Below are 69,785 nucleotides of genomic sequence, written 5' to 3'. Positions count from 1 at the left end.
CCCACAGGTTTTCTATGGGGTTCAGGTCAGGGGACTGGGATGGTCAGGGCAGGACCTTGATTTTGTGGTCAGTAAACCATTTCTGTGTTGATTTTGATTTATGTTTTGGATCATTGTCCTGCTGGAAGATCCAACCACAGCCTATTTTAAGCTTTCTGGCAGAGGCAGTCAGGTTTTCATTTAAAAGCTGGTGATATTTACATGATGCCATGTATCCTAACAAAATGTCCAGGTCCTCTGACAGAAAAACAACCCCAGAACATTAAAGAGCCACCACCATATTTAATTGTGGGCGTGAGGTACTTTTCCATATGGCTACCTCTCTGTGTGCTCCAAAACCACCTCTGTTGTTTATTACCAAAAAGCTCTATTCTGGTTTCATCTGACCATAGAACCCGATCCCATTTGAAGTTCCAGTAGTGTCTGACACACTGAAGACGCTCGAGTTTATTTTTGGATGAGAGTAGAGGCTTTTTACTTGAAACCCTTCCAAACAACTTGTGGTGATGTAGGTGACTTCAGATTGTAGTTTTGGAGACTTTTCATTTCTTGGAGATTTTTTGGCCACTCAAACCATCCTCTTCACAGTGGGTTGAGATGATATAGACACACGAACAATTCCAGGTTGATTTCATAACATTTCCAGTTGACTGGAACTTCTTAATCATTGCCCTGATGGTGGAAATGGGCATTTTCAATGCTTGTGCTATTTTCTTATAGACGTGTTCCATTTTGTGAAGCTCAACAACCTTTTTCTGCACATCACAGCTATATTCCTTGGTCTTACCCATTGTTATGAATGACTAAGGGAATTTGGCCTGTGTGTTACCTTATTTATACCCCTGTGAAACAGGAAGTCATGGTTGAACAATTTCCTGTTCCTTGTCACCCAGGTGTAGTAAAAAAATATCAGTGGGAATATACAGTATCTCACAAAAGTAAGTACACCCCCCACATTTTTGTAAATATTTGATGATATCTTTTCATGGGACAACACTGAAGAAATGACACTGTGCTACAATGTAAAGTAGTGAGTGTACAGCTTGTGTAACAGTGTAAATTTGCTGTCCCCTCAAAATAACTAAACACACAGCCATTAATGTCTAAACTGCTGGCAACAACAGTGACACACCCCATAACATGACGGACGCTGGCTTTTGGACCCGACGCTGATAACAGCTTGGATGGTCCTTTTCCTCTTTGGCCCGAAGAACACGACGGTTGTTTTGTTCAAAATCTATTTGAAATGTCGAATCGTCGGACCACAAAACACGATTCCACTATCCTACTGTCCATCTCAGATGAGACCGAGCCCAGAGAAGTCGGCAGTGCTTCTGGACAGTGTTGATGTACGGCTTCTGCTTTGCATAGTAAAGCCTTACCTTTCATCTGTGGATGCAGCAGCAAATGGTTTAGACAAACAAAGGTTTAGCAAAGTATTCTTGAGCCCATGTCAGGATCTCCATTACAGGATCATGACGGTTTTTAAAACAATGACGTCTGAGGGATCGGAGATCACATGCATTCAGAAGTGGTTTTCGGCCATGCCCTTTACGCACCGAGATTTGACTGGATTCTTACATTCACATTTAGCAGACGCTTTTATCCAAATTAGGAAATACAAGCAAAGCGATATATCATGCGGAGAACAATACAAGTAGTGCTACCACACAAGATTTTTTAATTAAGTTCTAGAAAAGCAAAGTGCACAGACTGCCTCACCTGTTTCACATCACCTTATTTAAACTTGTCACAGAGTTATCATGAATTGCCCCTGGCCCATCTTTTTTCAAATGTGTTGCATGTATCAAAAATAAACATTTCAAAATAAACATCTTCAAAAAACTATGCAGTTGATTAGATAAAACATCAAATACCTTTTCTTTAAATTCAAGTACATTTGTAAAGTACATTTACGAATCACTCCGCTTTGTTTTTAGCATTTTCATACTGTCCCAACTTTTTCAGAATTGTTTGTAATTGGAATAAAAAAATAACTATTGACCATGACAAAAGAGTTGAAAAGGGACATTTTGAGTGATGAAAAGAAGGGTCCAATTTTGGCTTTACTGGCAGAGGGATACAGTGAACGTTGGATTGCTTCCATCCTTAAAATTTCAAAGGCAGTTCATAAGAACAAGGTCAAGCAGCAAACAGCAAAGCTGCAGAATGGCAGAGGGCAAGAACGACTCCCCACTGACCGGGATGACCGCCAACTCATTTGAGAATCACTCAACAACCATAGGATGACATCAAGTAACTTACAAAAAGAAGGGCAAATGGCAGCTGGGGTGAAGTGCATGGCGAGGACGGTTTGAAACAGGCTCCTAGGGGCAGGGCTGAAGTCGTGCAAAGCTATAAAAAAGTGTCAATGAAAAGTATATAAGAGCCAGGCTGAGGTTTGCAAAAGACCATAAGGATTGGACTGTAGAGGACTGGATTAAGGTCATCTTCTTACTCCAAGCTAAAGCTTTGCCCAACACCTGGTTGTCTAATGGTTAGATGGAGACCTGGAGAGGCCTACAAGCCACAGTATCTTGCAACCACAGTGAAATTTGGATCTGTGATGATCTGGGGGTGCTCCAGCCAGGCTAGAATTGGGCAGATTTGTCTTTGAAAGAGCAGAAGGAAGCAAGTTTTCTTCCAGGACAACTTGTACGGGCCTGATGCTGATAACAGCTTGGATGGTCCTTTTCCTCTTTGGCCCGGAGAACAGTCCTTCACAATGTTCCCCAACTCTGAGGATTGGTTTTTCCAGCAGGACAATGCTCCATGCCACACAGCCAGGTCAATCAAGGTGTAGATGTAGGACCAACAGATCAAGACCCTGTCAGGGCCAGCCCAAGTTCCAAACCTGAACGCCATTGAAAACCTGTGGAATATGATCAAGAGGAAGATGCTTGAATTTTTGTGCCAGGAGTGACATAAAGTCACCCACCATCAGTGTGAAAGACTGGTGGAGAGCATGCCAAGACAAATGAAAGCTGTGATTATAAATCAGGGTTATTTCACCAAATATTAAGTTCTGAACGCTTCTCATGTTAAAACGTTAGTATTGTGTTGTTTAAAAATGAATATTGAATATGAACTTATTTTCTTTGCATTATTCGAGGTCTGACAACACTGCATCTTTTGTTATTTTAACCAGTTGTTTGTTTGTTTGTTTTTTTGGGGGGGATAAATGCTCCAGATGACTAATATAAATAAAACTAAGTAAATAATTTTATAAAGAATTATACAAATGAAAGATTTATTGTTACTATTTCCCCTTTATCAAATTAATTCATAATTTCTGAAATTCAAAAACATGCTTGCTAACAATAATCAACTTTTATTTAAATATTAAACATCTGTTTGTGCCTTATTCTAAAGCAAATATATAAATAATTGTAAAAAAATAAATAATAATAATAATAAAACAGAGATAAACAACTATAAGAATCTGTATATCAACAATATTTGTTGACAGATTTATAGTTCTTGGAAATGTACTTATGAATTAATTTTTTTTAAATAATAATAATGGGTTGTCACTAGGGTTAAGTCGCACAGCGTAATTAAAGGCACGGGGTAATGTAAGCTGGCGTAAATGGTGTTTGAAGTAACAGACGGAGGACACACAAGTAGCTCAAAAGGGTGGTATATTGTAGTATTTACATGCTATGTACACGTGCTGTACACCAGTGGTTTTCAAAGTGGGGGCCACCAGGGGGGGCCTCGGGAATTTGGTGTGAAAAAAAATTCTCACTCTCAGACAATAACACACAATCAATTGATAATGTAAAGATGTGAGATGCAATTATTAAAAAGGGGGATATATTCAGAATCTGTATTTTTTATGTTTTAAAGACATCTATCACAAGGGGGGGCCTCGGTCAAATGTTAATGCCATTTGGGGGGCCTTGCCCTGGAAAAGTTTGGGAACCCTTGGTATACACCACACATAATCCGAGGAATAGCCACGGTGGACCAAGGCCAAACCAACAAACAAACACCGCCGTTGAGGGAACCTGGACAGGTACAGTTCAAAAACCAGAAACATAGGACAAATACGGAGCGGACTACCAGCACAATCACACAGGTAGAAAGAGTGAACATCAGTAAAACGAAGCTGCTTGCACGAGCTGCTCTCGCAGTTAAATATTGTCGCCCATTGATGATATCATTTTGAGGGCGGAGCAGCACACAAAGCTGATGGAGCAGCATCCAAGGCAGGGCAGGAAGGCCCGGACTGGAGTCTGGAATGGCTCGCCCTGCACAGAATTACACACACACACACACACACACACACACACACACAAAACATACCCGCGGAATATCGCGGGTTGTAACAGTATTGTGTGTGTTTTAGCTTATTAATAAGCAATAATATCAAACATGACTCAAAACGTTTCTTTTTTTCCTGACAATGGTAAAATGAGTAATATTATAAGACTATAATTTAGCAGCATATTGTATATAACAACTTTCAAGTTGACCAAATGTAAGCTTCAAAACCGCACATTAGGCCTATTTTTTTTACATGGACTCTGAGTTTAGGGGGACTGGCGCCGGTCGGCGCTGTCATGCGCGGGGTTGATGCGCATGTTTTTCTTTTTTCTCATTTTTTTGTTCGGGGGAAAGCTCGGGGTTTTAATGTTGAATTGTGGTCTTCATAATTTTGTTTTTGGCACACAATTAATTTTTTCTGTTATATCAAAATGTCAGATGTTAATATGAGTGTACTGTCTCTCTCCACGTGGACTGTGAATGGGTTGGGACACCCCATAAAAAGAAGGAAGGTCATTACTTTTCTTAAGCGTAAGAAATATGGTATTGTGTTTCTTCAAGAAACGCTGAAAATTTTGGGAAGATGGTGGTCATGTTTTCTTTAGTGCTGGCTCAAGTAAGAGTAGGGGAGTCATTATATTGGAAAAATAAGCATCTACAATTCAAATGTCTCAAACAGTTTAAAGATAAATTAGGGAGAGTAATTATTGTTTTAGCAGAAATTCAGGGGAAAAGTCTTATTTTGGCTAATATTTATGCACCTAATGTTGATGATCAGGGCTTTTTTATAGATCTTGAAGGGATGTTGCAATCTGCTGGCACCGCACATGATATAATATTGGAAGGAGACTGTAATCTTTTGATGGACTCAGTCCTTGATCATAGTGTTGCAAAAGTGTGTACGCCCCCTAGAGCAACAGTGACGCTTCACAGGATGTGTAAAAATCTTGGTCTTGCAGATATTTGGACACTTTTGAACCCATCTGGTAGGGACTATACATTTTTTTCATCAGTCCATAAGATTTATTCTAGAATAGGTTTTTTTTTTATATCCAAATCACTCATTTAATCCGTTGCTGATTGTTCAATAGGAAACATTCTAGTCTCAGATCACGCCCTGGTGAGTTTAGAGGTGTGGCCACAAACGGAGAAGAAGAAATCATTTAGTTGGCGCTTTAATGTATCCCTTTTACAAAATCCTGATTTCTGACAAATGTTAAAGACTGAACTTGATGTTTATATGGAGACCAACTGGTCCTCAGTATCCTCTGTGGGCGTGGGGTGGGAGGCACTTAAGGCGGTTCTTAGGGGTCGGATCACACAGTATGCCTCATTCATTAAAAAATCCAAAGCACGAGAACTCGTGGAGTTGGAAGGAAATATTAAAAGTGCAGAGGCAGAGCTGAAGCGCCGAATGTCGTCTGAAGGTCTCAGAGAATTGACCAGATTGAAATATAGATATAATACTATTTTGTCGAGGAAAGTGGAGTTTTGGTTATTCAGGGCAAGACAGTCATACTTTGAGTCGGGGGACAAAGCAGGAAAACTTTTGGCTAGATATATAAAACAGAGGGAGGCCCTTTCTATCATTCCCGCAGTGAAGTCTGTTAGTGGTGAAATTCTTACCTCGGCCATTGATATTAATAATGCTTTTAAAGAATTTTACTTTGATCTCTATAGTTCAATGTCTTTGTCTACTGATGAAGATATTAGAAACTTTGTGGAACCATTAGAACTCCCGAAATTGATGACGGAGCAAAAAAATTCTCTTGATTCTGAGATAACGCTGGAGGAGCTTGGCGAGGTAATTAAGGCCCTGCCTACAGGCAAGTCGCTGGGGCCAGATGGCTTTGCCGCTGAGTTTTCAAATCTTATGCTACAGAATTGGCTCCACTTCTGTTAGATGTTTATACAGAATGGGAAGCTTTAAAGAATGGGAAGCTTCCTCCAACCATGACACAAACGCGGATCAGTCTGATTCTTAAAAAAAGACAAAGATCCAAGTGAGTGTAAAAGTTATCGTCCCATTTCCCTGATCTAGTTAGATGTAAAAATCTTGTCGAAAATTCTGGCTACCCGATTAAGTAAAGTTATGACATCTCTTATACATATAGATCAGGTGGGGTTTATTCGGGGCCGTAGCTCTTCTGATAACATTAGACGTCTCATCGATATCATGTGGTCAGTAGCGAATGATCAGCCTCCAGTTGCTGCCATCTCACTTGATGCCGAAAAGGCGTTTGATATGGTAGAATGGGATTATCTTTTTAAGATTTTGGAAGTGTATGGGTTCGGGAATACTTTCATTGGTTGGATTAAGCTACTTTATAGACACCCAGTAGTGGCAGTACAAACAAATGGACTAATTTCAGATTATTTTACTCTAGATAGGGGCACCCGGCAGGGTTTCCCTCTTTCGCCATTATTGTTCAGTCTTGCCCTGGAACCGTTAGCAGCTGCGATAAGAAAGGAGAATGATTTTCCAGGGGTGGTGCCGGGAGGTGTGGCGCATAAGCTTTTGCTTTATGCAGATGATATTTTATTATTCGTCTCTGACCCTACTAGATCTATGCCTTGCCTCCACAGAATTATTCATTCCTTTTCCAAATTCTCAGGATACAAAGTCAACTGGTCTAAATCCGAAGCTTTGGCTCTGGCAGCTTACTGTCCAGTAACGGTTTTCAGCCTGGTGTCTTCCAGTGGCCCAAACAGGGCATTAAGTATTTGGGTATTTTATTCCCAAAAAATTTGTCCGATTTAGTTAGAGTTAATGTTGACCCGTTAATAAAAAGGTTTTCGAGTGATGTAGACAGGTGGTCTTCTTTACATTTATCTATGATCGGGAAGGTTAATGTTATTAAAATGAGTTGTATTTCAAAATTCAATTACCTGCTACAATCTCTCCCTATAGATGTCCCTCTTTCTTATTTCAAGCAATTTGAGAGTATAGCGAAGTCTTTTATTTGGAATTGTAAGCGTCCCAGGTTAAATTTCAATAAGTTACATAGGCCGATTGACAAGGGTTGGCTAGGCCTACCCAAGATTCTGTTTTGTTATTATGCGTTTGGTCTCAGACATTTGGCTCATTGGTCACTTCCACCTGAGAGAGCCCCTCCCTGGTTCTGCATCGAACAAGAAGTTCTTGCCCCTATTTTGCCACTGCAAAGCTTTTCCATTAATCTAACCAGAGAACTTAAATCACACCCCGTTATTTCACATCTGCACTCAGTGTGGACAAGCGTGTCCAGAGTGTTTGATTCTGATATTTATCTCAATGTTGCCTCGAGCCTATGGCTAAACCCCAAACTACGTATTAATAAGTCCCCTTTTTGTTGGTCAAAGTGGATCACGAGGGGGGTTAATACACTCGGTGATCTTTATGAGAGTGGTGTGATGATATCTTTTGAAAAATTGGTTCAACATTTTGGGATCCCCAGATCTCGGTTTTTTAGGTATCTTCAACTACGCCACTTGCTCTGTACTATTTTTGGAAGTAGCATGCACCCCCCTAAAGCAGCAGATACTCTGGGAGAGGTGATTTCTGCTTTTGGAAGAGGGCATGAAGCATCAGTGTATTACTCCTTACTGATTCAGAGTCTAGGGGACGGAGTCTCAACCACTCTCAAGAGATTATGGGAGAAAGATTTAAATTTGGAATTGGGGGAGGGAGAGTGGGCTAGGATTTTAAAAAATATAAAAACTGCATCTAGAGATGCAAGGGTGCGCCTTATACAATTTAAGATTTTACATCGGTTCTATTGGACCCACTCTAAATTGTATAGGCTCGGTCTTAAAGACACACCCACCTGCTGGCGACGCCATTCAGAAGATGGAGACACCACCCATGTTTTTTAGGGATGTCGTAAGATTCAAGAATTTTGGTTGAAGGCGCAGAGCTTTGTATGTGAGGTGTTGAACACTCAGGGAGGTGGGGAGGTCACAAAATTGGAGGATAGGTACAAAAAAGATTGGGTTTTGACCAGTGTGATGATTGGTAGGCAGGTTATTTTAAGGGGATGGAAATCAGATGGAGCACCCTCGTTTCCAGAGTGGTGTGTGGAAATGGGGAGGGTGGCTGCCTTTGAGGAGGGGTCGAGCAGAAGGATGGGAGTTGGGAATTCCTTCAGGAAGAAATGGAGCAGTTATTTGGCGTTTTTGGGGGACTCTCGAGGAGGGCGGTGGAGAGTATAATTTAGAGTTTAGTCTATTATTGTATTTTCCTTTTTTTTTAAATTTAGTGTATTTTTTTTTGGATATGTGAGTTTATATTCTATTGACCACAGGGGTGTTCGTGGGGGGACCAGCGTGGGGTGGGAGATTGGGGGGGGGGGGGGGGGGGGGGGGTTATAGTGGGGTAGTTTGATTCATTATATATGTTGTTTGTCACTTAGTGTTAACTTGTGAATCAATAAAAGTGTTAATTACAAGGAGGTTGCAAACAGTGGGCATGCTTACCACTTTTTGCATTATGCGCACAATTATTCTTAACCTTTTCAGTAGGTTTTATTGGACCTCAAAGAACACACAAAATTTTCACAAGTAAAGATTAACATGAATTATCTTAACTCAAATTTGAGAGAAACGTGCAAAAAAATTCAGGTTTCTTTAAAAGTTTCTTCTCCATTTAGGTAATGTTATATGAATTCTGACTGAAGTTTCAAAAGAGTAGCATTAACTTTTATGAATGTGCAGGTTAATATAAATATTTCTTATTTCTTTTTTTTGTCACAGTGGTAAAATTTGTGGTGGAAGTTAGTAGTGTTTTCCAAAAAATCCACTCCAAAATTTTAAATGAATGCATATTTTAATATCCTATAAAATTGTATAAAGTAAAATATAAAAATTTTCCATTCATTATTTCTTAAAAAAAAAAATTTTTTTGCCATTGATTAGCCAACTGATTGAGTATGGTTCATGTAATTAATAAGTCTGAAAACAAAACTATTTCCCCTCTCATACACACTTCCAGACCAAGAAATTTTCAATTGGTGTGTTTGAATTGAATTTGTACCTTCAGCAATTGATGATAATCATGAAAATACTGTCACTATATATAAATTAGTGAAACATCTATTAGCATAATTAGTAAACGTGTAGCAACTGGCTGGCATTAGTTGTTAAGCAGTGTTGGGGAAGTTACTCGAACAAAGTAATCCACTACAGATTAAAATTTTAGACTTTAAAATTGTAATCATATTACATTACTGATTACTGCATGTAAAAATTTATCAGATTACTAATTATGTTACTTTCAAAAACTATCAAACCTACAAAAATACACTACAAACAAACTTGATTCTTTCAGTAGTTTCAATGTATGACGTGATCAGAAAAAGTTGGATTTATTATAAAAATTGCCTCGGGTGTCGTCACTGGTTGACACAGTCATGGTCACCAGACCAATAAACTATAAAACTTTTTAAACTAGGCTCGTTTGGTGAGCCACAACTAAGCTATCATTGTATGGATTTAGCTGCTACAGTGCCATGCAAAGTATTAGTTGTAATTATGCTCTGCTCATATCATGTTCACGTAAACTGGAACTCATAGACATAGATTTACACTCCTTGTTTTCCTGCTCAGCATTAGCGGATGTTACTGTTTGTTTCAACCCCTTTACTGGTTTAAAAAAAAAAAATAAAAATGGCTGTATATCCATTTTTCCTGACAGTGACTATGAGCTAGCATTTGGCAGAATTGAGAGACTGTCAGTCAATAAGACACGAGAATTTGGAGGTATTTTCCTGTAAACCTGTCTGATTGGTCTCGCCTCTGTTCACTGAAAATATAAAATTACACGTGGTTGTCTTTTACTGATGTTCAGTTATGTAGTAACAAACCTTTCCAAGTGGATAATTATTCGGGGCTAAAGAAAAAATCTTCAGGGCAAAACGTGATTTATTTTAAAAATACGTAATATTGTTTTTTTAACAATAAATTTGTACCGCAAGCAACATAATTACAGTATCATATCAGTAACTGTAATCAAATTAAAATTTAAATATAAATTTAAAATGTAATGCGTTACATTATTGTATTATCAGAAAAAAGTCATTAGATTACAGTAACGTGTTACACCCAACTCTGTTGTTAAATCACTTGTTAATGCCATAAATTCAGAGAGAGTGACAGTGGAAACTGGTCAAAACCAGTTCATTACTCAGAAATGACTACATGGAAATATGTCACCTACCACTGACCCACTAATCACACTGTCAATATGCCAGAGCCCATAGAAACCATTCAACTTGTGAACATGGTGCTATCAGAAAATGTTACTTCCCAACAACTGAAGTAAGCTGGAATATAAAAGCAAGCAGTAAACATGCAGGCCCAAGCACCAAAAAATATAGAAATATAGGAATAGAATATTAAAGAGTAGTAATAGTAGAATATACCTCATTTTCATAGATATATCAGTTATAACTGTTCTTGCAGTTTTGCTTCAATGCTATTTCACTATCCGAAATGAATGCCTACATACATAAAAACTCTTTTATTCCAAACACTGCCATGTAGTGCATTTTCCTGGTCGTGAAACAACTGTGAAAATGAGGAAAAATAAAAGGCGAAAGTGGAATTTTATTGTGAAATCTCACATTATAACTCATCAGAAACCTGTGTGCCCATGACACATACAAAGTGCAGAATATAAAAGCACAAACATTTTTTTCACCACTTATTTTACAAAAAATGACTGTTTACAAAATAATTCAGAAGAAAATATATCAATATTGATTTTGCTAATATATCACTAAGCTTCCTATTTGGCCTTTTGCAGTTTTATGTACTTTGCATGTACATAGATTGGGCATATACAAATAATTGTTAAACACACAGGATATTGATCAAGTCGACATTATATGGAAGTAGGCTATCTATTGGTGGGCTGTCTGTTGGTGCTCCCTTCTGCTTAAGTCTGCAGATGCATAAGGAGAGCATGTGTCCTTCACAGAGCAAGCAATTCCATAATTCTCTTCACTGCAAGAGTGTGAACATTTACAGATCTACATTAATGACGTGATAAAAGGTACTCTGATATACAGTGCCTTGCATAAGTACTTTGACTGCCTTCAACTGAAACGGACTTGATTGGGATTATTTTTCATGAATCTACACAGAATAGCCAACTATCTGCCCTGTGTTCACAGATGCCCACAATTGGCCCTCCTAGTAGGCCTCTGATTGAATTGGGAGAGATGGTATGCCATTCCTCTCTTCCAGTAAGAATTTAAGTAATTATTTGACTTGTGGGTTTCAAAGCAGTGGGGTTGAATACATATGCAATCACAACTCAATTTTATTTGTAAATAATATTGTAAACTATATTGATGGTTTCTGCCACTTTAGTATTATGACTTGTTTTATGTAGACTCGTGATATAAAACCCCAAATACATACAATAGTACAAAATTTGGAAAAGTTCAAGGGGAGGAATACTTATGCAAGGCAGGTAACGGTCCTTATTGTTAGATATTGGCACATGCCTGAGCATTTCTGTCTGTATACATCACAGAATCAGGCAGATTATATAAAATGTACTTTGTGCAGTAAGTAATCTGGCCATCATCACAATACAAATATGATAAATTTGAATGCCCAGTAATATTATTGATCTCAGACGGCATCTAGGCTGCTAAACATCTGATGGTCTCTGTTTAAACCCATGGGAAGCTCCTGAGTCCAGTCCAACACGAGCGGCTTGCACAAACCGCAGCAGCGCAGTTGGAAGAAGTTCACCAGGTTCTTCAGCACACCACGGCTTCACACACAGACAGAGAGGGAGAGGGAGAGGGGGAGAGAGAGAGAGAGAGAGAGAGAGAGAGAGAGAGAGAGAGAGAGAGAGAGAGAGAGAGAGAGAGAATAAAGAGGAAACATCATTGAGTTTTTTTTCTGTATTTATTTCTGACTTCTTCATTAGTCTGCATTTTGTAAAACAAGCAAAGCATGGGTTAGGGTTAGTGGAATGAGCGGTCAGCTTCAAATACCTCGATGTGCACAACACCGTTAATTTTGTGCACAACACCGTTAATTTTGTGCACATCTTGAACTTCCTTGAGGTTCCTTGAGACATTGAACTTCAAAAGACTCTTCCCATATTCTAAGGATTTTATATCTGCACAGTGGAGAGTATTCTGACAGGTAACATTTCCTGGTATGGCAACTGCTCCATTCATGGTTGCCACGCCCTGCAATGGGCAGTACGTTCACTGCAGTGAGCTGATTGTCAGGCAGATTAGGCTGTGAGCCATGAAAATCATCAAGGACACTTCCCACCCCAGACATGGACATTTCAGACTGCTTAGGTTAGGAAAACGCCTCTGCAGCCACATGGTCCACACAAAACTCAGGAGAACTCTGAACTAACCATAATTCAACTACTTTGCACATGTCACTTTAGGGCACGTGCACTTTAGACTGTCTGCCCGCCACCTATACATACCACTTCAGCACGACAATTTGCATATGGCTGGGTATCTCTCCTTTCCAACTGTTACAGGCCTATTATTTATAATCATATTCTTGCTTTTTTCTCCATTTTATTTGGTTTATTATCTAATGTCTACCTATTGCATCTATATAGACTCACCGTCCACTTTATTAGGAAGCACTCCCAGTACACATATAAAAAGTTGCATTACACAAGGTTATAGACTGGCCAAGCCAGTGCAGGCATTTCCTCCCCTGAAGGGAGAATTCCCCAAAACAAACAACAACTGAATGAAGTCTGGAAAAGCATCACAAAAGAAGACTGCAACAGTTTGGTGACATCATTGTGTCACAGGTTTGATGCAATTATTGCAAGGAAGGGATATGCAACCAAATATCAAGTGTTATTTACTTGAACACGATCTGTTCCGTATACCTGTATACTTTTGCTCACTAAAAAATTGGGTAGTATGTCACCAAAGGTGCCATGTTCTAAGTTGTAAAACATCTAGATGAAAATATTAGGAAATGAAAGCAGAAATTCTGATCCATCTCATATTCACCTTTTGATCTCAAACCCAAAAGTCTTCAGCGTAAGTGTTAATTTTTTATAGCAAACGCAAAAGAATTGCCATTCCAGTACAATGACAGAAAAATTATGTCCCCCCACAACCCCACAGTAACAGTCACCGGTTTGTCCATTAATCTGTCTGTATAGAGACATTACTTACAAAGACAATTCCAGTAATCATTTAATGAAGTGTCCTTACTTGAATGGGTTCTGCTTAAGAGAATAAGCCTGAGGGAGTTTCCTATGTCCATGAAGCAAACTTGCTCTTTCTGCAGTCGTTAGTCCAAGAAATGCAATCTGAAAAGAAAAAAGAAAAAGAAAAAAAACAAAGACAGATGTCACTAGATGTGTTTCTATTCAAGTGTTAATTTTTTTTTTTTAAACAGAGGGGAACCGAGAACAATTGAACAGAGATGCTACCTTGATGTGCCTGTGCATACCTGGTAAAGTTGCTGTGCGAGGGTTACTGAGGCCCAGGCTGTGTGGAACAGGGTGATGATGCAGATATAAGTGATCCAGGGCGAGCAGGTGAACAGCTCAATGACAGTTTCCCATACCCCATCTGAAACCCTGCTCACACACCTCTGCGACCAGTCTGGGTACACATACACACAGACAGACAAACACACATTCACACACAATACACAGAGATGCTTAATAAAAAGCAGTCATAGTGTTAGTGTTGCTGCTAATGACAGAAAGTGACTTACACATAACACAGCTATACAGCATCCAGCCACATAGGAGGTTTAGTGTTATAAGAAAAAGAATAAAGAACTGATGATTCCTGGCACCTGGGAGTAAATGGAAAAATGGTGAGAAGGTATGGAAGAATGGGCAAAAGTCAAGATTACTATAAATTTTTTATCTCAGTTGCCAAAATTACTGAGATTACTGCATTCTGTGTCTAATCATAGCACTCTGAGAGTCACCATGCACTTCATTGTATATGTCTGCATATGAAATTTGTATAATTCTTTTAATAGTTTGCTTCCTTCTTAACTTGCAATACAGCTAAGCATCTAGACATAGTGAGGAGTGAGATGGCTAACAAAGCTATTTAAATAATTAATTAATGAAAGCTACCTGGTCAGACACATTGTCATCTCACATGTATTAGCAAGCAAAACAGTACCATTTCAGAGCAACAGTTCTACCTGCCATTGACAAAATGGGAAAAAAGAAGGAAGAGGGAGGAAGTTCACCTATACAGCCGTTGATCCAGACAGAGTGATGATCCTGTTTAGCAATACAGGAGTTACAGGAAAAGCAGTGATGAGCTCTCATTGGCTTCCTCATCTGTACGTACACAATACACACAGTTCATATATACAGGTGCATCTCAAACAATTTGAATATCATGGAAAAGGTCATTTTTTCCCGTAATTTAATTCAAAAAGTAGAATTTTCATATATTCTAGATTCATTATAAATAAAGTGAAATATTTCAAGCCTTTTTTTGGTTTTAATCTTGATGATTACTTGATGATTGATGATCTTGTGATTTGAAATCACAAATCCAGAATCTCAAAATATTAGAATATTTATAATTTATAATACAGAAATGTGGACCTGAGAAGAGCTCTAATCAGATAATTAACACTCCAAACACCTGCAAAGGTTTCCTGAGCCTTTAATCTCTCGGTCTGGATCAGAACACACAACCACAATCAATTTTCAGATAAAATTAAACGTTTCATTTGTTTCATTCGTTTTCATCCCAGAGTCTGGAGGAAGAGTGGAGAGGAACAGAATCCAAGTTGCTTGAAGTCCAGTGTGAAGTTTCCACAGTCAGTGATGATTTGAGATGCCATGTCATCTGCTGGTGTTGGTCCACTGTGTTTTCTCAAGTCGAGAGTCGATGCAGCGTCTACCAGGAGATTTTAGAGCATTTCATGCTTCCATCTGCTGACGAGCTTCATGGAGATGCTGATTTCCTGCAGGACTTGGCACCTGGCACAGTGCCAAAACTACTAGTAACAGGTTTTCTGGCCATGGTATTACTGTGCTTGATTGTCCAGCCAACTCGCCTGACCTGAACCCCATATAGCAGGGACCCCCAACCCCCTGGCCGTGGACCGGTACCGGTCCGTGTGTCATTTGGTACTGGGCCGCACAGAAAGAATAAATAACTTACATTATTTCCGTTTTATTTATTTCCGGAGTCTGAACAAAGCTTTATTTTGAAAAATGACCGGATTCTCTCAGTTACATCTATCTACGACTCACTCTCGATCCATGTCAAGACGCTTGTCTCGGTCACGTGATACGTTACTGCTAAAAATAAACCCACAAGCGAGCAAAATGAGTAAAAAACAAACGTCTCTGGAAAGTTTCTTTGCGAAGGGGAAAAGGCCCAGTGAGGAGACAGAAGAAGAGCCTACGACTTCCAAGAAAAAGAAAGCTGCATTTAACAGACAATACCAGGAGTCCTACTTGAAATAAGGTTTTATCGCGACAGGTGATTTCCACGGACCAAACCCGCTCTGCATAATATGTGGCAACCAGCTCTCTAATGAGGCAATGAAGCCTTCAAAACTGCTTCGCCACTTGGAGACCAAGCACCCTGTATTAAAAGACAAGCCTTTTGAATATTTTGAAAGAAAAAAGTGTGAACAAGAAGGACAGAAGCAATTACTGAGGGTGAGCAATTTGTTTTTGTGGTGTATCTTATTTTGAAGGCATGTTGAAACGTTACCATAGCGACCAGAGAGCGTTAGGGGCAGAGGATGTTACTCATGTTCTGTTGTTGGAGTGATGTTACGAGGACACTGCTAATAAAGTTGCGATTTCACATTGGATTCACGTTTATTATTATTATATTTAAAAAATACCCCAGTTTTTATGCCGGTTGTATCATTTTATTTTGTTGTATTTATCCGCCACACCTTAAAGGCCGGTCCGTGAAGATATGGTCTGATATTGAACCGATCCGTGGCGCAAAAAAGGTTGGGGACCGCTGCCATAGAGAATCTAGGGAAGACACCTGACCCAACAATACAGACGAGGTGAAGGCTGCTATCAAAACAACCTGGGCTTCCAGAACACCTCAGCAGTGCCACAGGCTGATTGCCTCCATATCATGCCGCATTGAAGCAGTAGTTTGTGCAAAAGGATTAAAGCCCTGACCGGGTATCGAGTGCATAAGTTAACAATTTTCAGAAGGTTAACATTACTGGATTTTTTATTTCCATGAGCTGTAAGCCATAATCAAGATTTAAAAAAAAATACAAATAAAAAAAAAAAGGCTTGAAATATTTCACTTTATGTGTAATGAATTTAGAATATACGAAAGTTCCACTTTTTGAATTATATTACAGAATTTTTTTTTTACTTTTCCACAATATAATTTTTTTTTTAATGCACTTATATAAGTAAAGAAGTGAGACTTTCAGCTTTAGATTGAGGATATTTACATTCAAATTGGGTGAACAGTTTTCGCTTAAAAACAGTGTACATAAAAGCACTTTTAAATGAAGAATTCTTTTCCTGGTGGAAAATGTTTTTTTATGATAGTTGGCCAGATTAAAAAACACTCTCCAGGCAGCAAGTGTATCTGTGTCAAAGTCAACAATCAAGAGAAGACTTCACCAGATTACATACAGAGAGTTTACCAGTAGAGGCTAATTCATTGGTAAACATCAAAAACAGAATGACCAGATTAGAGTTTATTTAACTTAATTAATAAGCAGCGGCACAATGCAAAAAAAATCATACAGATATAGGTAAAGAGCAGACTCCACCAAGACAAGTGTCCAAAGATCAGTGTTAAAAACCAGAATGCAACAAGAGCAGCCCGTTGATCAGCCGGTGTGAAACTCACCATACACGATGTGCAGAAAATCCTGGGGTCAAGGCAGCCTGCTTCTGCTAGGACAACAATATTCTACAGAAACACAAAACAGCCAAGTTGGACATTGATTTAATGTACTGGGGAACCAGAAGCCAGAGGCAACGCCAATGGTGAAATTGTGTAGCAAGAACTTACAAATATAGTCACAAGTGGCGATCACTGGGGTCCAACCACTTTTATTCAGCTTTCTAGGTTCAAACAATTGTGTGGTGCAATATAATATTGCCCACTGAATATTTTTGTAATCATAATCTTATATGTACAGTATAATGTTGCCATGTGTTGTACTCTTCACTAAATGATTTCAGTTTTAGCAACAACATTAAACAGCAAAAATACAAACAATAATAGAATAAGAAGAACTACTATGCTCCACATGTCAAAATATTTAGCAAAAATCTAATACAGCACCACAGACACAAAAAAAAAAAGTCAATACATGACAAGAAAGCTATTTGATAGTAAGCTAAATGTGCTAGCATTGTGGCTTTGCATGAATTGTTTTAATAAATGAACATCTGAAATGTGAAATAGAAATAAGAACATCAGAAATGTTTATTTATGCAGATTTATAGCCGGATGCAGTCAACTTGTTGTCAACATGTCAACTTGCGGTCAACGTGTAATATGTTATGGCACATTGTATGTATTAAATGCGATAAATCCTTCTGACCTGTAAACTGGTTTTATAAACTAGGATATCCAAGATGCAAATACATCTAAACTGGGCTGACACATTAGTGTGACATTTTAAAAAGATGTTTATAAAATTGTATGAATTGAGAATAGAATCAAAAGAAGGTACTCTTTTTAATACAGTCTCTTCTGAAACTATTGGAATAGCAAGGCCAATTCATTTGTTTGTGCTATACACCAAATACATTTGGGTTTGAGATCAAAAGATGAACATTAGATGAGACTTTAGGGTTTCAACTAGGGCTGCAACTTTTTTATTTTATTTATTATTTTCATAATTGATTAGTTGGGCGAGTATTTATTTATTTATTTATTGGTTAATCGATTAATCGGATGGGGGCAAACTTTCAGCACCATTTTTTTTGTGTGTTTAAAATAAAATACACAAACTGAGTGTTAGAAATATAAACTTCAGACTAAAATTTTACACAACTGTTTGTCCAAAACAGAAAAGAACCCAGTACAGACACACACACACGAGAATATATTATTCATTTAGGACTGTAGTTTAATTCGGTGCTTTTTGTGCATTCATAAAAAATAATACATAAACACTTATATACACAATATAGACTACAATAAATTATATTATATTATATTATATTATATTATATAATATATATATATATATATATATATATATATAGGATATGAATGCAGCATTTATGCATTATTTTTTATGGATGCACAAAAAGCACTGAATTTACCTACAGTACTAAATTAATACTAAAAACTCACTTTCACTGCAGCTTGTGGTTTCTGTCACTGCCTTTAGGAATATTATTTTACTTGTGTTTACTTTTGATCATAATGTTTTAATTAGACATTACAGATCTTACTACACTGTGCATCACTGCATGTGATCAGCAACGTGGCCTCGTTACTAACACATCACTTCCGTTACAATAAACAACAGAAGCAAATACAGAATATAATCAGAATAAATTAAACTAAACCTTTTAAGCAGCTTGCACCAGTTACCCCTGCCCCTTACACACAGTGGAGCATTTTGGATATAAACATGTTTGTGCTTGAGTAGCACTGTCTGATCTCCGCTGTTTAATATAAAATGCCCTCGTGCTTTAGAGGACTTTCTTCCTTAGTCACATGATGATTTCGGCTCTGTCTGATGGTGACTGAGATCATGTTGGGAATTAAAGGTAACACTGACAGAAAGTAAACTGAAGAAAGCCATTGTCTGTGACTCACATAGAACACATCTAGATGCAAATACAAGAAAATAAAAGCTGGAAACCTAAACTTTCATTTCATATCCATCTTTTGATCTCAAACACAAATATGTTTAGTGTCAGTGCAAACAAATGAATTGGCCTTGCCATTCCGATAGTTTTGGAGAGAACCATCTTTGACACCATTATGCATGTGCACACACATTTTCACGTGAGGCAAGAACATGAAGTAGTGCTTGTTATAAAGACTGCAAAATTGTCATGCTCACCTTCTTTTTCTCCTCCTCAGTCACCCTGATAACCCCAGGGTCGGTTTTGCAGGTGCGCAGGTAATAATACAGCAGAGCCAAAACTGTCATGGGAAACATCATCTGCACTGCAGTACTGGGACCATGTGACCTCTGGTGTTAAGTCTCAATACACATAGAAATACCTATACATTCACCAACATATCTATATACACTAACTGGCCACTTTAATTGCAAGCCAAAATAACCAGTCTAAGACCACAGGTGGTCTTGGTTAACATTTTTAATTTTTTTTTTTTTTATTTTTTTTTTTACAAGCTGATCTTTACTGGCAAATGCCTGGTGAATATCAAATAATAAGTCAACTTTACTCGAGACTTGCAAAAATAAACTGCAGGGCACAAACTAAGCCAAAAGACACAGGTGAAGTGCTGTGGAAATGCTGTGTGTTCTGGATAATTTGACCAGACTACAAAGAGAATTATATTGTGCATATATATTTGCATATATAGCTATTTGAGAATACATCCCTTTGGATTAGGTCTAGCACCCAGTGTGTTCACCAGCTGTGTCAACCTAGAGCTCCTGCAACACCAGGATCTATAACTATTTCCCTTGTCTAGATTGGCTACTATCAAGATCACAAATGACATAAGACTCTTTCACATATGGAAAGTCAATCAGAAGGTATATAGAAGTATAAACTGCAGTTCACCCTGAGGCATTGGTCCCGTGTATGTTTTCTCCACTGGGACATAATCCTTTGCGTTTTCCCTCCAAAAAGGGAAGCAGGCCAAAACCCAAGCCATGAAGTCCAAGAAACCTTCTGTAGACGTCCACAATCAAATTGTGTTGAGATCTGGACATTGTACAACCACTTCTAAAACTTAGAATGTTCCCAAGAGCACAGTGGGCACAATCATTGTGGAACTGAAGAAGTCCCTTGAAACCAGCCAAACTCAGTAACTGGGCTACAATGGCCTTGGTCAGGGAGGCGACCAAGAGGTCACCTGGCCTCTCTAATTGCCAACGGCCTCTCTATCAGAGCTTCCAGTCCTCTATCAAGTCCTCTACAGAGATGAGAAAAATTGTCATAAGGACAATCTCAGAAATACTTAATCAATCAGGTCTTTCCTTTAAAGTGGCTGGACAGAATGCACTCCTGAGTAACAGGAGTAACAACTGGATAATACCATCCCAAGGTGGAGCATGGTGCTGGCAGTATCAGAGTGCACAGCTGCTCCAGTGTACACACAACCTCAGACTTTGCCAACGGTTCATCTTTCAGCACAACAAAGGCCCAAAAGCATACTGCCAAGACAATTCTGGACAGGCTTCTGGACAAGGCTCTGGACATCCTTGGGTGGCCAAGCCAAAGCCCAGATTTAAACCCCATAGAACATCTGTGTACACCTGGTATAACAATCAAACGTGTACCTTAAAACGTGTACCTTAAAACAGACAACTCGACAATTAAAACGTAAACGGCGTCAAACCAAACTGGTGATATTCCAAACAGCATGGAAGGAGAGCCTCCTGAAATATAGGAAATCTCTTAGCGATGCTAGAAAAATCTATTTCTCCACCTTAATAGGAGACAACAAAAACAATTCTAGATTTCTATTCCAACACAGTAGCAAAATTAACTAGGAATAAAACCACTACAGAGAGAAACACTCAATCATTACATAGCAGTGAAGATTTCATGAAATTTTTCATTGGTAAGGTTGAAAATATTAGATATGAAATTCAGGCTATTAAATTAAAACCGGACAGTACTGTATCAAACCCATTAGATGTAGCAATATCAGATCAATGTTTAGAGTGTTTTGCTCCGCTTAGAGAGACTGAACTAGCTTCATTGATCTCTTCAGATAATTCATCAACTTGCATACTAGATCCCGTACCTACATGTTTGTTTAAACAGATTTGTTCAGGAGTAACTGAACCACTTCTAAATATAATCAATTCTTCCCTAAGCACTGGCTATGTACCTAAATCACTTAAATTAGCAGTTATTAAACCCCTGTTTAAAAAACCTGATCTTGACCCCTCTCAATTGTCCAACTATAGACCAATATCAAATCTCCCCTTCATCTCCAAGATCTTACAAAAGGTTGTAGCAAAGCAGTTATGCTCGTACTTAGATAGGAATAGCATTCATGAAATGTATCAGTCAGGATTTAGACCTCATCATAGCACAGAGACAGCGTTAGCTAAAGTAGTAAATGACCTGCTACTGGCCTCTGATCTTACTCGACCTTAGTGCAGCATTTGATACTATAGATCATACAATTCTCCTTGATAGATTAGAAAATGTTGTTGGTATTAAGGGAACAGTCCTCTCCTGGCTCAGGTCTTATCTGACCGATCGTAATCAGTTCGTAGATGTAAATGGAGACTTCTCCACGCATACCGAGGTTACTTTTGGAGTTCCACATGGTTCTGTTTTAGGCCCACTGCTTTTTACTTTATATATGCTACCCCTAGGTCAAATTATTCGTAAACATGGAATTAGCTTCCACTGTTATGCTGATGATACACAGTTGTATGTTTCAGTGAAGCCAGAGGACAGACAGAAGCTTAGTAAAGTTGAGGATTGTGTAAAGGACATTAGACGTGGGATGTTAATTAACTTCCTTCTACTTAATTCTGATAAAACAGAAATACTTTTATTAGGCCCACGTGTAGCTAGAAGTATTCTTTCTGATCACATGGTTACTCTGGATGGTCTTTCTGTTTCATCATGTACAGCAGTTAAAGACCTTGGAGTGATTATTGACTCCAGCCTATCATTTGATGCTCATGTAGATAATATTACTAGGATAGCCTTCTTTCATCTCAGAAATATTTCTAAAATAAGAAACATATTGTCAGTACATGATCCAGAAATACTAGTTCATGCATTCGTCACCTCTGGACTAGATTATTGTAATGCCTTACTGTCTGGATATTCCAGTAGGAGCATAAACAAACTCCAGTTAGTCCAGAATGCAGCTGCTAGAGTCCTAACTAGAACCAGAAGATACGACCATATCACCCCAATCTTATCAACACTGCTCCCAGTAAAATCGCGCATTAATTATAAAATACTTTTATTAACTTATAAAGCACTAAACGGTCTCGCGCCACGGTATATAAGCGACCTTTTGGTTTTCTATGATCCGCCACACCTACTTAGATCAAAAGATGCAGGCTATCTGACAGTACCTCGAATAGTGAAGGCTACAGCAGGGGGAAGAGGTTTCTCTTATAGAGCCCCACAGTTATGGAACAGTCTTCCAATTAGTGTTCGGGACTCAGACACAGTCTCAGTGTTAAAACAAGTCTAGGCTTAAAACATGTTCGTTTACTCAAGCCTACCCTGACTAGACTTTCTATTATGCTAATTCCCAGTCCTAATAATCTTTTCTCTCCCTCTCTCCTTCTGCCGAGCCACACACAATTTTATGGAGATACTAGAGATCCTGATCCTTTCTGATCTCCGGACCTGCCTGATCCGTTTCGGATGTCCCGCCTCTGGATGGAGCTCAAATCTACTCCAATTCCAGACTGCTGGGACTACGGCTGCTCCTAACGCCATACAGACTTCATATAAATCCATAATGAACTTTTTCACACTATCTGTTGTTACCCAGATGAGGATGGGTTCCCTTCTGAGTCGGGTTCCTCTCAAAGTTTCTTCCTCTTAAAACATCTTAGGGAGTTTTTCCTTGCCACCGTCGCCACTCAGTGGCTTGCTCAGTTGGGATAAATTTGCAACTTAATATCTGTATACCATGTTGATATTTCTGTAAAGCTGCTTTGAGACAATGTCTATTGTAAAAAGCGCTATACAAATAAAATTGAATTGAATTTAATCTGTGGGAGACCTGAAGATGGCAATTCCTCATCCATACAAATCTTAAGAGGAGCTGCCAGGATGTATGAGAGAAACTGCCCAAATCAAGGTGTGCAAAGCTTTGTAGAGACTTTCCCCAAAAGACTCAAAGCTGGAATTGCTGACAAAGATGCTGCTACAAAGTACTAGAGGGTCTGAACACTCATATAAATGAGAAATTCCAGTTTTTAAAATAAAATACATTTACACAAATGTCTAAAAACAAATGTCAATCAATATAAATTTAATCCACTTTAAATTAAATCTAGAACATAATAAAATGTGCACTGAAAGGGTCTGAATATTTCTCAACTCACTGTGTGTGTGTGTGTGTGTGTGTGCGCACGCGCGCGCAGGCACACATGCATGCGTGTGTATGTGCGTCTATGCGCGTGTATGTGCGTGTATGCGCGTGTGTCTAAAGGATATCTGGCAGGAACCACAGGCACCAGGTGACAAGCATCCAAAATATGGATGCAGTAAGGGTGGTGGAGGGAACCAGACGCTGAACTGTGGCGCTTGCTACCCGTCTGGATGCGATGCACGCACACACAAACAAACAAAAAATTCTTAGACACCATTTTATGACAGAGAAGATCAAAAACAATTACAATCTTAAAGACTTTCATGTTGAATTCATTAATTTAGAGCTGAATAAATAATAACATGCTGGCCACGAATCTGCCATACTCACGTGCCAATTAGAAATTACTTTTGCTAAAGCAGTCTTGCTATGTTAGTTTGCAATTAAATAAGGTTGCTACCATTACAATGTGTAGGTCAGTTAAACAGCTAATATTAGTTAACCAACACCTCAGCGAAAGTATTATATTTAAATAACAGATTTTAAAAAAAACTATATACACACACACACACACACACACACACACACAAGTGGAATTGTTTTGTGCATTTAAAAATAGATATAAAGTATCTGCACTGAGTGCGTGTGTACCTGCAGGTGAGGTTGATCATAGCGAGCACACATGCCAATAGAACTCCTTTTAGCAGCCATGACTCAGAACTTATGTTTAATATGGCTCCCACAGCCCACATCACACACACACTGAAGACACACTGTAAAAAGGCCTGCGAGACATAGACAAATGCACACAAACACATAAATAAATGAGCAGCATAAATACCCTTTTAAATATTCCCCCAAAAACACAGAATCTCACAGGCTGCATGTGTGCGCACGTACCTGGTAATTGTTGAGGAATCTCAAGCAACGTATGTTTGATTTTTTGCGTTCATTTTTCACCACATTCAGCATGTGAATCAGCAGAGGACTGTGCACCTGGTGGGCCAAGTCTATTGGTGTCTGACCCTACACACACACACACACACACACACACACTTACTTATGTAGAAACATCTTAAGCACAATCAACAGAAATGGGGTGGAACTTCCAACAGTGTTCTAACAGGGGGTTGTTGGTTCATAAGTATGCTATATGTCCAAATGTTTGTGTCCAAATATATGTGCTTGTTGAACATGCCAGTCCAAATTTAACCCTCTCCACTCTTCTGGGAAGGCTTCCCAGAACATTTTGGAGCATGGTTGTGGGGCTTTGTGCTCATTCAACCAGAAGAGCATTTGTGAGGTCAGTGATGCACTGATGTCAAAGGGAACAACTGGCACGCAGGTGGCATTCCAATTCATCCCAAAGGTGTTCAGTGGAGTTGAGGTCAGAGATTTGTGCAGACCACTCAGTTTTTCCATCCAACCTTTGGGCATGTCTTTATGGAGGACGGTTTGTGGACAGGGGCACGGTCATCCTGGAACTGTTTTGTACCCCTTAGCTCCAGTGAAGTAAAATCGTAATGCTTCACCATACAAAGACATTCTATACAATTGTGTGCTTCCAAAGTGGTGACAACAATTTGCGGAAGAACCACATATGGGTGTGATGGTCAGGTGTCCAAGTACTTTTGGTCATATTGTGCACATACAGTGCAAATAGACAATGACCCGAAGCATACTTTGAAATAACCCTTAGACTTTTTAAGGCAAAGAAGTGGAATGTTCTGTAATGACCAAGTTACGCTGCTTGAATCCAACCGAAAATGCAATCCACTTGCTGAAGGCAAAATGCCACTATAACTTGGTAATTCCTAGACTGTTCACCTGATTTAGATGTATATCTTCTCAAATTAAAGCTGAAAGTCTGAATTTGAGCTCATATGTTATTTCATTTAAACACCACTAGAGGCAGCTAAAACAACAATAACTTTGCCAATCTCAGTGTCAAATATTTATGGGACTGACTGATTTATGAGACTGACTTTTAACATCAGTATTTATAGCATTTTTAAACTGTATTTATATTATTTGTCTGATGTAAATATTTGGGGTGAAGTACCCATTTAATATTACAGCAATTAACTTTAATTTGGATCATAGTTATTCCTCACACTGTTGTTTTGCAGCTCCACGCTGGCTCCAGAATCCAGGAGGATGTGTGCGGAATCAATATTACCAGCAAGCACAGCACAGTGCAGTGGCGAGTTCCTGTTCACCTTATCTACTGCGTTCACTGATGCGTTACACCGTAGCAGGAAGTTTGTTGGTTCTGGCCTGTCATAAACAAAGCACACAACAAAGCAGGCAGGATCCGTTTCTGTGATTCATTTAAAACCAAGTTCATTGTGCTTTTAAATGAATGTCTTATTAGCTGAATTCTGAATAAATTTTTAATACCAAGAGATATCTTACAGATCTTAATGTATTTAAGAGTAGGTTTCAAGCAAAAACATATTCCAGATTCCAAAAACAGAATCTGATGCTATTGTAGCGCACAGCAACCACCGAGCAAAACCCTAGCAAGCTTTGAAACACTGGAGAATTTGCTTATGCTGTGCATTCACTCTGCATTTTCTTAAGGAAATGTGCATTTCTGTTTCTTTGGAAATTGTTATTGGTGTTTAAGGATTGTTATAGTTATAGCTATAATTGTTATAGGTGTTTTGCTGAGCAGGCACTTCACATTTATTAGTCAAGCCCAAAATCAGCTGATACCAAAAAGCAAATAATATTACCCAATAATTTTCTGAGCAGCCAGCATCAGTGAGGTCTGTCCATTTGCATCTGGAGCATCTACTTCCTGTAAATATACGTACAATGTGGAATGATGTAGGGATGCATATAATCCTTTTGTAAAACTAGTAACTTTTGACTGATCTATCACCATTATGTGCATGCTGATCCTCACTGTGGTACTGACTTCACTGTACACATCTACTCTATCTTACTTTGCAGGACTCATTATAACTGATCATAAGAATTTTCTGCAAAGCTGTGCAAAAAATATACCGTCTAAAAGCAAACCAGAGATATCATCTGAAAGGAAAATCAAAACACATCACATTATACAATTTAAAAAATAAAGCTTGGTGAAACTCTGGGAACATCACTGAAGTAGGATATGGAGTGCACCTGTTGCAGGTGTTAACGGTCATTTGTGTATACATCCTTTGCGCTTTTGGTCTTATTTTGATTTGATCTCAGCTCTTCAACTAAACAGTGGCTGCTGAAAATGTTGAGTATTTTGTGCTGGCTGAGAGTTAGTTATAGTTGTGGTGGAATCTCCAGAATTAGTTCCAGATTACATACCAGCTCCAAGTTAGTGGAAAAGTGTGCGTCTCTCACCTGACCCTTGGCCATCAGATATGCAGCTATAGGCATGTGTTGGAAAAGCACAGCGAGATGAAGGCCACCGTATCCCTCTCCGTCCACAAGAGATGGATCAGCACCATAACGCATCAGCTGGATCACCATCTGCAAGTGACCCTGCCTGAGAAAATAGCACCACACATCAGATAACAAGCCTGAGCTATGAAGCATAGTAGCAATTGCTCTAGCCAGTTTCAGTTCTTGTTTTGGGGGGGTGGGGGTTCTCCCTTCGGTCTCCTCTTCAGGAAGTGAAATGCATGTTCAATTGGGTTAAGGTCTGATTACTGAATTGGCCAGTCGAAAACCTTCTACTTTTTCCCCCTGATGAAGTTCTTTGTTGAGTTGGCAGTATGTTTTGGGTCATTGTCTTGCTGCACAATGAATAGGATGCATTTCTCTGTAAACTGGAGGACAGATTGTTTCTGTAGGCTTCTGAATTCATTCTGCTTCTACCATCATGAGTTACATCATCAATAAAGATTAGTGAGCCTGTTCCAGAAGCAGCCGTGCAAGCCCAAGCCGTTACACCATGCTTGATCAAGGAGCTTGTATGTTCTGGATCACTGGCTGATCCTTTTTTCTCCACACTTTGGCCTGTCCATCACTTTGGTAGAGGTTAATCTTGGTTTGGGTACTTTTGTGGCTGATCTTTGCGAATTCCAGTCTGGCCTTCTGATTCTTAGATCACTTGACCCATGTTCTAAGTTGTTTAACACATCTAAATATGCAAATATCAAGAAATGAGAGCTGGAATTCTGATCCATCATCTAATATTCATATTTTGATCTCAAACACAAAGTCCTTAGTGTAGAGCAAAAACAGAAGAATTGGCTTTGCCTTTCCAGTATGTTAGGAGGGGAGTGGATGTTAAGTCAATTAGCTTATCTACTTTATTTCCATATGAAGTCATTTCAAAATAATAGCAAAGACTACAAACGCTTTTTCAAATCTTCCGCATGCTTATCACAATACTTTGCTAGAATTTTTACCCATTCATCCTGACAGAACTAGTGTAACTCAGTTAGGTGTATCTTCAGTTGTTTGGAAATTGCTCCAAATGAGGAACTTGAGGTCTTCGCTGCGTTCTTTGGATTTTGCCATGTCATCAAAGGCAAAAAGGCATGGTGTCTAAATATAGGCCCTTTTACACCCACTGGAATTCTGATATAGTGAATTAAAGCTGAAATTAATCTGTCTCTAACTGTTGTTTGAAAATTACCTCTGAAATGAAAAGTAGATGTCCTACTTGACTTTCCAAAAGAATAATAGAGAATGGCAACATGAAATGTTTGGTGTTGTGAAAAACTGAAATTGAATATCTTTAGCCTAGGTGCATGAAAACTTTCGCCTCAACCTTAGTTCATTTTAATTAGTCCTGTTAATTATACTCAGGACCTGAAAGGGATCTAGAGGCAAAGCCTGCAGTGTTTTGGAAGCAAAGGGGATTTGGTTCTCTTTCAGGACATTTTACCAATTGATGAGCTCTTAGATAACTTGTTTTCATCCTAACACATAATCCAGCTATGTAACAATTAATTATAGATAATGTAATTCAAAATAGTGATTTTATATTATGGTATTATTTGGGTGTGGATAAAAATAGAGAATGCAACAAACAGAACTGAATTTCCAGAAGTGTGCACAAAAAAGAAAGTGGTGAAGAGAGGGATTTTGTTGTAAAAAAGCATCAAAAGAAACAAATCCTTCATGCCAGACTTACTTGTGAGTAATGTACAGTAACTACGTTTCCCCATCACTGACATTATTATTAGTGGGCCAAGTACCAAAGGATATAGTCGTCTTCTTCCGCTCATTATTATTATTATTATTATTATTATTATTATTATTATTATTCCACAAAGGTTTCTATGGCAGCCCATAGAAAGCTTCATCGAATTTTTAATGAAATTTGGTACAGTGATAGAGAACAGTCTCAGCTACCTTCACAGTATTTTTGGTGTACACAAGTCAAGCCCTCTAGCGCCACCATCACCAAAACAGAGCATTGTGAGACCAACCATAAGAAAAGTTGTTTCTCTTTGTCCATAACACACAAACAAATATGAAGTCACCTAACAGGAAGTGAGGGCATATCTCAGCAAAGGTGTGACCATATTCTGACTAATAAAACTATATTCAAGGTAATAAACAAATAGCTGTAAATAACTTAGGAACTCATCCTAAGGGACTCCAAGAAGTTTTGTCTAAATTCACCTCTAGGTGGCACTATAATTTACAAATTCATAAAACTGCTCAGGACTTTTGAACCGCTCAAATTAAAATGCCTGTTTCTCTTTATTCCATTTGTCATGTAACAGATTTGTAATTTGCCAAACAGGATGTTGGCCTCTTGGAAATTGAATAAATTGCGTCTTTTTCTTGTCCAACCATGATGAAATGTTTATCACAGCACAGAGAGATCAGTTTAAAAAAAAAACAAAAAAAAAACAACAACTTGTTTCTAGGATTTCTGATGTGCGTAATGGTTCGTTTATAACCTGCAAATGAATTTTGCAGGGCACATCTCAGTAGCACTTTTACATATTGACATCAATCTTCTCACATATACACTATATGGCCAAAAGTACAATGACCTCCACTAACATTGGGACCCTTGGTAAATATGAGAAAAGAAGGCTGGGGGAAAAATTTTTCTTTATTGTTGAACCTTTTGTTAAAAAAATTCACAAAAATGCTCTGCTCTCATGGATATCTAACAATTGCAAACAAAACAGGTTCATCCAAACATAAATTATCTTTCTTAAAAATAGGTGTGCAACATTATTGGCACCCTTTTTGTCAATACTTTGTGCTACCTCGGAGGTAGCACAATTAATCGGATATTGATCGCGATTACGATTTTGACTGCCCACGATTAAATGAACATGATTGACTGCGATATTGATGTTTAAAGTTCGTCCTCCGCTCATAGAAAACTCTGCTGATTTCTCCACTCAAATCAAGCGCTTCCTACACTTACAGCCAATCGCATAGAGCGGCACAGGGATGACGCCATTTTGTAGTGCCAGAACCCGGAAACAGGGTAAGCGTTTTAGCACTTGAGCTGCCAGTTTTTCTGCGAGCTCCAGCGCTTGCACGAGGAGAAATGATGACACTAGCACAATGCTAAATGGCACTACAGAGGTTGTCTGGGACATTAAACCTCATCACACCGAACGGGAAAAACTTTGCAGATAAACTCAGGGCTCTACAGTGCGAGCATTTCACTCGCATTTGCAGCTGAAGTACTTTGTGCGACTGTGACTAAATATTTATTCGCACCGGTGCGAGTGACCTGTTCGTAGTTGTATAATACAATCGGAATAAAAACTACAGGAAGTCCAAAATACATCTACACTGAGCAACAGTTTTGCACACTGCTTTTCATCCTTAGTTAACCAAACAAGTGTGTAAATACTGCAGAGAAGCCATTATGATGATGAGTAACACTGAACATCATCTGCTTCTCTCAACTTCCCGATCTCACAACCGCTATCGTTTATTGATCCCGCACTGTGTTCCTAAATTCTGTCATAATTGAAGAGCTCAAGTTCTCTCATGCCTACTTGTGTGTTATACTGTGTCACATTAACGCTACCATCTCTTAAAATAAAAAACAAAAAAACCCTCACTAAACTTCAACTGTGCTCCTAAATTTTTGTAATCTCCTAAAAGAAATTGTCTTGCATCTCTCCTCCTGTAAACACCGTTATTGCCTATTCTGCATACGCCTGAATTGTTTTCATTTAGTTGCATATTGTTAAATTTGATGCATATTTCATTTGGTTGATAGCATTTTTACTCATCCTATATTTTGGGTACAATTTTATTTATATTTTGCTTCTACGAGATGATGCACTTTAAGGATCAGTATAATTTGATGTAAAGATTTGTATAGCAGGAATGTAGCACAACATGGATGTGAAAGCAGTGGTCTGTTTATTTAAATGTGAAAGTACAATAAAAATATCTTGTCCCTAAAATCAATTTATGTAATTTATGTATTTACCCATATGTAAGTCTTTCCCAAACTGCTGCCACAACGTTAGAGGCACATGATTGTGTAAAATGTCAGCCGTATGCTGTAGCATTTCCTTCACTGGAACAAAGGGGCCCAAACTGTTCCAGCATGACAACACCTCTGTGCACAAAGCAAGGACCATGAGGTCATGATTTGCGAAGGTTCGGGTGGAAGAACTCGAGTGTTCCCTGACCTCAACCCGACTGAACAACTTCGTAATGAACTGGAATGCTTACTGTATGCATAAACTTACAGGCCTCCTTGCCTGAGATCAGTGCCTGACCTCACTAATGCTCTTGCGTAACAAATCCCTACAGCAATATTCCAAAATATAGTGGAAGTTCCTAAGACCATCAATCAACTTTCAGTAGGCATTTCACATCACAAGCTCAATAAGTATGTTAATACAGTATCTCACAAAAGTGAGTACACCCCTCACATTTTTACAAACATTTGATTATGTATTTTCATGTGACAAAACTGAAGAAATGATACTTTGCTACAATACAACTTGTGTACAACTTGTATAACAGTGTAAATTTGCTGTCCCCTCAAAATAACTCACACAGTCATTAATGTCTAAACCGCTGGCAAAAAAAGTGAGTACACCCCTAAGTAAAAATGTCCGAATTGGGCCCAATTAGCCATTTTCCCTCCCCGGTGTCATGTGACTTGTTAGTGTTACAAGGTCTCAGGTGTGAATGGGGAGCAGGTGTGTTAAATTTGGTGTCAGTCATCGCTCTCACACTCCCTCATACTGGTCACTGGAAGTTCAACATGGCACCTCATGGCAAAGAACTCTCTGAGGATCTGAAAAAAAGAATTGTTGCTCTACATAAAGATGGCCTAGGCTATAAGAAGATTGTCAAGACCCTGACACTGAGCTGCAGCACGGTGGCCAAGACCATACAGCGGTTTAACAGGACAGGTTCCACTCAGAACAGGCTTCGCCATGGTCAACCAAAGAAGTTGAGTGCACGTTCTCAGCGTCATATCCAGAGGTTGTGTTTGGGAAATAGACGTATGAGTGCTGCCAGCATTGCTGCAAAGGTTGAAGGGGTGGGGGGTCAGCCTGTCAGTGCTCAGACCATACGCCGCACACTGCATCAAATTGGTCTGCATGGCTGTCATCCCAGAAGGAAGCCTCTTCTAAAGATGATGCACAAGAAAGCCCACAAACAGTTTGCTGAAGACAAGCAGACTAAGGACATGGATTACTGGAACCATGTCCTGGGGTCTGATGAGACCAAGATAAACTTATTTGGTTCAGATGGTGTAAAGCGTGTGTGGCGGCAACCAGGAGTACAAAGACAAGTGTGTCTTGCCTACAGTCAAGCATGGTGGTGGGAGTGTCATGGTCTGGGGCTGCATGAGTGCTGCCGGCACTGGGGAGCTACAGTTCATTGAGGGAACCATGAATGCCAACAATTACTGTGACATACTGAAGCAGAGCATGATCAGTATGCAGTATTCCAGCACGATAACGACCCCAAACACACCTCCAAGACGACCACTGCCTTGCTAAAGAAGCTGAGGGTGAAGGTGATGGACTGGCCAAGCATGTCTCCAGACCTAAACCCTATTGAGCATCTGTGGGGCATCCTCAAACGGAAGGTGGAGGAGCACAAGGTCTCTAACATCCACCAGCTCCGTGATGTCGTCATGGACGAGTGGAAGAGGACTCCAGTGGCAACCTGTGAAGCTCTGGTGACTCCATGCCCAAGAGGGTTAAGGCAGTGCTGGAAAATAATGGTGGCCACACAAAATATTGACACTCTGGGCCCAATTTGGACATTTTCACTTAGGGGTGTACTCACTTTTGTTGCCAGCGGTTTAGACATTAATGGCTGTGTGTTGAGTTATTTTGAGCGGACAGCAAATTTACACTGTTACACAAGCTGTACACTCACTACTTTACATTGTAGCACAGTGTCATTTCTTCAGTGTTGTCACATGAAAAGATATAATGAAATATTTACAAAAATGTGAGGGGTGTACTCACTTTTGTGAGTATGTGTGTTAAGTATAGGAGTGCTGTGTGTTGCTTGGAGCCCACAGATAGCCGCTTAAGGCTATATTTATTTACTGTAGTTGTACTGACCTGTATTGCATTTATTAAGTCATAAAAATGTAACACAGTAAGTGTGTGTGCGCGTGTGTATGTATATATAATTTACCTTATGGCCCAGTGGAGAGGTGTAGACTTTAAATCTCCACCCAACTGATCCACAACTGCACCTTTAGATATATAATACCTGCAACACAGAGATCCAATACATAATGCAGGGCTGTACAGAGAAACAATTTTACTCGCATCTGTGATTAAAAAATATTCTATGCGACGATAAATATTAATTCAATGTTCTTCGAGAGATAAAAATAACGTTAATAAAGCGCACTGTATCACTAAAAAGAAAGTGTCTTGTGCTACAATAAATGGCAAGTGAAAGGCTCAGACTATAATGGAGAAAAGGCTCTTTCATTAGCTACATATGTTTACATGCAAAATTTTCACTGAATAAATTCATTCTGATTGCAGATTCTGAATGCACTGTTTATACAGTCTCTCTGTATCTCTCTCTCTCTCACACACAGAATTAGCATCTCCATCTGAAATAGCACATCATGCTGAGTGGAGATTGAAAATCCTCACTACATTGTTTCCTTCTTCCTCTCTCCCCACACACTTCTCTTTCTCTGTATTAAGATCACCTTAAACACACCCAATGTTTATATGCATAACATGTTTTAATGTAAATAAGAAGTTGACTATACATGTTTGCTGTCATACAAAAGGTCTCACTGCGTCTGGAAAGATATTGCATGTCATTAAAGGCATATCCTACTTCCTGTATGTAAATAAGGTACTGGTAAATCCTTCCATAGGCATCAAATTAAATTCACAAACAGCACCATTTGGTGGACCCACAGAGCATCTGGGGGAGACTTGGCCAAAGATTCAGGGAATCTGTAGACAGATCTCCTGCACAATTGCTGTGTGTAGTTTTTCCCTCTACCAGGTATGCAAGTTTTGACTTCCTTATGTTGCATTGTTATGTTTTGAATTATCTTGAGTAATGCTGAATGAAATTCTTTCTTCTTATTAGTAGTAGTAGTAGTAGTAGTAGTAGTATTATTGGACTTGGATGTGTTCATACCTGGTTAAATAAATTATTAGAGTCCAGGCTAACAACTTGGCTTTATTTAAGTGTACTTCGTGTGTACAGGCTCAATATGGAATTCTCGTTGAGGACAACATGAAGTTGATCGACCAAGTCTAAATAGGGTGAAGTCTAAACCTCTGGTTATTGTAATTTTTTTCTAGTTAAGTGTACATAGGAAGCTATGGCATGATTATATACAGCTAATTTTAACTTAGATATTATTGGTCTAGCTCTGTAAATTTTAGTGGTCATGACCTCTGACTAAAATAATGTTTCTATAATGAAGTGTTACTATATAAGGGGACTGAACAAAGTACTTTTTAGATAAAAAGGGCAAGCATGGGTGGCCATCTAAACAGTATTAGTCAATTACCTCTGGCTAATGACCAAGACTGGCGAGTTTGTGCGGTTGGCACGATCTACAAATAACTAGGAAATAAATTTTAAAAAATTGACAGTTGGAGTCAGATGTAATTTAAGAGAGAGTCAAACAGAACTGGAATGACAAATTTAAAAATCTAAAATGTATTCACATCTCTTCGAAAAGACAGAAACACACAGGAATCCTTCTACCATGTCATTGGACCAGAGGGCATGGATGCTCTTGTTGAAAATAACAAATATACACATTATCCATCAATTTCATATCCATCTTCTAATGTTACCAGCATTAAAAGGCACTGTCTGGGGATAACTGTGCAAGAAATAAAGGTTTTATTAAAGCTTTCCTCCTTATTTTACTGTATGTATGCTTTACATCCTCACTAAATATCTAAGAAGTTTCAAATGCTGAGCCAACATTATTGAGGTCAATTCCCATCACTCATCTGCCTTAAAATGTTAATTTGAAGCAAAGCTAAACTAACAATTATTTTAAATAGATTAATAAAATAAAACATTTTTAAATGTTTTACTCTGTGCTACAAAACATTTTGTGCTACTGAACCTTTTAACCTGTTAGCACTACAGCATACAGCCATGCAATCAGCTAGAATTAAACAAAAATTATAAAATTACATAACCAAACAAAAATATAATATTTAAAAATTTTAAAATGTAAATATATAACTTAAAAGCTTTTATTTAACCTTTAACCTTAACCTATTAGCATTATAACCTTTAGCAAATTAAAGTAAACATTCACAATTTGAATATTTTAACACCAATAAAGATTGGTAGTATAATTTAAATCAGCTTCTTTAGCATGTTCAGTGCACTGTCAAGCCAAAACAAATGTTCATCCCTCAACTTTACACTTCAAAATGAAGGAAATCATTAAAATAAAACATTAAAATCAGACAGACCGATGAATTCTTACTTGATGAGATCTGCTCTGTTATTAATGGCTGCCCAGTGCAGCAAAGTGACATTTTCTTTATCAGGCTGTCGAACATCATAACCCGCTTCGACCAGCTCTTTGCACCGATCAAATGCGCCAAACCTGTAAAACAGCAAACCATATTTAGCTCTTTGTTAATGTGCACTGAAATTCTAGTGTGTGAACTGAATTCATAGTGGTGGAGTGTGGTGCAGCAAGTAGTTTTGAGCAGCTCCTGGGTTCCCGATTTGATCCTGAGCTTGGGTTACTGTCTGTGCAGAATTTTCCATGCGTTTCCCCAGTGTTTGCATGGGTTTCCTCTGGGTTGTCTGGTTTCCTTCTACCTTCCAAAACATGCTGCTAGTTGAACTGGTAAATATTAATTGCCCCTCGGAATGAAAATAAGTGCGTGTGTGAGTGCACGTGTGTTCACGCCCTGTAGTGGACTGGCATCCAGGGTGTATTCCTGCACAACTCTCAGTGTGCAAAAACTAGGCTATGGATCCACCACATCTCTAGATAGACTAGATACAGCAGTTACTCAAGACGAATGAATGAATGAATGAATGAATGAATGAATATGTTTAGCATTATTCAAACATATAAGATACTCAAAAATAAAATAGGAATAGACAACAACATATTATGGAGGAAGGAACACAACCAAATGTGTAAATAATCATCAATTGTGTGAAAAGTACAAGGTATATCTGGCATAAAAGATCGTCTAAATGAATTATGCAAATCCAAATATCACACCTATAATCATTTAGATTTATCGGTTTGGCAGATGCTTCTAAACCGCACCCATTAAACGCATGTGATCGCTCACAAAACAATAAAAATGTTTTATTTAAATGCTAATTTTAAGATATGTAAGCTTCATTAACACCATAACTGCAAAAGGCAGCATGAATAAAAATTAACTTCCACTATATGGCCAAAAGTTTGTGGACACCTTACCAATATGTGGTTCCTTCCCAAACTGTTGTAACACAATTGTAACAAACATCTTTGTATGATGTAGCATTAAGATTTTCCTTCAATGGAACTAAGGGGCTCAAATCTGCTCCAGCATGACAGTGCCACTGTGCACAAAGTAAAATACATGAAGACATGATTTGCCAAGGATAGAGTGGACATGTGTCCTTCACAGATCACAATTCCCCATAGCCACGTTCCAAAACCTATTGGAAAGCCTTTACAGAAGAGTGGATATTATTATAACAGCAACGGACTGACTACATTTGGAACGGGATGTTCAGCAAGTATATATAGGCGTGATGGACAGGTCTCCACATACAGTCTGGTCCATAAGTATTTGGACAGTGACGATGTTAATTAATTTTGCCTCTGTACACCACCACAGTGGATTTGAAATGAAGCAGTCAAGATGTGACTGGATTTCATCTTTAATTCAAGAGGTTCAACAAAAATATTGCATTTACCTTTTAGGAATAACAGCTAGTGTTTACAGAGACCCTCACAGGCTCTTATAGTAATTGGACAAACTAACAATTATAGATATAAGGATTATTTTTAATACTTAGATGCTAATTCTTTGTAAGGAATGACTGCCTGAAATCTGGAACGCATGGATATCACCAAATGCTGAGTTTCCTCCCTTGAAATGTTTTGCCAGGCCTTTACTGCAGCTGCCTTCAGTTGCTGCTTGTCTGTGGGTCTTTCTGCATTCAGTTTTGTCTTCAGTAAGTGAAAAGCAGCTCCGTTGGATTGAGGTCAGGTGCCTGACTATGCCATTTAAGAACCTTCCATTTCTTTGCGTTAAGAAGCTCTTCACTTGCTTTTGCAAGTTTTGGGTCATCCATCGGTACTATGAAGCACGGTCCTATTAGTTTTGCAGCATTTGACTGAATCTGAGCAGAAAGTAAAGCCCTATACACTTCAGTATTCATCCTGCTACATCTATCATCAGTCGCATCATCAATAAACACCAGTGATCCAGTTCTATTCTTAGTCATTCATGCACATGAACTAACACTGCCTCCAACATGTTTGACAGATGATGTGGTGTGCTTTGGATCATGAGCTCTCCCGCTCCTTGTCCATACACTTCTCTTCCCATCAATCTGGTACAAGTTAATCTTGGTTTCATCTGTCCAAAGAATCCTATTCTAGAACTGGTCAGGCTTTTGTAGATGTTTACAAGTAAAGTCTAAACTGGCCTGTTACCAGTGGTTTGCATCTTGAGGTAAATCTGTATTCACATTCATGAAGGTGAATGTAATATTCTCCTGGAGAGTGTTCTTGACTTCACCAAGGAAATAGTCATTCACTTCACCAATATAAAAATTCATTCAATTTAGTTGTCTTCCATGGTCTTCCAGGTCTTTTGGTGTTGCTGAGCACACTTGTGCATTCCTTCTATTTACGAATATTGACCGCCTCCTTCACTTGCATTGACACCTATTAGGACTACATATGGAGAGTTCCATGAACAGCTACCAAATGCAAATTCAACACATGGAATCAGCTCCAGATGTTTTATCTCCTTAAATTGCCATGAAATAATGAGGAAACATGCCACACTAGGCCATGAAACTGCTTATCAGTCAGTTGTCCAATTATTTTTGAGCCTGTGAAACTGGTGTAATTCCGAAACAGTTAATACAATATTTTTGTTAAACGCTTGAATTAAAGCTGAAAATCTACAGTTCAATTACATCTTGACTTTCATTTCAAATCCATTGTGGTGGATTCCCTTCCCTTTCAAACAGCTTGTGGTGATGTCGGTGACTTCAGATTGTAGTTTTGGAGACTTTCTAACCCCAAGATGCAACTAACTTCTGCAATTCTATAGCTGTGATCCTTGGAGATGTTTTATCCACTCGATCAGTCCTCTTCACAGTGTGTTGAGACGATATAGACGCATGTCCAATTCCAGGTTGATTCATAACATTTCCAGTTGACTGGAACTTCTTAATTATTGCCCTGATGGTGGAAATGGCCATTTTCAATTCTTCTGCTATTTTCTTATAGACGCTTCCCATTTTGTGAAGCTCAACAACCTTTTGCCGCACATCACAGCTATATTCCTTGGTCTTACCCATTGTTATGAATGACTAAGGGAATTTGGCCTGCGTTACCACATATTTAAACCCCTGTGAAACAGGAAGTCATGGTTGAACAATTTCCTGTTCCTTATCATCCAATCATCCAGGTATACAAAATAAATTAAAATATCAATGAGAATATACTTCAAATATATTTTTCTCACATGAATTCATAGGGGTGCCAATAACTTTTGCACACCTATTTAACAAAGATTTGTTTAGATAAACCTTTTGGTTTTTTTTGCAATTGTTTGATATCCATGAGAGCAGAGTATTTTTGTGATTTTTTTTTTATCAAAAGATTAAAAAATAAAGAATTTTTCACAGCCTTCTTTGCTCATATTTACAAAGGGTAGCATGTGTTATGTCTTGTGACCCGTGCTCTCGTGTAAGAACTGTGTTCTCAATCAAAAAAGCACAGCATAAATTATGTCAGTGGAAAATAAACATGATCAAATATCCAATAAGTAAATCATTGAAACATACTCATATTTATTAAGAACGATGAGTTTGCAGAGCTTACTGTGTGGCTTTAACAATGTCCCAGCTGCTGCTGTCTTCAACGTGTGTGTATTTCTTTGGCTGCTGTGTGGGGTCCAACATGGCTTCACTCCTCTGCAGAAACGGGAAACTGGGCATAAAGCTATGTGAGTGGCCACCATGTGCTCCGTGTGTACCATGACTGCTTTGCCCATCGTTACCATGGCTGTGAGTGTGACACTGCAGAAGAAAAATAATGACTAAATCACTACCAATAACTGTTTATTCCATCAGATATGATGGAATAAACTTCATCTTAAACTTAAACATAAACTTCAAGTTTATTCCATCAGATATACCACTGTGCAACACAAAAACAAAACTTTTCATTCAAAACTGTCTCAACTCATCATAAGTTTAGTCTGATCAAAAACAATACCGCCGAAATTGCTTGAAATGTTATACATTAAAAATAAATTATTGTGGTCAGATTAAACATTTTCACATGAAAAACCAAAAAGGTAGCAATAGCTAAAACATTAGCAGCAGCCATCTTCAGGCCAAATCACTTTCTTCCTCAAGGATGAGTATCAGACTCAGGAGGTGTGCCCTTCAGTCCTTTCTCAGCTTGAAGAATTTGACATTAAAAGCAATTTGAACAATAATAGTTCAAAGTTTTTTTTATGCAATATATAAATATATCAGCACGACACATTTCTTTAGCCTAGCATTCACATAACGCATCTCATAACCTTGTACTCCAGTCTAGGGATGCCACGATACCAAAAATCTAGTAGTCGGTACCGATACCACCAAAAGTACACGATACTCAATACCAAAGTCGATACCACGGTGTGGTATAAAAATTAAATTAAAAACTCTCCTGGAGGACATCCTCCTCTGGCTTATACTGGCAAAAAGAGAGAGGGGGATATTTTAGTTATCAAACACTGTCTGACAATGAGGGGAGGCTAAAGTGGAGGTACACACACACGCACGCCTTATACTCTGAATGAAAGCATAAGTTTAAATTCACTGATATTGTGGCAGGCCAAAAAGATTTATTAAAAGCATGAACATTTGAATAATTATTAATGACATTAGGCTACATTTATCTGACAGGACACGGGCTGAATGGCGATGCATGGTGACCCATTAGGAGGTAGTTTATAACAATGCAATGTGTTAGTGTCGTTAACAAATAACTGGCTATCGCCAACATTACATGGAGCATAATGTTAGCTGGTTTCACGGCCACAATGCACACTGCCTCAAACAAACATATTATAGGACCATCTTTCAGGTGCTTCGCCAAATTCCAGGAGTTTCCTCGCTTTGTTTGAAGTGAACAATAGCATCGGTTACACACCGGCTTCAGAGCATCAATTATGTTTGCTGTCATCCGCCTCGAATGCCAAGTATTTCCATATTTAACTCCTACCACCTTTCCTCTCAATGAGTTGGGGCGGAGATAAACTTCTGTAGTTTTTTCCAGGTGCTTGTAGTTGTTGTTGTTCTTCTTCACCACTTGTGGTCCGACTAAAACACTTGCACATATTTTCTGCCCCAATCAGGTCCGGAAGAATTGCAACCTTGGTACCTTCATTAAAATCTATACCAATGCTACTGCAGAAAAACAAGTACGTTTTAAGAATGTGGGTACCGACTTGGTACCGAAGTATTGGTTCTCGTTACATCCCAACTCCAGTCATGTCTGATAAAACGATAGCAAATGCACATGGTCATCTCCGCCTGAAATGCAATGAACAGCAGCCATGCTAATCCTTCTCTATTTGTTTCCTTTCTACTAATTTCTAATCAGTGAATGTTGAGCTCCAGCTCAGAATCAGCCTCTACGAAGATTCCAGATGACAACACCTGCGAAGACCGATGATACCAATGTCTAATCGTCACAATAACAAGCGCCACACATGTTGCTCCTGGGATAGCAGTGGGCCTGACCCATTCTGCTTTATGCCTTCCTGGTGCCCTGCTTCTGGAGTTCTCGTCGCTTGGAGGCCAGTCATTGTTGCTGAGGATGGCCCCATATGGACAGCCTGTGGACACATTTGGAGGCCGTGGGGATGGCATTAGACTGCAATTTACGTGGGCAGTTTTGATGCGGTGTCTTGGGACTGCACTTGCGGTGACGGTTTTGGACTACAATTGCACAAACAGACTTTGCACTTGGGTCTCCATTGGTGGACAGTTCATGACTTCAGAGGAATAGACTTCATGTTGAGACTGTGGTGAATTTCCTGATTACACAGTTGTACTTTTTGTTTTATCGTATAGCACACAGTTATAGAATGGAATTATTTATAATTGTACTATCCGGTGTCGCCCAGATGAGGTTGGGTTCCCTTTTGAGTCTGGTTCCTAAAACTGAATGGAAAAAACTGAATTAAATTAACGCTTGTCCAGGACAAGTGAATTTTTGGTCGGGCAAGTGGAAGAGAATTTTAGGTTTAAACAAGTGGCTGCTTGTCAACAAGGTTGACCAATCAGAATTCGATGCGACTTCATCTCAGGCAACAGCAGCGAAGCGCGTCTTCATTTTCTAAAAAGAAATTATATACTCAAGCCTCTACAACCCGGCAAAGCGCCTGGTAAAGAAATCAAACAAAAAAATTAATAAATAAAAAAGGACCACGGAATCTAACTCAGGATATGAAAATAAAAGGAAGAGGAAATTTATCCCTACCCAGAGAGATGAGTTTGACAGGTCATGTTCACAACAACACTTGCTGTAATGTTACAGTAAACACTGTAGTAAACACTACATCAGTACGCCATGCAAGTTTACTTTTCTGCCACAGAGAATCCAGTTTATTACATATGCACTATTAAGTAGTCTTCTGGAATTTTAGACAACATAGAAACTTTGACATGTTGCTTGAGCATGTAAATCTTGGTGAATTTAAAACAACTTGTTATAGAACTAGAAAAATAGCTAATATTTTTACAATGTGATTTTAAGAAAGTGAGAAGTATTCCTCTATTACAGCTCATGTTCATTAGTCAAGGGGACAAGTACCTTCAGGCATGATACACTTCTGTCCCATGACAAAAGCAAACGCCACCAGCACAAAATGAAGGCAAACATGATTTGAAAAATTAAGTATGAATTTGCTTTTTTTCCAGGACCGCAACAGTGCTGTTAACAGCTCCCACATCACTGTTTGGTGTGGTGCTGTTTACAGTTGAATGACTCAAGTAAGGTGTTATGAGCTGATAGAACACTGATGAAAGCATATAACTTCTAAATAATTATATTTACATAACAATTGAAAAAAAACAAGTGATTTTTTTCTCTCTGGACAAGTAACGTTTTATTTGAACAAGTGAATGACAAATGTACTTGTCTGAAGGACAACCACATAATGTCAAGCCCTGTATATAAATAAATAAAAAATATATACTTGATTTGTAATCATATATTTTTTTATATATACTTAGATAAATACAATATATACGAAATATATACTTCTGATATCTTAACTGTTTAAATGGCAGTTATGGCCTGATCCCTCCTGGTGCTTTACTTCTACTTAATTCGTGGTGAGATTGTGGTGGATGGCCTAAAGATTGCACTTGCCCAAGTCTCATTCATTATACACCGATCAGCCATAACATTAAAATCACTGACAGGTGATTTGTTTATCTCATTACAATGGCACCTGTCAAGGGGTGAGATATATTTGTCAGCAATTGAACAGTCAGTTCTCAAAGTAGATATATTGGAAGGAGGAAAAAAATGCAACCGTAAATATCTGAGCAACTTTGACCAGAGCCAAATTGTGATGGCTAGACAACTGGGTCAGAAAATCTCCAAAACAGTATTCACAGTATGCAGTGGTTAATACCTACCAAAAGTGGTCCAAGGAAGGACATCCAGTGAACCAGCGACAGGGTTATGGGTGGCCAAGGCTCACTGATGCCCATGGGGAATGAAAGCTAGCCTGTCTGGTCCGATACCACAGAAGAGCTTCTGTAGCACAAACTGGTGAAGAAGTTAATGCTGGCTATGACAGAAAGGGGTCAGAACACACAATGAGTGCCCATGCTGACCCCTGTCCACCACCAAAATCACCTACAATGGGCAGTGGACCATTGAGCAAAGGAAGAAGGTGGCCTGGTCTGATGAATCACTTGCTTTTACATGCTTCAGGAACATGACAAAAGGATTCAAGGTGTTGACTCAGCCACCAAATTCCTCAGATATCAATCTGATCGAGCATCTGTGGTATATTCTGGACAAACAAGTCTGATCCATGGAGGCTCCACCTTGCAACTTACAGGACTTAAAGGATCTGCTGCTAACGTCTTGGTGCCAGATACCACAGCACACCCGAGAGGTCTTGTGGAGTCCATGTCTTAACGTCTCAGAGCTGTTTTGGCAGTAAAATGGTAAATGGCGCACTTATATAGCGCTTTTATCCAAAGCTCTTTACACTGTGTCTCATTCACCCATTCACATACACACCAATGGTAGCAGTACAATGGGTGCCTACACAATATCAGATGGTTTTAATGTTATGGCTGATTCGTGTATAGTGCATAACTTCAATTGGATAGATTTAAAAGATAAAAATCCAAAACAAAGCCCGTACTGAGGAAAATGTCAACTAATTCAGCACTGAATGACTCCATAGTATACAGTTGTGTAAGAGTAATGACATTATCATATGAGGGTTCCCTTCTGAGTCTGGTTCCTCTCCAGGTTTCTGCCTCATGTCATCTCAGGGAGTTCCTACATCCATATCCAGATTTCTATAAAGCTGCTTTGTAACAATGTCCATTGTTTTATATAAATAATATATAAATATTTATAATTAAATAATATTTAAATAATAATATAAATATTTTTTTATATAAATAAAACATAAATTTAATATTTTTGAGCCAAATTATGTCTTTGTTAACTACATTAGCCTCTTAATCTGAGTGAAAATCTAAAGGCACCAAACATGTCTTTCCTGACTGACCACACCTGTGTTTATTTGTTGCAGATTCATTTAAAATTCTATACCTTTTAAATGAAGAAAGTAATTTGATATTAAATTTTATACTAACACCCTTTTAACAAAACACTTGTGTGATTATTAGCACACCTGATGCTGATAAGTGTGACCATGAAAGATATTTCATGTATTTAAAGCCTGTTGACCAGGTCAGTCTCCTACACACTCTCTGGCATACTCATGTAGTCCAGTCCAGAGCTAATGTGGCTTCCTCTTGTTTGAACTCATAATGAGACTGTTTTGAATTCCTAAACAAATGTGCTGGAGCTGAAACACTACTGTCCTGTGTCACAGATACATTGTCAAAGACACAGCTAGTGTTCACACAAGTGTGAGTTAGCACAGCTGATACAAAAACATAACCCACAAACGGTCAAATACTTGCCTTATCTTTTCTTTTTTTATAGCATTGTTACAACATCAAATACCTCTGTGCTGTGTACACTGAAATGTTGTGATGCAATGTGGTGCCAGTTCTTCAAATTTATGATCGAATATAAAAACCAGAAGCCCCCCCGCATTATATTAATTAGTAGTTCGTTTAAATTTTCAACTGTTTACATATGAACCAAAGTTTTAAGAGGCAGTTTATGTTTGAATATTACAACATGTCTTCAAATGTGCTGCACAACTTTCCCTTGTGCTACTGCTCTTTTAGCCAGCTCGGTAATCTGGATTTTAAAGGTCTCAGTTTAAATTGGCTATGATTGTACTCTTTCTTTTATTTTTACTACAAACTGTACTGTTTATTTTACTTTAAAAGTACAGCCAAATAATAAGCTACTTTGGCTGTCTGCTGTCAATATGATCTAACTCTGGGCTCAAAGCTTGTTAACGTGGAGTATTTTACTTCTCATAATTAAGTAGCGTCTGTTAAATTAATATTAATATCGTAAAGTAACTGTAGAAGTTGCCAGGCTAGCTAAATGAATACAAGGCTGAATTCGAAATGAACTAGCTCTGTTAGCTAGTTTAGTATGTTAGCTCACATACTAAACACAACATATTTTAAACGAAACTACTGAATGTAAACTCACTCACCCCACCGCCTTCTTTCCAGTCCATTACTACTGCATTCAAATGTTTCAGTTTATATAAACTTAAAGGATATCAAAACTGTGAGGAAAGCTAACGCTAAGGCTAAAGCGAACCTGCACTGAGCCGAGTTTGTGTCAACTTCCTGGATACCGGAAACGATTCTATCACTCTGATTGGTCAATTTCCAGCACCATCACGCAGGTGGAGTGTCGCATTACCTACTAATCGCACATGGTTGAAATTCTAGGCATTGTTTTAAAACCAAAGTAAAGAAAAAAAGTGTGTGCAATGTAACCGAAGAATACGGAAGTCCAGAAAGGCTATGATTAATTTTTTTTCTTGTGATCTCAAGATCCCGACTTATTTTTTCATAAGTCGAAATGCATTATTAGCCATACATACAACATATCAGGGAGCTTATGGTCTTAGAGCACTAAAGGTTGTGGGTTTGATCCTGAGCTCAGGTGAGCGGGTGAGCGCGAGGTCTATCTCGCACTAAAACTGACTGTTCGAACAGGACTACTGTAGTGTTGACTACTGCATTGTTGCAAACTTTATGATGATATATATTACCAATAATGCATTTCGACATATGAAAAAGTTAAAAAATAATAATAATAAGTTGAGATCACAAGAAAAAAAAAAAGAATAACACATGGCCTTTCTGTAAAATAAAGGATATGATTCACAACAATAATTGTTACAATATATAATCCAAAATAAATGAGAAAATTTTTATGTCAACAAATGACATTTTACAAATGAAAATATCTTGAATATAGTCAATACTTATGTAGTATTTTCTATTATAAAATTACAATAACCTAAATATAAGATTATTAAACCTATTTCTAAACTTTCTTGTGTGTGTGTGTGTGTGTGTGTGTGTGTGTGTGTGTGTGTGTGTAACCAAGCTTGAAATAGTTTTGTTCTATTAGCAGATAATTTTGCTTATTTTAAGCATTTATTTCTAGAATGAAGCAAAATTATCTGCCAATTGAAGAAGAAAATGTAAAGCTTAGAATGAGTCAGACTCTCAAAATAGGTTTAATAGTCTTAGATTTGGTTTATTATAATATTATAATAGGAAATATGAAATAAGAAATATGTTCTATATTTTGCTTCAAAATGGTGGTGTAGTCTGACCAGACTCACACACTCCATACTGTTATGGTAAAGTGCTCAATAAATCTCACTCCATGTATAAGCATAATTTAGGATTGGATTACAACTAACATATAGATTAAAACAGATGTTATAAAGAGAGTCCAATTCAATTCAATTCAATTTTATTTGTATAGCGCTTTTTACAATAGACATTGTCTCAAAGCAGCTTTACAGAAATATCAACACGGTGTACAGATATTAAAGGTGCGAATTTATCCCAACTGAGCAAGCCACTGAGTGGCGACGGTGGCAAGGAAAAACTCCCTAAGATGTTTTAAGAGGAAGAAACCTTGAGAGGAACCCGACTCAGAAGGGAACCCATCCTCATCTGGGTAACAACAGTTAGTGTGAAAAAGTTCATTATGGATTTATATGAAGTCTGTATGGCGTTAGGAGCAGCCGTAGTCCCAGCAGTCTGGAATTAAAGAAGATTTGAGCTCCATCCAGAGGCTGAAAGGATCTGGATCTCTAGTATCTCCATAAATTCGTGTGGGGCTCGGCGAAAGGAGAGAGGGAGAGAAAAAAGATAATTATGACTGCGAAGTAGTAGAACAGAATCTAGTCAGGGTAGGCTTGAGTAAACAAATACGTTTTAAGCCTAGACTTAAACACTGAGACTGTGTCTGAGTCCTGAACACTAATAGGAAGACTGTTCCATAACTGTGGGGCCCTATAAGAGAAAGCTCTTCCCCCTGCTGTAGCCTTCACTATTCGAGGTACCGTCAAATAGCCTGAATCTTTTGATCTAAGTAGGCGTGGAGGATCATAGAAAACCAAAAGGTCGCTTAGATATTGTGGCGCGAGACCATTTAGGCTTTATAGGTTAATAAAAGTATTTTATAATTAATGCGAGATTTTACTGGGAGCCAGTGCAGTGTTGATAATATCGGTGTGATATGGTCGTATCTTCTGGTTCTAGTTAGGACTCTAGCAGCTGCATTCTGGACTAACTGGAGCTTATTTATGGCTCCAGTTGGAACATCCAGACAGTAAGGCATTACAGTAATCTAATCTAGAGGTGACGAATGCATGAACTAGTATTTCTGCATCATGTAGTGACAATATGTTTCTTATTTTAGAAATATTTCTGAGATGAAAGAAGGCTATCCTAGTAATATTATCTACATGAGCATCAAATGATAGGCTGGAGTCAATAATCACTCCAAGGTCTTTAACTGCTGTACATGATGAAACAGAAAGACCATCCAGAGTAACCATGTGATCAGAAAGATTACTTCTAGCTACACGTGGGCCTAATAAAAGTATTTCTGTTTTATCAGAATTAAGTAGAAGGAAGTTAGTTAACATCCCACGTCTAATGTCCTTTACACAATCCTCAACTTTACTAAGCTTCTGTCTGTCCTCTGGCTTCGCTGAAACATACAACTGTGTATCATCAGCATAACAGTGGAAGCTAATTCCATGTTTACAAATAATTTGACCTAGGGGTAGCATATATAAAGTAAAGAGCACTGGGCCTAAAACAGAACTCTGTGGAACTCCAAAAGTAACCTCAGTACGCATGGAGAATTCACCATTTACATCTACGAACTGATAACGATCGGTCAGATAAGACCTGAGCCAGGAGAGGACTGTTCCCTTAATACCAACAACATTTTCTAATCTATCAAGGAGAATAGTGTGATCTATAGTATCAAATGCTGCACTAAGGTCGAGTAACACAAGCAGCGAGACACAACCCTGATCGTAAGTCAGTAGAAGGTCATTTACTACTTTAACTAACGTTGTCTCTGTGCTATGATGAGGTCTAAATCCTGACTGATACATTTCATGAATGTTATTCCTATCTAAGTACGAGCATAACTGCTTTGCTACAACCTTTTCTAAAATCTTAGAGATGAAGGGGAGATTTGATATTGGTCTATAGTTGGACAATTGAGACGGGTCAAGATCAGGTTTTTTAATCAAGGGTTTAATAACTGCTAATTTAAGTGATTTAGGTACATAGCCAGTGCTTAGGGAAGAACTGATTATATTTAGAAGTGGTTCAATTACTCCTGGACAAATCTGTTTAAACAAACATGTAGGTACGGGATCTAGTATGCAACTCCTGTTTGGGGAAACATAAAAACAGTTCATTCAGAATCTGCAATCAGAATTAATTCATCTGGATCTGAGATGCATGTAATCACAGCCAATGAGGTGTTTATATGAATGTTTTCTTAACTGTTTTGGCTTGTGAACTCCATCTCAATAATGTAAATTGCTTAAATGTCTATTTAAATCTATTTAAACTTTACCTATTGGTTTGTGGATTGTGCACTTATTTACAGCAATATACTGTGATTTTATTTCTCCAAATCATTTCTACTAGTCTTTGTTAATTGGTATTACAGGATGTTTTGGGCAGGTGGGGAGGGGGATGTGGTATTGGTTGGGGACAGAAACAGCAGGAGACAGAACAGGGCTCAGTATATTGTTCTGTATATTTTTTGTGCTGCACTTGTCTCACACAGTTGTGTATTTTCACTTTATGTAGTCTTGTGTACTGTTGTGTGTTGCACCATGGTCTTGGAGAAACAGGACATTTCGTTCTAATGTATACAAGCAATATGTAGATATGTTTTTTAAATTTTTTTTAATATTCATAATTCCCATAATTCCATTCCTAGTGTGTGCGTAGGTAAATACTGTAGGTGTGTGTGTGTGTGTGCATGTGTGTGTGTGTGTGTGTGTAGGCATGGGTGTGTAGTTGAATGTTTGTGTATGTAGGTGTGCATAGGTGTCTGTGTGTAAGCAGGTTTGGGAGTGTAGGTGAGTAGCTGTATAGGTTTATGTGTTAAAGTGTTTGTAGGGGTATGTGTGCAGCTGTATATGTGAGTGTAGATGAGCAGGTTTGTGTGTGTGTGTGCATATATATCTGGCACCAACAACCATACCATGGTTAAAGTCACAGAGATCTAATTTTTCCCCCATTCTGATGTTTGACAGGACTATTAGCTGAAGATCTTCACCTGTATCTGTATGATTTTATGCACTGTGCTGCTGTCACATGATTAGCTGATTGTATAATTGCATAAATGAGCAGGTGTACAGACGTTCCTATTAAAGTGGCTGGTACGTGTATATATAGTTGTCCACATACTTTTGGCCATGTACTGTTTCATATATGATACTCTACATTATATATTACTACATGAGATTATGTGATTTACTGTACTTGTCTCTGTTTTTTTTTTAATCATAGAATTTTTATTGGAAAATCGCATTTTAGGGATTCGAATTCGGAGTTCGATGGAGTAGGATGCGAAGTTGGAGGCTCCTGCTGATATCGATTAAAATTGTAATTAATTTGTGGACAAGTTTTGGTTATTGTAGTATACACTGCTGTCTCATTTGTTTTATGGAGACTTTGGGTGTGGTAGTTTTGGGATTGTGAGAGTAATCAAAACATGCCAATGCTTTGAAGGATGTGAACTAGAACAGAGTAATGTTATTCAATTGCGAATCTGTTTTTAGCGGATTTAAACCTAACATGGTGAACATATTATATTATAGAATTCAGGCAGTTTTACTGGGGTTATCTCATAAAAGAATCACATGAAAATAAATCACATGTAAATGAATCATACATAAATGAATTACATGAAAATGTATCGCATGAAAATGTATCATGCGTAAATGAATCACATGTAAATTAATCACATGACTATGAATCACATGTAAATGAATCATATGAAAATGAATAAATAAATTAAAAGGGAAAATCGCATTTTACATATTATAACACCCCATCCAACAACCCCAACAAAATAATCACATCCAAAACCAAAAGGGGGGGGGGGGGGGGACAACAACAAACAAACAACCAGAAAAACAAAAAAGAGAGAGAGGGGGAAAAAAAAAGGAAGATGATTAGTATTTACTGTCTACCTTTCCTCAATCCACCTCCAGGGTGCGTACATCTTTGAAGTAGGTAATAAATTGTTGCCATTTTCCCAAAAATGATTCACCCCTGCCTCTGATGTTATACTTCATTTTTTCAAGTTTTAAAAAGAACATTAAATCTTTAAGCCACACTGATATAGAGGGGGGTTGTGGAGAGGTCCAAGACAGCAATATTCTGCACCAAGCAAGTAACGATGCAAAAGCCACAACACTAGCTTGTTTATGGTTCAGAGGCTGACGCTGAGATGGAACACAAAGATGGCAATTAAAGGGGAGACATGCAATTTGATTTTAAGAATGTCGGACATAGTTCCGAAGAAAGAGTTCCAAAAGTTCTGCATTTTGGGACAGAGTGCAAACATATGACTCAGGTTACAGGGCGAAAGTTTGCATTTTTCACACATGTCAGGAACATTGGGATATATTTTAGACGGTTTACTCCTAGAGAGGTGAGCCCTATGGACCACTTTAAATTGTATGAAACTAAGTCTAGCACAAGACGTGGCAGTACGTATATTATCTAATGCTCTGGCCCACTAACCATCCTCAAGCTCCAGGTCCAATTCCTCTTCCCAAGCACTAATGGTTTTGATAATTTAATAATTGTCCTGTGACCAGATTGTTGCATATATCCGTGAAATAATACCACCCTTATGAGGATTCAGTTTGAACACCTCTTCCCATGCAGACTTTGTAGGTAAGGAGGGAAAACCAGCAAATAGGGAGGAGACACAATGCCTAATTTGAAAGGAGGCAGGCTGAATGACGAGGATAATTCAGAAAAGCTTGCAACCACATTATTAATGAAAAGATCCTCAAAGCATTTCAGACCCTTCTTTATCCAAAAAGAGAACGTGGAATCTGTAAAGGAGGGGGGAAAGAGGTGTTTTTTACATATAGGTGCCATGGTTGAGGCCGAGATAGATTTAAAATGATGGCGAAACTGATTTTTAGAGAGGTACGTACTATTGGATTATCCGTGTATTGTGAAAGGGCTATAGGAAGGGAGGAGAACACCATAGCAGGGAGGGAGGTTGAAATACAAGACTGTGCTTCTAAGTGGCACCATGGAAGAGAGGGGGCCTGCACCCAGAGCACCAGTTTCTGAATATTAGCTGCCCAATAATAATACATGAAATTGGGCAAGGAGAGGCCACCACTTAGTCGACTCTTTTGAAGTGAAAATTTGGAAACCCTGGGAGTTTTTCATGCCCATATAAAAGAGGAGATTAATTGGTCTATATTCTTGAAGAAAGATTTGGGAAAAAACAAAGGAATGGACAGAAAAAGGTAGAGGAATTTTGGAAGAATGTTCATTTTTAGTGTTTATTCTGCCAAGAGTGGATAATGGTAGAGCTGCCCATCTTTGAAAGGCTGACTTCATGTATGAAATTAAGGGTGTAACATTTGCTGCCATTAATGCAGAATAGGAACGGGTGACATTAACCCGAGATATGTGAATTTTGATTCCACCAAATTGAAAGGTATTTTACTCGGTTTTATTTTTTGGCCAGATTGGTTTATGGGTAAGCATTCACTCTTTTGTAGGTTCAGTTTATACCCGGAAAATTTCCCAAAGTCATTTAATATGCATATTATCTCTGGAATAGATGCAATTGGATCTGTAACAAAAAGTAGTAAGTCATCAGCATATAGGGTTAGTTTATGTTCAGTTCCCGGATTATACCCTGAAATACAGGGAGAGTTCTAAGCGTCATCGAGAGAGGCTCAATTGCAATGGCAAAAACTAAGGGAGACAGAGGACATCCCTGGCACGTACCCCGTGACAAAGTAAAATTGTCAGATTTAGCATCATTGGTATATATGGAAGCTTGCTGTTCCATATATAATAAACGGATCCATGATATCAGTCCATCCCCAAAGCCGAACCTCTTTAGCACCATAAAAATATATTCCCATTTTATCCTATGAAACGCCTTTTCTGCGTCCAAAGAAATGACCACTTCAGAGGAGCTGCTGTTTTGTTTTGAATATAAAATACTAAGAAGAGTACGAATATTAGAAAAGGAATGCCGTCCTGCTATAAATCCGGTTTGCTCCTCTGAAGTAATGCTAGAGAGAATCCCCTCTAAATGAAAGGCCAAAAGTTTGGCTAAAATCTTGACATCAACATTGAGGAGGCTAATAGGTTTGTACAAATTACATAATGTTGGGTCCTTCCCATCTTTAAGCAATAGAGTTATAGATGCTTGTCTCAATGTTTGTGGCAGCGTACCTAGTTTTAAGGATTATTCGAATACAGCCAGTAGTAATGGGGCCAATATAACATAAAATTTCTTATCAAATTTGGAAGGAAACCCGCCCGGGCCAAGTGATTTATTAGATTGCAGTGAATTGATTGAGTTAGTGATCTCATCTAAGGTGATGGCGCTGTCAAGTTCAGATGCCAATAGAGGGTCAACTTTGGGAAAATCAATATTTCTAAGAAAAAGGTCCATGTTACCTGAATTGTCAGGAGCTCCAGCTGAGTATAAAGACAAGTAAAAACTTTTAAAAGTTGAATTAATTTCTACAGGATCCAAGGTTAAAGCACCATTGGACTGCATAATTTGAGTAATAGAGCACGAAGCCGCTCGACCACGCAGCAGCCAACAACCGACCGACCTTATCCCCATATTCATAATAATTGCCACGCGTATGTAAAAAAAGCCTCTCCGCCTCACCTGTCAATAACAAATCGAACTCCGCCTGCAAATTAAGCCTTTATTTATGCAGCTCAGGGGTTGGGTTGAGAGCATATTGGTCGTCAATAGCTCGAATATTATCAGATATCTCTTTTTTCTTATCCTTACGTTTCTTATTGGCATGAGTGGAATAAGATATATATATTTTTGTATAGATTGTATAGATATAGATTGTATAAGATTGTATATAGATATACAACAAACAATTTGCTAATTTGAAAATGAAAGATAAAAAATTATCTGCCAACAGAAGAAAAAAAAATCCAAAAATAGGTTTAATAAGCTTGTGACTTTGGTCATTAGATTTGGTGTATGCAATAAAATGTAATGCAGTAAAATGATGGAAGGGTGTCTTTTTTTTTAAATACCAACAGCAGGATTCTCCTAAAAGTACATCATTCTGATATATCATTATCAAAGAATGATATATCAGAAATTAGAAATTAGAATGAATGGTATAATTTTGGGATAAAGATTGGATACAGTTTTGAAAGAGACCCAATCAATCAATCAAGCAAGCAAGCAGCCAAACAATTCAAAGTTTGCTTACACTATTTAAATAGGCACCATTTGATGGCAGTTATTGCTTACGGCCATACCACCCTAACAAAGCCTGATCTCAAAAGCAAAGCAAGGTTGGGCCTGGTTAGTACTTGATTGGGAGACTGAATGGGAATACTAGGTGCTGTAAGCATTTCATTAGAATATGTGTTTTAATTATCTCAGCACAACATTTGGGATAAAGATTGGATACAGTTTTGAAAGGGACCCAATCAATCAGTCAATCAATCAAATCAATTCAAAGTTTGCTTACACTATTTAAATAGGCGCCATTTGATAGCAGTTATTGCTTACAGCCATACAACTCTGACAAAGGCCGAGCTCATCTGATCTCGGAAGCAAAGCAAAGTTGGGCCAGGTTAGTACTTGTTTGGGAGGCTGATTGGGAATACTAGGTGCTGTAAGCTTTTCATCTAGATTTTAGAAAATACATTGTTAATGAGTACTGGCAACAGAAATTCAAAGATCTTAAAGAAGAAAGTATATGGAGCAATATGAAAGGGACGATCATAGAAACAAAATGAGAGAACCTGGAGTATTTTATCAGACATAAATTGATATTTACAGATGTCATACTGAACAAAATAGGAATGAAGCAAAGTGAAACATGTAAAGTATGTAATGGTGATGAATAAGGGGTTTTATATTTGTTTTTACACTGCAAAAGAATTGAAAGATTTTAATGCGAAATGTAAGAGAATAATTGAAAATCTGAGAGGGGAACAAAATGAGAAAGACATGGAATGGAATAAGGTGGTGATGTTCCATCCATCCGCTTACTCCTTTTCAGGGTCGCGGAGGAACCTGGAGTCTATCCCAGGGAGCATTGGGCACAAGGCGGGGTACACCCTGGACAGGGTGCCAGTCCATCACAGGGCACACAATCACACACACACATTCACACACCCATTCATACACTACGGAGACTTTAGACATGCCAATCAGCCTACCATGCATGTGTTTGGACTGGGGGAGGAAACCGGAGCACCCGGAGGAAACCCCTGCAGCACGGGGAGAACATGCAAACTCTGCACACACAGAGCTGCGGGAATCGAACCCCCGACCCTGGCGGTGTGAGGCGAACGTGCTAACCGCTAAGGGTGGTGATGTTAGGATTGGATAAAAAGTGTAAAAACAAAAAACTGATCAATCTGCTTGTGATGTTGATGAAAAGTGCAATATGGGAGAGAAGAGTTGTGGCAAAAAGAGAAAAAAAAATAATGGATGTAGAACGTGTGTTTAAAAGAAAAGTGGAAAGATATGCAGAATGTTTTTTTATTTCAAACAAGAAGATAAAATGGATGATTATAATAATGTTTTTACGCCAGACGTATGTAAGGTTTTTAATGATTTACAATGGAAAGTGCCAGGACAGCAAGGGTAATTTTAACATAACAGGAATAGAAGTGTTATTTATTTGTTATGGGCTGACTGTGTTTTAAACCTATATTACAATGGATGTAAATAATAAATGTTTATAAAGTGAGGATTTATTGTAAAAAAAAAAAAAAAAGAAAAAGAAAAAAAGGTGCACATTCTGATATATTTTAATGTGAAAAATATTTATGTTGTAATATGTTTTTAATGGAATTTTTGAATACTTTTAATCCATCCATCTTCTACCGCTTACTCCATTTCAGGGTTATGAGGAACCTGGAGCCTATCCCAGGGAGCATGGGGCACAAGGTGGGGTACACCCTGGACAGGGTGCCAGTCCATCGCAGGGCACAATCACATACACACTCACACACCCATTCACACACTACGGACAATTTTTATTTGGATAAAATAAAAATGCCCGATGCTCCCTGGGATAGGCTCCAGGTTCCCCCGCGACCCTGAAGAAGAAGTAAGCGGTAGAAGGTGGATGGATGGATGGAAAAATGTTTCTCTGGGTGTAGCTAATAGCCAAGCAAACTGCGCATATAAGTATAATATAATGTTTTATCTCTCTCTCTTGCTTATATTATATTACATTATATCATATCATATTAATACTGTGGCAACAGGCCGTCGGCCGGCGCACAATAGACAAAGATCGCTCCTCCCGCGACTGCCGCGGTGGTGCTGAAGAGACAGCTCCGCTTCAGCACCACCAATGTTCTGGCCGGCCAGAGAACACGTAGCGGCGGGGCGGGGCCACCGACACACACACACACACACACACTGAATGGTGCGTCACGCGGAAGAATTCCACCATCCAGCAGGCGAGGGGTGAGTATAAAAGGGCGATATTCCGCTCACAACCGGAGAGAAGGCTCTCAGTGCATGTACACAAGTCTCTGTTGTGTGTTTTCACGAGTTCAACAAGTGCATGTTTGCTAATCGCTGGTGTGTATTTTTCTCCAGACGATTCCGACGCGAGTGAAGATCCCTGGTTGCAACACCAGCATTGCCCGACAGCAGAACGGGATTCCCACCAATTGAGAAACCCCCAGCATGGCTCCTGCAACCCCGCAGATGATTGAAACCCTCACCGCACGATCGTACGTCAACACACACACGCACACGCACCCCCTTCATAGACCATCCTGAATAAAGATTTGTCCAAGACTAACACCAAAATGGCCTCCTGTTAGTAGGTGAAATACATGTATCTCAGCTACTATATAGACGGTAAGTACGCGGTTTCGGACGCAGCCCACGGCTTCAAGCAGTCGTCTATTAGCATGTACAGCATGACAAATAATCAACTGCACTTGAAGCGTTCATGAAAATTAAAAATAAAAACACCCCAAACTGTATACGGTACCCTAATGAAGACCAACTGTATGTTGATGCGAAATTCTGGAGGGACGTCGGACGGCGTGGCGCGGTGACGTAATGACGTGTGCTGTTAATCGCTCTATGTTCTATAACATGTAAAACGGGAACATGAAAGGAGTATTCTAAAAACGACTCATATAAACACCTTAATCAGAATATTGTCTTTCTCAGAATAAGGTCAATAGTTAGATTACTGCTGTCCATGTAAACATAGTCAATGTTTTTATTCTTATTTAAAAAAAAAAAAAAAAGATTCAGAGTAAGATTAGCATAAAATAAAACTAATATAAGCAAACTATAAATAACTCAATAACTATCAGTAACTCAGTGACTCACAGGAAATCAACGTAAAATGTCAATAAAATAAACTGAGATGAATAAAGAATGAAGGATACAGACAGAATCCTGGTGACATCTTTCAAAGCATTTAATAAAACTTTAATTCCTTCACGTTCTTACATATAGAATTTAATATAATCTCTATTATTTAATGCCAAATTGAATGTGCTAAAGTACAGAGCCTATGGAATTGTCCAGATACCTGAGGTTGTATGTCTGAACTGTAACTAAAATACAATTAGTCTTCTATTTGAAGTATTAATTCATCATGGAGACTGAACCTAGTCTATAACTCTATTAATGTGCAGGGACGCCATGAAACTGTACAGTTGCAACCATCTACCATTCTGAGAACTTGTATCCCCACCACTTGTAAAATAGAACTTCTCCACTGTAGCCTACATACATGTAGCTGTCCTAACAGACATGAGTATCTAATCTATCAGCATTACTTCAGTTTAAGTACTTTCTACAAACAATCACACTGGATCTAAGAATCAGTTATTATCTTATCCTTAAATTATAATGATTCCAGATGTGGAATTAATTTCTATTACCACATTATGTTGTTTCATTTGCAAAATGTACTCCTTAAAATTTTATTACAATTACTAACAACTGCTCAAAAGATTTTGTAAAGGCACTTACCTGTGTTGAACTTTCTTCCATCGTTTCCTGGACACCAAAGAGAACATTATATTACATCATTATAAAATTATATTACATCATTATCAGTTTAAACAAAATAATTCCAGTCACAGGCAACAAAAAGGCTATACAGTACCACTATACGATAATGTTTTAGTCCCTCATTCATCTTTTTACATGACAATTAAAACCTTAAATATAATGATATACCTCATAAAAAATTACATACATATATATTCGGTATAAATGACAATATATAATTTGGTCACTTGTTAATTTTTTCATAGAAGCCTATGTAAAGGAACAAATGCCGTCCCCTGACTTGTCTTAATTATACTCGGTCAATTTGTTGTTAAACTTTACTATAACCTATCTCGAAAGTTCTGTGAGTCTCCCATATACCGATAGCTTCTGTCCATATGCATAGCGCGATCACTAAAACAACCCCCACCCGCACCCGACCCCGAAAAAAAAGCAAAATGTTTATGAAAATACCCATAAGTGAGGATCATAAAATCTTACCTGCACTGTAAAGGTTTGTGAAAATCAGTTTCTGCATCGATTATGATGAAATCTCAGCCACTCCAGCCTTCTCCTGAACCTCTCCAGGCCGCTGCTGAAGTCATCTATTTTAGGTCAAGATGCACGTGCAGCGCAATTGCTGGGGGGCGTGTCTACCAATTAAGGCTGCACTGAAGGTAGCTAAAGGTTTGCAGGGGAGGGGGAGGGGAAGGCGTGGTTACCAATTAAGGCTGCACTGAAGGCAGCTAAAAGTTTAAAGTAATTTCATGTATCTAATGTCATGTATCTCATATCATATATCAGGTTTCTAATATCATGGATCTCATATCATTGTATCATGTATCTTATATCATGTATCATGTATTTAATATCATGTGTCATGTATCTAATATCATGTATCTAATATAATGTACCATGTATCTAAAACCATGTATCTAGTATCATGTATCTAATATCATGTACTATGTATCTAAAACCATGTATCTAATATCAGGTATCTAATATCATATATCTAATATCATGTATCATTTATCATGTGTCTAATATAATGTAGCTAATATGTATCTAATATCTTTTATCATCTATCTAATATCATGTATCTAAAATCATGTATCATGTATCTAATATCATGTATCTAATAACATGTATCTACAGTGCATCCGGAAAGTATTCACAGCACTTCACTTTTTCCACATTTTGTTATGTTATAGCCTTATTCCCAAATGGATTAAATTCATTGTTTTCCTCAAAATTCTAGAAACAATACCCCATACTGACAATGTGAAAGTATATAAAAGAACCTGCGTTGTATTTCTTTTCATCATTTGCAAACTTAACATTTTGTTGATTGCTAACTGTTCTGAAATGTTCTTTAAAACCAAGGTAACCTGTGTTGTTCTGTGATACTTTGAGGATTCAGGGATTTACCCAGCTAACAGAACACATACGAATGTTTAATAATGTTCAGAATGTTCAGAAAGACGTGACGTAAAGTTTGGCCTTATAATCTTCCTTGAATGCTTCTCACACTATGGCAGCATTAGTGTTAATGTTCCTACAACCGCAAAAAACTTCTTAAAACACCCACAGAACCTGACTGACTGCATGCTATAGGAACCAAAAGTTCTTAATATAACATGCAGAAAGTTTCTGCTAACGTATTTTTGCTAGCTTGTCTTGCAGACATTCCACGACACTAAATGACACTATAAATAGAAAAAAGTACCAGCTGTCCATCATTAATAAATAATGTAATTGCTGGCTAGTTGCTTGGGTCACTTGGAGGTGTGCTGTTATATTTACATTTACATTTATTCACTTAGCAGACGCTTTTATCCAAAGCGACTTACAAATGAGAAATATACAAGCAAATGAACGTATATAAACGTCAGAGTGTGAACAGTAATTGCACTTCATCACACCACCTCATCTCTCAGTATTTTATTATAAGAGCCCCATCCAACAGTCAGGAACTGTTAATAATCTAATTATCCAATATTTTAAAAATATTAACAGAGTCTGTTTTAATTTTCACGTTTGATTTTATTCAGGATTGTTTGTCCTGCTGCTGTCAGTCACCGGTGTGTATCTTTTACTGACTGAACTGATGAGCTTCTGTCTCTGCGTGTCAGTAAGTCTTTAACTTCATCTTTTAGCAAAAATTTAGTGTGCTAAAACTGATCCATCCATCTTCTGTACCGCTTATCCTTTTCAGGGTCACGGGGACCCTGGAGCCTATCCCAGGGAGCATTGGGCACAAGGTGGGGTACACCCTGGACAGGGTCTAAAATAGGTTGTGTTGATAATTATGACATGACTGAAGGTATTTTTGGTTTTTTTAAGGAAGCAGAATACTGAGAGTATGAAATGTATTGTGTTCAGCTGAACAGCGTATAATTAAATCCTGGTTTTATATCTAAACATCTAATAGCCATGTATAAATGTATAGCCGTGTATTAAATCCACTCGTCATAATAAAATAAATAAAATGGCACTGTAAACAACTGCTGGTGTAAACAAAACTTTCTTTTATATTAAATGTTTTTTTTTAATTATTATTTCAAAGCACTACAGTGTTTTTTTTTTTTTTAAACTAAAGGTTAAAGCTGAATGTGTGTGTAAACTTTTCCTCCTGCAGATGGTGCTGAGGTTTACACAGAGGTGATGTACACACTCTCATCTCAGCAGTTCTCAGAGGAAACACAGCTCCTTGCAACTTCCTCTGAATGATGGACACTGAACGCCTTCTCTTCCGTCACACACATATCAGTTTCAAGTCTGAACTATGTTACCTGTTATGTCTAGGGTCGAGGTGTAACAAAGTATAAGCAAAAACAAAAATGAGGTTGACACACGTCTTTCAAATCTTTGAAATCTTACAAATTTAATGACTACAAGAAAAGAAAAAAGAAACAATCCAAAACAATCACGAAGAAAGCAAATCAATTCAGGGCTGGGCAAGGCCAAAATAATAAACAGAGCAGTCACTATCTTGTCTCGTATCAATTTTAATTCATTAAAATCAATTTTAATGGTATTTTTTTGTTAAGGAGAGTGAGTCTTACCTGACTCCCTAACTGAGGCAAAAACAGCGAACAAAAGATACACCCAAAAATAAATGGCACCCAACCCCTAACACTTTCGTAATTAGTAGAAAATAAATATTTACAATGGAAGATATTTACAATAGAAGTGAACACTCAGCCACAACACAAAACAAAACGGGGGAATGGGACAACACTAGATTCTACCACTCACTTCTTTCACCCACACACAATACGACAAGTAAGCGATCTCACTCAAACATCAATAGCATGCACACAATCACAGATAAACACCACATCTGCATTCCTCCCAACACATCGGTCTTCTGCCTTTTTGAACGACGCCCAATCTTCTCCACTCAAATCCTGGTGAAGGACGTCAGCACGGTGAATTAGGGTGGAGCGACCTGTGAGTGAAACGGGGAGGGAGAGAGAGAGAGAGCAAAGAGGAATCCAATTGAGACATAAAAAAGTGAATAAACTCATGTTGAGACAAAAATATGTGAAACATATCATCGTGTCGTGATGTGTTTCAGTCGTACGAAATATGATTGTTTAAATTAAAATCTCTAACTTGATAATTATGTATGATTAGGTGAAAAAAGTGACATTTGAACAGTAGAAACTCACTTTTCATTCAGATGTGCGCTAGCAAAACTTGTTCACATTTGTCGTGTGGCAAAATATTTAGACATAATATAGTACTATGAAATGTTTCTGACCTGAAATAATACGAAATATGATTGTTTACATTAAAATGACCAATATCAAATCTCCCCTTCATCTCTAAGATTTTAGAAAAGGTTGTAGCGAAGCAGTTATGCTCGTACTTAGATAGGAATAACATTCATGAAATGTATCAGTCAGGATTTAGACCTCATCATAGCACAGAGACAGCGTTAGTTAAAGTAGTAAATGACCTTCTACTGACTTACGATCAGGGTTGTGTCTCGCTGCTTGTGTTACTCGACCTTAGTGCAGCTTTTGATACTATAGATCACACTATTCTCCTTGACAGATTAGAAAATGTTGTTGGTATTAAGGGAACAGTCCTCTCCTGGCTCAGGTCTTATCTGACCGATCGTTAACAGTTCGTAGATGTAAATGGTGATTTCTCCATGCGTACTGAGGTTACTTTTGGAGTTCCACAGGGTTCTGTTTTAGGCCCACTGCTCTTTACTTTATATATGCTACCCCTAGGTCAAATTATTCGTAAACATGGAATTAGCTTCCACTGTTATGCTGATGATACACAGTTGTATGTTTCAGCGAAGCCAGAGGACAGACAGAAGCTTAGTAAAGTTGAGGATTGTGTAAAGGATATTAGACGTGGGATGTTAATTAACTTCCTTCTACTTAATTCTGATAAAACAGAAATACTTTTATTAGGCCCACGTGTAGCTAGAAGTATTCTTTCTGATCACATGGTTACTCTGGATGGTCTTTCTGTTTCATCATGTACAGCAGTTAAAGACCTTGGAGTGATTATTGACTCCAGCCTATCATTTGATTCTCATGTAGATAATATTACTAGGATAGCCTTCTTTCATCTCAGAAATATTTCTAAAATAAGAAACATATTGTCACTACATTTTGCGGAAATACTAGTTCATGCATTCGTCACCTCTAGATTAGATTACTGTAATGCCATACTGTCTGGATGTTCCAGTAGGAATATAAATAAGCTCCAGTTAGTCCAGAATGCAGCTGCTAGAGTCCTAACTAGAACCAGAAGATACGACCATATCACACCGATATTATCAATACTGCACTGGCTCCCAGTAAAATCTCGCATTAACTATAAAATACTTTTATTAACCTATAAAGCACTAAATGGTCTCGCGCCACAATATCTAAGCGACCTTTTGGTTTTCTATGATCCTCCACGCCTACTTAGGTCAAAAGATTCAGGCTATTTGACGGTACCTCGAATAGTGAAGGCTACAGCAGGGGGAAGAGCTTTCTCTTATAGAGCCCCACAGTTATGGAACAGTCTTCCTATTAGTGTTCGGGACTCAGACACAGTCTCAGTGTTTAAGTCTAAGCTTAAAACATACTTGTTTACTCAAGCCTACCCTGACTAGATTCTGTTCTACTACTTCGCAGTCATAATTATCTTTTCTCTCCTCTCTCCTTTCGCCGAGCCCCCCACGAATTTATGGAGATACTAGAGATCCAGATCCTTTCTGCCTCTGGATGGAGCTCAAATCTTCTTTAATTCCAGACTGCTGGGAATACGGCTGCTCCTAACGCCATACAGACTTCATATAAATCCATAATGAACTTTTTCACACTATCTGTTGTTACCCAGATGAGGATGGGTTCCCTTCTGAGTCGGGTTCCTCTCAAGGTTTCTTCCTCTTAAAACATCTTAGGGAGTTTTTCCTTGCCACCGTCGCTACTCAGCGGCTTGCTCAGTTGGGATAAATTCACACCTTTAATATCTGTATACCATGTTGATATTTCTGTAAAGCTGCTTTGAGACAATGTCTATTGTAAAAAGCGCTATACAAATAAAATTGAATTGAATTGAATTGAATTGAAAGTGGTTTTTCTAACAAACTCATATAATCAGTTGCCCGACCTACTCCAATTTGATTTTTTTCACATAATTAGACATAATATAGTACTATGAAATGTTTCTGACCCAAAATATTACGAAATATGATTGTTTACATTAAAATGCAAAAGTTGATGAAAAAGTATGATAAGGTGAAAAAAGTGACATTTTATGTCTAGAAAGTCAGTTTTCATCAAAAGTACAATAACAAAAGTAGTTCGCATTCATCCTGTGTCTCCTTACACACTTGTGCTCTTTATCCGCTCTAAACGCTATACAGCCAACGAGAAGGCGCTAGGAGCAAAGGAAAGTGGTTTTTCGAACAAACTCATATAATCAGTTGCCCGACCTACTCCAATTTGATTTTTTTCACATAATTAGACATAATATAGTACTATGAAATGTTTCTGACCCAAAATATTACGAAATATGATTGTTTACATTAAAATGCAAAAGTTGATGAAAAAGTATGATAAGGTGAAAAAAGTGACATTTTATGTCTAGAAAGACACTTTTCATCAAAAGTGCAATAATAAAACTAATTCCCATTCATCCCGTGTCCCCTTACACACTTGTGCTCTTTATCCGCTCAAAACGCTATAGAGCGATTGAGAAGGCGCTAGGAGCAAAGCTACACAACAGTTACTGCACCGAGCTTCATAAATAACCTTGCAGAAACATCAATTAGATTTGGATCACCGTCATATCACACAGAACTCGATCAGGCAACTGAAAGCTTGGAGTCAACACTCCGCTACCCGCTAGATAGAGTGGCTCCACTCAAAAGGAAAATAATTAGAGAGAAAAAATTAGCACCCTGGTATAACGATTAAACGCGAACCTTAAAACAGACAACTCGACAATTAGAACGTAAATGGCGTCAAACCAAACTGGTGATATTTCAAACAGCATGAAAGGAGAGCCTACTGAAATATAGGAAATCTCTTGGCGATGCTAGAAAAATCTATTTCTCCACCTTAATAGGAGACAACAAAAACAATTCTAGATTCCTTTTCAACACAGTAGCAAAATTAACTAGGAATAAAACCACTACAGAGAGAAACACTCAATCATTACATAGCAGTGAAGATTTCATGAAATTTTCCAATGATAAGGTTGAAAATATTAGACTTGAAATATAGGCCATTAAATTAAAACCAGACAGTACTGTAACAAACCCATTACATGGCAATGTAGCGATATCAGATCAATGTTTAGAGTGTTTTGCTCCGCTTAGAGAGACCGAACTAGCTACATTAATCTCTTCAGCCAATTCATCAACTTGCATACTAGATCCCGTACCTACATGTTTGTTTAAACAGATTTGTCCAGGAGTAATTGAACCACTTCTAAATATAATCAATTCTTCCCTAAGCACTGGCTATGTACCTAAATCACTTAAATTAGCAGTTATTAAACCCTTGATTAAAAAACCTGATCTTGACCCGTCTCAATTGTCCAACTATAGACCAATATCAAATCTCCCCTTCATCTCTAAGATTTTAGAAAAGGTTGTAGCAAAGCAGTTATGCTCGTACTTAGATAGGAATAACATTCATGAAATGTATCAGTCAGGATTTAGACCTCATCATAGCACAGAGACAGCGTTAGTTAAAGTAGTAAATGACCTTCTACTGACTTACGATCAGGGTTGTGTCTCGCTGCTTGTGTTACTCGACCTTAGTGCAGCATTTGATACTATAGATCACACTATTCTCCTTGACAGATTAGAAAATGTTGTTGGTATTAAGGGAACAGTCCTCTCCTGGCTCAGGTCTTATCTGACCGATCGTTAACAGTTCGTAGATGTAAATGGTGATTTCTCCATGCGTACTGAGGTTACTTTTGGAGTTCCACAGGGTTCTGTTTTAGGCCCACTGCTCTTTACTTTATATATGCTACCCCTAGGTCAAATTATTCGTAAACATGGAATTAGCTTCCACTGTTATGCTGATGATACACAGTTGTATGTTTCAGCGAAGCCAGAGGACAGACAGAAGCTTAGTAAAGTTGAGGATTGTGTAAAGGATATTAGACATGGGATGTTAATTAACTTCCTTCTACTTAATTCTGATAAAACAGAAATACTTTTATTAGGCCCACGTGTAGCTAGAAGTATTCTTTCTGATCACATGGTTACTCTGGATGGTCTTTCTGTTTCATCATGTACAGCAGTTAAAGACCTTGGAGTGATTATTGACTCCAGCCTATCATTTGATTCTCATGTAGATAATATTACTAGGATAGCCTTCTTTCATCTCAGAAATATTTCTAAAATAAGAAACATATTGTCACTACATTTTGCGGAAATACTAGTTCATGCATTCGTCACCTCTAGATTAGATTACTGTAATGCCATACTGTCTGGATGTTCCAGTAGGAATATAAATAAGCTCCAGTTAGTCCAGAATGCAGCTGCTAGAGTCCTAACTAGAACCAGAAGATACGACCATATCACACCGATATTATCAATACTGCACTGGCTCCCAGTAAAATCTCGCATTAACTATAAAATACTTTTATTAACCTATAAAGCACTAAATGGTCTCGCGCCACAATATCTAAGCGACCTTTTGGTTTTCTATGATCCTCCACGCCTACTTAGATCAAAAGATTCAGGCTATTTGACGGTACCTCGAATAGTGAAGGCTACAGCAGGGGGAAGAGCTTTCTCTTATAGAGCCCCACAGTTATGGAACAGTCTTCCTATTAGTGTTCGGGACTCAGACACAGTCTCAGTGTTTAAGTCTAAGCTTAAAACGCATTTGTTTACTCAAGCCTACCCTGACTAGATTCTGTTCTACTACTTCGCAGTCATAATTATCTTTTCTCTCCTCTCTCCTTTCGCCGAGCCCCCCACGAATTTATGGAGGTACTAGAGATCCAGATCCTTTCTGCCTCTGGATGGAGCTCAAATCTTCTTTAATTCCAGACTGCTGGGACTACGGCTGCTCCTAACGCCATACAGACTTAATAAATACATAATGAACTTTTTCACACTATCTGTTGTTACCCAGATGAGGATGGGTTCCCTTCTGAGTCGGGTTCCTCTCAAGGTTTCTTCCTCTTAAAACATCTTAGGGAGTTTTTCCTTGCCACCGTCGCTACTCAGCGGCTTGCTCAGTTGGGATAAATTCGCACCTTTAATATCTGTATACCATGTTGATATTTCTGTAAAGCTGCTTTGAGACAATGTCTATTGTAAAAAGCGCTATACAAATAAAATTTAATTGAATTGAATTGAATTGAAAGTGGTTTTTCTAACAAACTCATATAATCAGTTGCCCGACCTACTCCAATTTGATTCTTTTCACATATTTATACATAATATAGTACTATGAAATGTTTCTGACCCAAAATATTACGAAATATGATTGTTTACATTAAAATGCAAAAGTTGATGAAAAAGTATGATAAGGTGAAAAAAGTGACATTTTATGTCTAGAAAGACACTTTTCATCAAAAGTGCAATAACAAAACTAATTCCCATTCATCCCGTGTCCCCTTACACACTTGTGCTCTTTATCCGCTCAAAACGCTATAGAGCGATTGAGAAGGCGCTAGGAGCAAAGCTACACAACAGTTACTGCACCGAGCTTCATAAATAACCTTGCAGAAACATCAATTAGATTTGGATCACCGTCATATCACACAGAACTCGATCAGGCAACTGAAAGCTTGGAGTCAACACTCCGCTACCCGCTAGATAGAGTGGCTCCACTCAAAAGGAAAATAATTAGAGAGAAAAAATTAGCACCCTGGTATAACGATTAAACGCGAACCTTAAAACAGACAACTCGACAATTAGAACGTAAATGGCGTCAAACCAAACTGGTGATATTTCAAACAGCATGAAAGGAGAGCCTACTGAAATATAGGAAATCTCTTGGCGATGCTAGAAAAATCTATTTCTCCACCTTAATAGGAGACAACAAAAACAATTCTAGATTCCTTTTCAACACAGTAGCAAAATTAACTAGGAATAAAACCACTACAGAGAGAAACACTCAATCATTACATAGCAGTGAAGATTTCATGAGATTTTCCAATGATAAGGTTGAAAATATTAGACTTGAAATACAGGCCATTAAATTAAAACCAGACAGTACTGTAACAAACCCATTACATGGCAATGTAGCGATATCAGATCAATGTTTAGAGTGTTTTGCTCCGCTTAGAGAGACCGAACTAGCTACATTAATCTCTTCAGCCAATTCATCAACTTGCATACTAGATCCCGTACCTACATGTTTGTTTAAACAGATTTGTCCAGGAGTAATTGAACCACTTCTAAATATAATCAATTCTTCCCTAAGCACTGGCTATGTACCTAAATCACTTAAATTAGCAGTTATTAAACCCTTGATTAAAAAACCTGATCTTGACCCGTCTCAATTGTCCAACTATAGACCAATATCAAATCTCCCCTTCATCTCTAAGATTTTAGAAAAGGTTGTAGCAAAGCAGTTATGCTCGTACTTAGATAGGAATAACATTCATGAAATGTATCAGTCAGGATTTAGACCTCATCATAGCACAGAGACAGCGTTAGTTAAAGTAGTAAATGACCTTCTACTGACTTACGATCAGGGTTGTGTCTCGCTGCTTGTGTTACTCGACCTTAGTGCAGCATTTGATATTATAGATCACACTATTCTCCTTGACAGATTAGAAAATGTTGTTGGTATTAAGGGAACAGTCCTCTCCTGGCTCAGGTCTTATCTGACCGATCGTTAACAGTTCGTAGATGTAAATGGTGATTTCTCCATGCGTACTGAGGTTACTTTTGGAGTTCCACAGGGTTCTGTTTTAGGCCCACTGCTCTTTACTTTATATATGCTACCCCTAGGTCAAATTATTCGTAAACATGGAATTAGCTTCCACTGTTATGCTGATGATACACAGTTGTATGTTTCAGTGAAGCCAGAGGACAGACAGAAGCTTAGTAAAGTTGAGGATTGTGTAAAGGATATTAGACGTGGGATGTTAATTAACTTCCTTCTACTTAATTCTGATAAAAGAGAAATACTTTTATTAGGCCCACGTGTAGCGAGAAGTATTCTTTCTGATCACATGGTTACTCTGGATGGTCTTTCTGTTTCATCATGTACAGCAGTTAAAGACCTTGGAGTGATTATTGACTCCAGCCTATCATTTGATGCTCATGTAGATAATATTACTAGGATAGCCTTCTTTCATCTCAGAAATATTTCTAAAATAAGAAACATATTGTCACTACATGATGCGGAAATACTAGTTCATGCATTCGTCACCTCTAGATTAGATTACTGTAATGCCATACTGTCTGGATGTTCCAGTAGGAATATAAATAAGCTCCAGTTAGTCCAGAATGCAGCTGCTAGAGTCCTAACTAGAACCAGAAGATATGACCATATCACACCGATATTGTCAATACTGCACTGGCTCCCAGTAAAATCTCGCATTAACTATGAAATACTTTTATTAACCTATAAAGCACTAAATGGTCTCGCGCCACAATATCTAAGCGACCTTTTGGTTTTATATGATCCGCCACGCCTACTTAGGTCAAAAGATGCAGGCTATTTGACGGTACCTCGAATAGTGAAGGCTACAGCAGGGGGAAGAGCTTTCTCTTATAGAGCCCCACAGTTATGGAACAGTCTTCCTATTAGTGTTCGGGACTCAGACACAGTCTCAGTGTTTAAGTCTAAGATTAAAACGCATTTGTTTACTCAAGCCTACCCTGACTAGATTCTGTTCTACTACTTCGCAGTCATAATTATCTTTTCTCTCCTCTCTCCTTTCGCCGAGCCCCCCACGAATTTATGGAGATACTAGAGATCCAGATCCTTTCTGCCTCTGGATGGAGCTCAAATCTTCTTTAATTCCAGACTGCTGGGAATACGGCTGCTCCTAACGCCATACAGACTTCATATAAATCCATAATGAACTTTTTCACACTATCTGTTGTTACCCAGATGAGGATGGGTTCCCTTCTGAGTCGGGTTCCTCTCAAGGTTTCTTCCTCTTAAAACATCTTAGGGAGTTTTTCCTTGCCACCGTCGCTACTCAGCGGCTTGCTCAGTTGGGATAAATTCGCACCTTTAATATCTGTATACCATGTTGATATTTCTGTAAAGCTGCTTTGAGACAATGTCTATTGTAAAAAGCGCTATACAAATAAAATTTAATTGAATTGAATTGAATTGAAAGTGGTTTTTCTAACAAACTCATATAATCAGTTGCCGGACCTACTCCAATTTGATTCTTTTCACATATTTAGACATAATATAGTACTATGAAATGTTTCTGACCCAAAATATTACGAAACATGATTGTTTACATTAAAATGAAAAAGTTGATGAAAAAGTATGATAAGGTGAAAAAAGTGACATTTCATGTCTAGAAAGTCAGTTTTCATCAAAAGTACAATAACAAATCGAGTTCCCATTCATCCTGTGTCTGCATGCACACTTGTGCTCTTTATCCGCTCAAAACGCTATAGAGCGAACGAGAAGGCGCTAGGAGCAAAGGAAAGTGGTTTTTCGAACAAACTCATATAATCAGTTGCCCGACCTACTCCAATTTGATTCTTTTCACATAATTAGACATACTATAGTACTATGAAATGTTTCTGACCCAAAATATTACGAAATATGATTGTTTACATTAAAATGCAAAAGTTGATGAAAAAGTATGATAAGGTGAAAAAAGTGACATTTTATGTCTAGAAAGTCAGTTTTCATCAAAAGTACAATAACAAAAGTAGTTCGCTTTCATCCTGTGTCTCCTTACACACTTGTGCTCTTTATCCGCTCTAAACGCTATACAGCCAACGAGAAGGCGCTAGGAGCAAAGGAAAGTGGTTTTTCGAACAAACTCATATAATCAGTTGCCCGACCTACTCCAATTTGATTTTTTTCACATAGTTAGACATACTATAGTACTATGAAATGTTTCTGACCCAAAATATTACGAAATATGATTGTTTACATTAAAATGAAAAAGTTGATGAAAAAGTATGATAAGGTGAAAAAAGTGACATTTCATGTCTAGAAAGTCAGTTTTCATCAAAAGTACAATAACAAATCGAGTTCCCATTCATCCTGTGTCTCCTTACACACTTGTGCTCTTTATCCGCTCAAAACGCT

The 69,785-nt window shown here is 38.2% G+C and overlaps 1 protein-coding gene, 1 long non-coding RNA gene and 1 pseudogene across 3 annotated transcripts; 2 read left to right on the top strand and 1 right to left on the bottom strand.

The window, feature by feature from the left end:
* Nucleotides 1-10,831: 10,831 nt before the first annotated feature.
* zdhhc13 (zinc finger DHHC-type palmitoyltransferase 13) lies at nt 10,832-45,096 on the bottom strand. Its single transcript, XM_017477682.3, has 17 exons — nt 44,936-45,096; nt 38,914-39,110; nt 35,317-35,439; nt 33,012-33,089; nt 26,790-26,934; nt 26,180-26,244; nt 25,556-25,718; nt 24,342-24,467; nt 24,093-24,226; nt 23,567-23,667; nt 19,279-19,403; nt 17,094-17,156; nt 14,476-14,569; nt 13,981-14,064; nt 13,711-13,865; nt 13,470-13,567; nt 10,832-12,031 (listed from the first exon to the last, which is right to left on the bottom strand). The coding sequence occupies exons 1-17, from the start codon at nt 44,957-44,959 to the stop codon at nt 11,887-11,889; spliced, it is 1,920 nt and encodes a 639-aa protein (XP_017333171.1). The 5' UTR covers nt 44,960-45,096; the 3' UTR covers nt 10,832-11,886.
* An 8,466-nt stretch (nt 45,097-53,562) lies between these two features.
* LOC124628605 (uncharacterized) lies at nt 53,563-53,681 on the top strand (annotated as a pseudogene).
* A 1,774-nt stretch (nt 53,682-55,455) lies between these two features.
* On the top strand, nt 55,456-60,022 carry LOC108270853 (uncharacterized). Of its 2 annotated transcripts, none has more exons than XR_001813751.3 (4): nt 55,456-55,488; nt 55,624-55,760; nt 59,100-59,179; nt 59,687-60,022. It is a non-coding gene; the product is annotated as an uncharacterized LOC108270853 (long non-coding RNA). The 2 variants fall into 2 exon arrangements; XR_001813750.3 differs by lacking the exon at nt 59,687-60,022 and adding an exon at nt 59,264-59,494.
* The last annotated feature ends 9,763 nt before the right edge of the window (nt 60,023-69,785 follow it).

This window comes from Ictalurus punctatus, chromosome 10 (assembly GCF_001660625.3).
Source record: "Ictalurus punctatus breed USDA103 chromosome 10, Coco_2.0, whole genome shotgun sequence".
Classification (NCBI taxonomy): Eukaryota; Metazoa; Chordata; class Actinopteri; order Siluriformes; family Ictaluridae; genus Ictalurus; species Ictalurus punctatus.
Note: the sequence above shows the minus strand (reverse complement) of the source record. Positions and strands in the feature narration are given on the sequence as shown.

What these genes read in the sequence shown, in the direction of transcription:
- zdhhc13 (XM_017477682.3), bottom strand. Translation starts at nt 44,959, where the DNA reads ATGGACTGGAAAGAAGGCGGTGGG. An exon ending in ATCTGATGGCCAAGGGTCAG is followed by an intron (nt 26,245 to 26,789) that starts GTGAGAGACGCA and finishes GTATATTTACAG; the next exon opens with GAAGTAGATGCTCCAGATGC. An exon ending in GATTCCTCAACAATTACCAG is followed by an intron (nt 24,227 to 24,341) that starts GTACGTGCGCAC and finishes TATGTCTCGCAG; the next exon opens with GCCTTTTTACAGTGTGTCTT.